The sequence below is a fragment of the Hydra vulgaris genome, chromosome 12 (genome assembly GCF_038396675.1).
Source record: "Hydra vulgaris chromosome 12, alternate assembly HydraT2T_AEP".
Taxonomy (NCBI): Eukaryota; Metazoa; Cnidaria; class Hydrozoa; order Anthoathecata; family Hydridae; genus Hydra; species Hydra vulgaris.
This window is the reverse complement of record NC_088931.1, coordinates 4,964,938-5,037,026: the sequence shown is the minus strand read 5'-3', so window position 1 is coordinate 5,037,026 and position 72,089 is coordinate 4,964,938. Positions and strand designations below refer to the sequence as shown.

General features: G+C 27.6%; 3 protein-coding genes across 8 annotated transcripts; all 3 read left to right on the top strand.

The window, feature by feature from the left end:
* Nucleotides 1–22,467: 22,467 nt before the first annotated feature.
* Nucleotides 22,468–25,600, top strand: LOC136087793 (uncharacterized). Of its 6 annotated transcripts, none has more exons than XM_065811300.1 (4): nucleotides 22,468–22,644; nucleotides 22,740–22,955; nucleotides 23,150–23,221; nucleotides 24,243–24,386. In XM_065811300.1, exons 1-4 carry the CDS (start codon nucleotides 22,511–22,513, stop codon nucleotides 24,250–24,252), a joined length of 432 nt encoding a protein of 143 aa, XP_065667372.1. In that variant the 5' UTR covers nucleotides 22,468–22,510; the 3' UTR covers nucleotides 24,253–24,386. The 6 variants fall into 6 exon arrangements, with proteins under 6 accessions (XP_065667372.1, XP_065667371.1, XP_065667368.1 ...); XM_065811299.1 differs by having other exon boundaries at nucleotides 23,150–23,275; XM_065811296.1 differs by having other exon boundaries at nucleotides 22,488–22,644; nucleotides 22,740–23,221; nucleotides 24,243–25,600.
* A 16,228-nt stretch (nucleotides 25,601–41,828) lies between these two features.
* LOC100215547 (histone PARylation factor 1) lies at nucleotides 41,829–56,749 on the top strand. The gene is made up of 7 exons (XM_065811294.1): nucleotides 41,829–42,012; nucleotides 47,810–47,837; nucleotides 50,714–50,818; nucleotides 53,378–53,567; nucleotides 53,693–53,791; nucleotides 53,952–54,184; nucleotides 56,296–56,749. The coding sequence occupies exons 1-7, from the start codon at nucleotides 41,896–41,898 to the stop codon at nucleotides 56,604–56,606; spliced, it is 1,083 nt and encodes a 360-aa protein (XP_065667366.1). The 5' UTR covers nucleotides 41,829–41,895; the 3' UTR covers nucleotides 56,607–56,749.
* Nucleotides 56,750–64,472: 7,723 nt separating this feature from the next.
* On the top strand, nucleotides 64,473–65,674 carry LOC136087897 (uncharacterized protein DDB_G0286175-like). The gene is made up of 2 exons (XM_065811518.1): nucleotides 64,473–64,745; nucleotides 65,237–65,674. The coding sequence occupies exons 1-2, from the start codon at nucleotides 64,473–64,475 to the stop codon at nucleotides 65,672–65,674; spliced, it is 711 nt and encodes a 236-aa protein (XP_065667590.1).
* The last annotated feature ends 6,415 nt before the right edge of the window (nucleotides 65,675–72,089 follow it).

The window sequence follows — 72,089 nt, the reverse complement described above, 5'->3', positions numbered from 1 at the left end:
AAAAATATAAGTGCTGCAGTAGCCTAAATTTAAAATTGATATTGACATTTGACACAAGAACTACCAAACAGGCATTTAACACGTGGTCACACTAACCCAACGCTCTAAAATATGGTGATCTCATAGTTATTATATAAGTTTATTTTGATTGCTTTTTATAAAACTGAGATGTCGACCCTCAATTTTGACATAAGCATCAATAGCGTATTGCTGGAAAAGTTTCTTACCACAAAATATTAGGCAAAAACGATATCTTATTGATAGCGTATAATTATAGAACTGAGATACCGTAACATGATTTCTAACCAGTGTAGCCCCTTCTGGGTTGTGCATCAATTGTCAATGCTAACCAGCATCACCTCTTGGAAAAAAAATTGGATGCATCATAAGATCTAAGTTAGCTGACATGCTGGAAATAGCTTTTCGAGGATGATCTCTTGGGTGTATATGATGTAGGTGGAGCACCATCGTCACCTACAAAACAATTACAACTTCATCATGTGAAGGGAGATTATAGCAACGCCTATCTTGCCCTTTAAGTAAAGACATTTTTACAACTTTTTTTTTTTTATACATTATTTTTTTTAAGTTGTATACTGCAACGATTAGTAGCTTTAATAGTTTATAAGTTTCCCTCTTTGATTCCAGTTAGATGTTTTTCTTTGCCTATTAACTTCCCAATTAAAATAAGAATTATTGGCCCCGCCATTTTGGGCCCATACTCAATGTGCACGATAAGATGTAGACCCATGATGAGCTTTTCGAAAAAGTTTAAATGCCTCATAAGATAAATCTAAAACAGAAAACAAATGATACTCTTAAATAAACAACTATTCATGTGTTTATGTTTTATACACACACGTTATATATATAAATATAAATATATAAATATAAATATATAAATATAAATATATAAATATAAATATATAAATATAAATATATAAATATATATATATATATATATATATATATATACATATATATATATATATATATATATATATATATATATATATATATATATATATATATATATATATATATATATATGTATATATATAAAAATATATATATATATACATATATATATATATATATATATATATATATATATATATATATATATATATATATATATATATATATATATATGTATATATATATATATATATACATATGTATATATATATGTATATATATATATGCATATATATACATATATTTATATATACATACATATACATATACCTATATTTATGAATATATATAGTGTGTGTATAAATACATATACCATATATTTATGAAAAAATATATATATAGATTTATTTATACAAAAATAGGTGTCAATGCCTTTAGTTTCAAAATTACTACATTGCAAAATATTCAAATATTTAATAATTTAACAAAAATTTAAATAGTTTATTATTGTTGAAAATAAATGTATTACCAACTGAAGCAACATTATTGGCAGCAGCAACAGAGGCAAAATCAAAGGGGCAACAGCAACAGGGACAACAGCAACAGGGACAACAGTAACAGGGATAACTGCAAAAAGGAGCAACATCAACAGGGCAACAGCAACAGGGGAAGCACACATTTTCACTAAATCAGCATATAACAATATAATATAATATTAAATGTCTTATTATATAGTATAATGATGATTTACTAAAAATGTTTAAGAAGACACTAAAAATTATATATACTAGCAGAAAGCAACCCGTATTACGGGGTACGGTCGGTCTGTTACTTAATTTATAGTGACTGTTTTCCACAATTTAAAGTTGCGAAACCTTAACTAATACCCTGTAAGAAAAACGCCTTCAAATTAAAAAATTAAACCATCTGTAAAATTAAAATAAATTAATTTACCAATTATTTAACGTTATTTGAGTAATTTACAACTCATATAGGTCATATCAGTGTATGGCAGAACCATTTTCCTAGACATTACTAAGTTCAACACAATACGTTTTTAGTTACTGACACAAAATAATAACACTTCATCATGCCTTAAATTGACGAAAGATTAAAGCTAAATTCTTTTTATATATTTTATAACATGAAATTTAATTAATAAGATTAATATGAAGTGAACGTAAATTATTTATGAGTTATTAATTTTTTGGTATCCCCTTGATACATGTTTCTTTAAAAAAAGAAATTGTCTTTAAAACAATAAATGCACACAACTAAATAAATTTATTATAAATAACTAAGCAATTGAGTACAAATTCGTTTCAAACAAAAAATAGTTGATTTACAATCAAACATGTGTATAACAAATTGTAAAAAATATGTAAACTTTGATCTTTTATATTGCATTAATGTTTCGTATGACAAACCTAAAATAAAAGTTGTAACAGATAAGTAGACATAAAAAAAACAAAAAAAAAACAAAAAAAACAACTGGAATACAATTTACCTGCTTTGCGGTAGCCTGTTGTCATACTTAAACTGCAGTCATGATGCAACTTGTCGGTGTTGTTTTACGACGTTATTTCACGTTGGCTTTTAGTAAACTTTAGTTAAATTTAAAAGACATAACAATAGATTTAAAATATTTTAAAATATTTTAATAAAAAAACAAATGCTTCAAAGAGCCAAACTAAAAATATTAAAGATAAAAAATCAAACAGATATAAATAAATTGCATTTAAATAGCTAAATAGTCTTGGCTCATAGTAAATTTTAAAAGCAGTGTTTTCAATAGAATAAAACTACCAATTAACTATTTTTAACAAATAGAATGTAGCATCAGTGACATCAAGACATTTACAACCTTTTGGTTGCTGTTTTTTCTTCGGTGTCTCCAAACACCCCGGTATGGATGAGCCCTCCATTTGAAGGATGGCTCATCCATATCGCCATTACTTTGCCACTTATTGAAGGACCTCTCCAAGAGAGACCCTGGGTGTTGGGAGCGATATCTTTGGTATTCCTCAAATGTTAATGACTCTAAAATTACAAATAGAAGGATATAATTAAATTTAAAAATATTTACAATTTTTTTTAATCAAGATATAAAGCATAACCTCACCATTTTCACAGGCTGAAGAGGATGCTAAAAATAAATTAAAAAAAAGTAAATTAAAAAGAGTTCAACTTGTGAGAAATTCAATTTTAATAAAAATATGAGTAAAATGCAAACAGTTTAAAAATGTCATATTTATATTAAATAATTCTTTCACCTATTGCACTTATTTCTCCGTAAAAAATATATAAAATTTAAAACACAGCCCTACCAGTTATGCTTCTACCAGACACTAAAGACAAAATATACTTCAGAATAATTGATAGAATTATATTTACATATAAATAATTATATAACTATAATTTTTTTTACCTATTCCCCTCATTTCTTCCATGAAGTTGTCTAAAGTAAGAAAAAAGATAACTGAAGCTAAAACTAAACTAAAATTAACTATAAACTAAACCAAAAAACTAAAATAAACTTTAAATTTTAATATCTGTACCTCAGAAGACAAAGGTCGGTTATCCAGTTTTTTGTGAAAATGAGTTATGTATGAGACCTTTTTAGTTTTTCAGTATCTACATAGGTATAAAGACTGTTTTCCTGCAACAATATGAAACAAAGTTTGGTCGATATAAAGGATCTGGTGTCCCCACAATGTTCAAAGGAAAAACGTCTGTAGTTAAGAAATGACTTTTCACTTTTTTTATTTAACTTCTTATTTTTGTCAAAATTATATTTCATGTGCCTCAAGACAAATTAAATAAGACAAATTAAATAAAACATAAATTTAACCATCAAGAATAAAAAAGCCAATAAAGACTAATTATTTTACTATTTACTCTCTCCTGAACAATTTCTAAAATGTGACAACTGACTTGGACTACTGAGTGTACAGATATAAATGCTTTATTTAACTATACTAATCACATAATTTATACTTAGTTTTTTTTCCAACTCTCCTAAAAGAAAAAAGAAAATAAAGCTTAAGTACTTGAAGTTTTAAAATTCCAGTTACAATACAAATAAACAAATTCCTATTAACAATTATCTAATAGCAAAAACAATGACTTATTTCAGTCTTCAATTCTGTGTCTAAACAATAAAACCACTTAAATGTATAGACGTTAAAATATCTACTTAACTTTTTAAAAATAAATTCACTAAACTAATATAACTAATACCTTTATTAGCTCTCTCTTGATCAACTAAAGAAAAAAAATTTTAATTAAACTAACTTGATGAAAATTAATAAGAAGCTGTCTTACTGAGAACTTTAAATTTCTTCTCTATTATTTACAATATAATTTTAAGTATTACCTAAGTTCTTGGGCTTATTGAATAAAATTATAAAAACCTACTGTTTTACTTTTAAGTCTACAACAATATTTTAAAAAACATTTTAGTTACTTTATAAAAAAATAAAAATCCTTTTAAACATACTACCTCTCTCTTCATTGTTGTCAACTAAACAGAAAAACAAACAAACAACTGATAGTAAATTTTCCCTTTGGTAATAGGTTATTAAATAGATTAAATAGATCAAAGATCTATAATCTGCTCTAACAGTCTACAACCTTATCATTAAACTATAGCTATTTTCTACAACCTGGTGTAATTTAACATAGATATATTTTTTTAAATCACAAAAATTATTAAAGTACATTATATAAACATAGAACAAATGTAGTGATAGTGGATTTAATCCAAAAATAGAAAGAACCTTTAGAAAAAAGCTTACTGCTTTTAAATCTACAAAAATTTCCAACTTACATTTTTTTATCTACATTTATCTAATAAATAATATTATAATAAAATATGAATTAATGAGTTACCATTATTTAGCGTTGATCCAGAAGCATCTAAAATAAATTATCTATCTTATCTATTTTATCTTGATGATTATGTTTAAATAAACAATATTTATTGATTCTTTTTAAAATAAATTAAAAGACATTACTATTTGCTGTAAAATAAAATAAAAGACATTACTATTTGCATCAACTGATGGTGCTACCACACCTAAATGATAAAATTTATTAAATTATTTAAAACATATTCAATGCTTTAAAAGAATATTTAAAAGAAGTTTTTAAATTTAAAAATCTAAGTCCTTACTGAGTTCTACCTGTCTGTCTAAAAATAAAAATTGAGATAAAATTATATACAATAAAATTGCTAATGCTACATTTGTACTCAAATAAAATCTAAATGATAAAACTTACTTAAGTCGCTGTCAGCTAGCCTGTCTAAAAAAAAATTTGTATTCTCATTAATCCTAATCTATAATCTATAAATAAACTACTAATATAAACGATAAATAAACTTGAACTAATATAAACTATAAATAAACTACTATATACTATATAAACTATAAATAAACTAATATAACTATGTTACTAATATAAACTATAAGTAAACTACTATACACTATATACTTACTAAAAAGGCCTTCAGCTTCTTTTAACTGCTCTAAAAAATGAAAAATACTTGCTTAAATTGATCTAAAAAGACTGAAGACAAAACTAAAACACTTTACTAAAAAAGAAACATTGTACTAAAAAAAAATTTTTTTTACCAGTCATTTTAGTTTTAACTTCTTCTAAAAAAAAAACAGAAAAATAAAAACAACGAACAACAAACAAATTTTAGTTTTTCAATAATGAACAACATTAGTTCCTCTTGAAACTAAAAATTTATCAGCTCTAATCGGCTGGAAGACCTTGCTTGAAAGACCGCGTGGAGTAAAGAAACGCTTTTAGAAAAGTCTAGAAAGTTCTTTATTAAAAAAGAAAGTGAAACGACACTAACACTATTAAATTACAGTATTCATATTTAGAAGATTAGATAAATTACAGCATTCATGTTTAGATAGTACTAAAAAAACTATTTTACCAGACATTTTATTTCTAACTTCTTCTAAAAAATGAAAACAGGCTATAAAAATTAGAAAAATAAAAACAACCAACAACAATCAAACGATTATTTAAATTTTCTATTTTAAACAATGAACAACATCAATTCTTTTCGAAAATAATAATATATCAGCTCTAATTTGCTTGCTGACCTTACTCGAAAGACCGCAGGGAATATATAACCGCGCATTCGAAAGCCTAGAAACTACTTAAAAACTAAGAAATGGTGTATTTTACAGAATACAGAACCGTCATTAACAACACGAACATTAGGCGTAACTATGCGCACTATTCATCAGCGTATTAATATTTAGATTTTCCAAGCCTATTTTTTAACTGTAATTATATTTTATTTTGCAAGGTACTTTTTATTTTTTATTCCTTAATTTCAACAACTCTTATAATGCATATATAGTTACATTACATTTACCACTAATATTTGAATGATAATATTAGGAAAAAATATAAAATTGTTTATTAATTTACTTTGGATTATTATCCAAGGTTTTAGAAAATTTATTTTAGCAATGCAAAAAAATTTTTTTTAGCAAAGCCAAAAAAATTCTCGCTCTATGAGCCAGGTTTTATTGTTAAATAAATCGTTCAACAAGAAGGAGTCTTTAAATATTGTTTACTTAAATAAAAAGCACTTCCAAAAAGAGCATTTTCCTGACTTCACATCATTATCGTCATCTTTTTGCAATTTATCTATACCCAGAAGTAGGCCCCTTATTTTAAAATAAGATATAGAAAAAACCACAGCACTCCCAGATTCCTTTTTTTATTTATTTTATCACATTGTGCTTTAAAGCACAGTAAGGTTTTTATCATCTAAGTTTAGCAAGATATATTTTATGATTTCTTCAGTTATTGCTTCTAATCATTCATACAAATAAGTGTTACTAACACTAATACTATCTTGTTTTAATAGTTATTGATATAAGTAGCACTAACTAGTATTAATCGCCTCCATAAAATTAAGTAAAATGACTCTTTGGATTAGTAACTGAACAAAGTAAAATTGAAAATACAAGGGTAATTTCATGTAAAAGTGGAATCAAAAAATGAAATTTTTTAGACTCTCAGATTTCTTTCGAACTTCAACCAGTGGTACCTATCAATATAACATGAAAAAATGCAAAGTTTGAGCTCCCAAATACAAACGCTTCAAATATTATAAAATTTTGAAGTTGAGCCTAAAACGCCCGATTTTTTTTTCACTTCCACCATTATGAACTTTGTTGTAGTACTTTGAATTGAATAAATTAAGATCTAGCGGAAGAATGTGATTAAATATTTGTACCTGACCTTTTTTGAGGGTGCTCAATTCAAAAATGTAGGTAAATCAGTAAAAGTTAAACTTTTTGATAGTTATTTTTTATTTTAAAATGGTCAGTCAAAAATTTTGTTCTGTTACAATGGGTTGCGCTTTCATTAATACCCGAAGTTGTCCAAGTCACATGGATTCGATTTTTTTTTTAAATGATTAGGTGATCCTAGGCTATCTTTATAAAAAAGATGGTTTTGGTTTCTTAAAGCATAATAAAGATATGTCATTTTGAAACTTAGACAGAAAATTTTCTTTATTCGGCCTCTATTCTCTATTATAGATTTTATAGCGATACTTTTTGTGTGAATAATTTAAGTTCTAGCAGAGAAATAATAGTGAAAATTGGTACCTGACCATTTTCAAAAATTTTGAATTTAAAGGTGAAGATAAATTAGTCCAATTCATAACATTTTAGAATAATTTTTGAATTTTAAAATGGTATAATATTACTTGACCATAAAACGGAGTAACATTTTCAAATTGCTGACTCTCATGGGTTCAATTGTGGTGTGTGAAAACAGTTTATTAAGGTTGGTTTTGATATACAAATAAAGTTTTGTGAAGTGAAGTTTTGCAACGCCTGTGATGTATATAAAAATTTAAATTTTAATAAAAAAAAATTATCTTAATTTTAGATTAAATAATTATTAAATCTTCTTTGGTAATTCAGTTTCTTAGTCATGGCAAATAGTCAACAGTGCTCTATTGGAATCAACCTAGAAAGTGAATGTCATCTAACAACATATACATCGTTGCAGTGAATTGAATCTTTTGAAGCTATTCCTGAATATGAAAGAGAAATATTAATGTGGAAGACTGGACTCTCAATGATAAATGTCAAACCAACAACTTGTCTCCATCATAAACATGTTTATTTGAAGCGTTACACAACTAAATTTCTACGGTGCTGCAATCCATTTAATACTCATAACAAAGTTATAAAAGGTATTTATAGTAATCAAAACTTTAGTTTTGTGAAAATGTTGTGAGTTACAATAATGAAATTATTGGCAGCCAAATTTTATTTTAGCTATATTTAACCTTTTAGCTGACTTCTGAAAGTGCATTATTAAATGCCATACAAATTTAAACTTTTCAAGGTTTTATGCAAATTTTTATACACATTAAAGAATTTCTTCCCTTTTTTAGGTAGTCTTCGTAAAATCAACGTAGATACAGCAAAGTACCTATGCTGTAAAGGCAAATTCGTAGTTCCAGCTGAAAAACTTTGTCCACATAAATTAGCATCAAGTGAAAAATAAAAAGAGAACGAATCAAAGATAAAATTAACTAAAGATAATATGAAAAAAGATATTATACTGAAATCAACAAGATCATTGCTCAATAGTACTTTATGCGAACTTGAAGTGTCTCCTCTAAATGTTCATTTACCCAAAACCTCTAACAAGTCTTCACTTGGAAAGAGAAAGATAAAGCAAGTTGAAGAAGTACTTATTAAAAAGCTTGCAACTGCTCTGGATGTAACCAAATCCGATCTTGTTGCACCAAAAAAAGGAGTTCTAAAGGAAATTAAACCAAAGCTGGCGATTTAGACTTCCTAGTAGAATGCATGAAAGAAAAACTTAAGGTTTATAACAGAAGACAGCAACTTCAAATTTTAACATCAACCCTAAAATCTTGGTCTATCAGAAAAGCAGCAAAAGAGTTATTAGTTTCCAAACACAAAATTCAAGTTGCAAAGTTTTTACGCGACCAAAAAGACATCATAGCATACACTGATGTAGTTAAATGGCATCGAATCAGTTATAGAACTTATAAAGCTTTTTTACTGTGACGTGAGTGACGTGAATGCCAAGTAAAAAATACTATGTAAGTGTTGGGGGAAAAAAATACATGTCAAAAAAATTGATTTTGTGTAACTTAAAGGAGCTCTATGTGGCATAAAAGACAAAGTACCCAGTCCAAAAAAATGGGTTTTCTAAATTTTTCAGTCATTGCCCTAAATCGTGCATCCTTGCAGGTCCAAAAGGTACACATTCTGTTTGTGTATGTACAATACACCAAAATGTTAAATTAATGTTGAGTGCTGTAAGCCTTGAAACATCTTACCATGAAATTATTAAAAAGATTGTCTGCAGCAGAAAATTTACAGCTTGCATGATTAACCAATGCAATAGTTGTCCTGGCATAATAGCTGCCCAAAAATATTTCCAGCAGTATCTCACACAAAATGATGATCAAAAGGTGCAATATGACAGTGATGAAAACCTTGATAATATTACTTCTCATTCATTTGTAGCAATATCACAATCTAGCTATTTAAAGTAAAGTAACAATTAGTATTGATGAGGCTATTGTACTGGCAGTTTTTTCAGAGAACTACACTTTTGTAGTACAAGACGAGATACAGAGTTACCATTGGAGCAAGAGTCAATGTTCTCTTCATCCAATTGTTATCTACTACAAGGAAGTGAAATTGGAAATATATTCTTTTTGTGTAATTTCAGATGATTTGAATCATGATGTTGGATTTATCAATGAAGTCATACATAAAACCATTAATCATATAAAAACTCACCTTTTTCCCACAATTACAAAAATGCATTATTTTTCTGATGGCTGTGCAGAGCATTATAAAAACTGCAAACATTTTTACAATTTATATCACCACGCTCAAGATTTTTCTGTTCGTTGCATCTGGAATTTGTTTGCAAAAAGCCATGGCAAATATCCATGCAATGGAGTAGGTGTGACTGTTAAAAGGCTTGTTGCAACAGCTAGCTTGCAGAGTCCAACTACAGGTCATATACTGTTATGTCAAACAATGTTTAAATACTGTCAAAAGTCAATCAGTGGGATTACGTTTGTGTACGTCACTGCTGAAGAAATGGAGCTAGTAAGAGACAAACTTACTGATAGACTTTTAATAGCAACCACTATTCCTGGGACAAGAAGTTTCCATCAATTTATACCATCTTCTCATTCAATTATAAAAATGAAAAGGGTATTCGACGATGATGATTTTGCTCTAACATTTGACTTCCTCAAAAAACAAATATATGAAATTATTTAATAATATGTTATGATGTCACAATACCTATTTTGCAAATACGACGATTTTTACTGGCTTGGTGTGGTTTCTGAAGTTGATAAAGAGAATGATGATTTTATGGTAAAGTTAATGCATCCACATTATCCAAGTCGGTCGTACTACTGGCCAAAGCGGGATGGTAATTGCTGGGTGCCAAGAATAAATGTAATTTCTCTTGTTAAAACATCTTTAACATCTTTTGCGCGTCCGTACCAAATCTCAAAAGAAGATGAAACTCTATTTGAACAAGTTTTATCATTTCAGTGAAAGTTGATTGATATTTTACTTTCATAATTTAAATGAAATAAACTTCATTTTTAGTAATATTTGGTTATTTCTTTTCATTTTTATTTTTGAGCCTTTTTCAATAAAGCAGGTTTTTGATATTTTTCAAAAAAGTTTGCATTTTAGTTTCTTATTTTTTAACACAACATTTGAGCATGTAACCTAAAGTTTTAGCACGCAACCAATATTTTGGTATAATACCTAATTGTTAGAATAATAAAAAAAGAAATTGTTTTTTCAATGTGTTGTGTAGAAAATTATATTATGTATACTTTTGAAAATATTGATCATAAATATGCGAGTTATGCAAAGCAATATAACATTTTATTTTCTTTCAGAGACCTAAACTTTTCCAAAACATCTTATTTCACAATGAGAGTGAGGCAACTCCAGAAATAATTGAAATACAAATTATGGTTACAAGAATAAAAAAAGGACTGTTGACACTTTAAAATTCAAAAATTATTCTAAAATATTAGGAATTGGGTTAATTTCTCTTCATGTTTGTATTCAACACCTTTCAAAATGTCAGGTACCAATTTTTTGTCATATTTCTCTACTAGAACTTAAATTATTCACACAAAAAGTATCGCTAAAAAATGATAGATAATAGAGGCCGAATAAAAAATTTTTTTGTCTAAATTTCAAGTAACGTATGTTTATTATGCTTTAAGAAACAAAACCATCTTTTTTATAAAAATAGCCTACGATTACACAATTCATTTGAAAAAAAAATTCGAATTCTTGAGACTTGGTCAAATTCCGGATTTAATGAAAGCGCAACCCATGGTAACAGATCAAAAAAATTTGATTGACCATTTTCAAATAAAAAAATAACAATCAAAAAGTTTAACTTTCACTATTTTATCCACAATTTTGAATTCAACACCCTCAAAAAGGGTTAGGTACTAACTTTTAGCCACATTCTTCGACTAGATCTTAAATTATTCAATTAAAAGTACAACTACAGAATCCATAATGGCAGACTTTGTAAAAAAAGGACTTTTTAGGCTGAATTTTATAACATCATAACTTTTGAACCATTTGGATTTGAGAGCTCATATTTTTCACTTTTTCCTGTTCCATTAATAGGTACCACTGCCTAAAATTTAAAGAAAATCCAATGGGTGACTGAAATGACTGTCCCACTTTTACATGGAACTACCCTCAAATCTAACATCTGTAATAAAAAGTAGATGTATTTAAATAATATAAATGAAATAAAAACTGCATAAACATATTTAAAATTAAACATTTTTATTTACAATTTTATATTTAAAAAATAAAAATTAACAATATATTTTTATAAAATTATACTGATAATTAATATTTTATTTTATTTTGCTTCTTACATGTTTCCGGAGAATTTATTTTCGCAAATAAATATTATTAGATTATAAATTGTTGTCATTTTTTTAGGAACAATTATTTTTCTCTGTAGCGAGAGAGAATTCTAACTTGAGTAGTTATTAGTTAGCATTAATAATGGCAATTAGTATGTCCATATATAGGACGTCTTAAGGACAATCATATCCACTAGGGCGTCTTCGGGAAGTCCAAGTGTGTATGATCGCTAAAAGATAAGATTGAAGGTTTAAAATTTCTGGAAGATCAAAAAGGTGAAAGAAAGTTTTTTAATGGTTTAGTAGAGAAAAAGGTAGTCAATGCTTTTAGTTAAATAATTTAGCTCTGGTTTAACCTCTTTTAATATTATCTTTTTCTCACTGGTTCAAAAATGAAGAACTAAAACTACAATCATTACAATTTCTATCAAGAAAGAAAATTGTTCACAGCCTAAGAAAGTTGTTAATAGTTTGAGAGATGATATGCACATCAGTAAACTTATGGACAAAATTCTAAGCGAGGGCTCCTTAATTGAATCCAATTTTGATCCAAGTGATTGGTATCAAAAAGAAGTCTTTGAAAACCCAGATACAGTAACTGCAAAATTTCCATGAGATATTTATGCTGATAATGATTCACTTACTGCTACTGCCTGTGATATACCGCCAAATGTTTTTCGGAAGGTAAGAAATGCAATGCTTACCAATCATGTGTTGATCTTACAGATGTTAAATGCCGCCAATCTATTGCTTATAGAAAAATGAAAAAAGAAAATTAAAACATGTTAATTATTTCTGAAGAGCTCAAATTTCTAAGGAGCTTGATAAGTATCTTTTCCAAACAGCTTGTAGGCATCATGTGACTGAAATAAGAAAGCTTCACTTTTGGAAATTAGTGATCAATGACAAAACTAATAGACCTGATAATCTTCTTTTTAAAATAATAAAAAAATATTTTTGAAGAACCTAATTTTAATTATAATCCAGTTCAGCTGATTTGATTGGAATAAGTTTAAAAGCAGTCTTTTAGGCAGCTAATAAGTTATTGACATTTTGCAGAGCTTTTTTTTGGTAAATAAGGTGTTATAAGCGACGATTGAAGTGAGCTTGTAGAATTACTTGTCACTTATTTATCCCCTTTTACATATAAAGTAAGTAAAACTGGTGATAGTTATCATGCAAGATTTTTAGGATAAGCAGTTTATTATCTAAAGCTTCAACCTTTATCCAATCAACTAGCGTTTGTTCAAGAAAATGATGAACTGAAATTAAGCTTATAACAGATTTTCTTGTGAGCTCTTATACAAAATGGTTTCTAATCTGAGGATGTCATCAAAGCTCCTTTTCTTGACATTACGCCCATACATCAAATGCACCTGTACAAGAATGGATGTACAAACCCAAAAGCTGTTGATGCTGTATTAGGTCTAAGTTTAAACATTTTTGGTATTTGGATTCTACCATCATACCCTAGCTTTGCTAGATGATGAGTTAATATTACGCGACGTTAGAACTATCTTGCTCTATTTCCACTTTTCGAAAAAATTTAGTTATTGATAGTGTTATGTCCCTTAGAATAATGTTTTTTTACTGCATTGAAACCTGAATTTAAGTATTAAAGTTGCGGAGAAAACAAAAGTCATAAAAATGTTATTATATGCCGTCTCCTAAAGTTTTTATTTTTTACACCGTTTTATCTCTAAACTCAAAAGTTTGGAGATAGAGCAAGATAATTCTAACGTCGCAATTAGAAAAGGCAAAAATTGCATCAGCAATTCTTTCATTTGATATGCCTAGCTCTGACTAGCCTGAGAATAAAGTAAAAGTCGATATCAAGGAAATTTAATGGATACAAATATTGGTATAAAACCACCAATTATGTTTGTCTTGGTTAATGACTTTTTGCAACTGATTTTTGACATAATTGGGCTTGATAAGCAACGAGTTAAAAACTGGCTCTCACTTCCACCAAACTATCGGTATACTCAGTCATGCTTCAAAAGTTTTAACAAATATAACTTTGATTTTTATAAATAACCATTCAGAACAGTCTACAGGTATGATGGGACAGTATTTCATAGATATTCCGATGAAACTGAAAAACATAGCAGATTGCTAACAGGAGACAAAATTCGATATGTATTCAGGTCACTAAAGTCGGCAACTTTCTATTTTTGATCATCTTTGTAATGCTAATTTAGTGTTTTCTGCAGGTACCACATAGATTTTTTTATAATTTGCAGATTTGTTTGTCACATCTTCAAAAGTATATAAGTAATAAAAGCTATGTTTATAGTTTGCAAAAAAAAATCGTGATGCTAAAGAAAAAGAGTAATTTTTTTAATGGATAAGCAATATTAACATTATAAGTTATTAACTTTCACATTTGTTGTCATTCAAGATCATTTTTAGTTATAAAAATTAGTTTAGTTTAATAGAGTACATCTTAGTCTATCAATACCAAGTTCTTTTAAATTAAAACCGGAAATGTTAACAAAAAAAAAATTCCCACTGGGTAAAAACACGATTTACTGTATCATTTTCAAAAGGTTGAAGCAAAATTTGTCTTTAAAAATGGTTGCATCTGTCATCAGCGCATTCGTCTTATAGTTTAAAGAGAATCATTTTTATAGTGGTATCATTTGAACTTTAATAAATTTGCCCATATTTAGCGGGTTTTCAAATTATCAAATTCGAATTTGCAATTTGGAGAACTGCTTAAAAGAAAAAAAAAATTATAAAAAAGTCGCATTTCAAAGAATTTACAAAAAACAGTTGCTGGTTCTGGTGTAAACCAGCAACTGTTTTTTGTAAATTCTTTCAAATGCAAGTTTGTCCTTCACTTCAAACAATTTATAATTGATTTACTAACGTAATGAATCTCAAATTTCTTTAAAAAATCTATATATTTGTTCTTAAATAATAACTTTTAAAAAACGAATTTTTTAAAATAGCTATTTAATTGAAAATTATTATATTGGATATGAAAAGTTTAATTTGGAACACGTATTTGTATACAGTTGTAATAATATTTTCAATGTTATAAAATGATATACAATTATTTTTTTCCAATTCGATTTATGCCATAAGAAACTCCTCCCGAAATTGCTTCTCCCAATGCAGCTTTTCCGATAATGGGTAAAAGAGCGGGTAATGCAGCTGCTAATAATGGTAAAAATTTTCCACTTTTTAAATGACTTTTAGATCATTTACGTCCAGCACTTTTTAATGATGGTAGATAAACTCTTCCTGAACCGCGTTTTTATTGCATTGTTTTTGTAAATAATCAAGCGCTAATAGATGATTTGAATACGCGTTTAGCAAAAGTTTTTATTTTATTAAACAATCTTCCTTAAACGCGGCGATGTCTTCTACCTCTACCTCTTCTACAGTGGCAACGTCTTCTTCTTGCCATATAAAAACTTCATAGAGAATGGGGAGAAGAGCATTCAAAAAAGAACAATAATGTTATTTTCAGGGCTGTACTTAACCGGCATTCATTGCGTGCACCGCACGCAGGCGGCCGAATTAAAAGGTGGCTAAAAAACTATAGGAATACATCACATATACTCCACGTTCAGTGCCGTAAAATGTACAAATTTAGTATAAAACTGCGAAATAAAAATTCTTATTATTTTAAATTTTGTTGTATTTTTCTTCATATACGGAAATGTTTTTATGCGTCACGTATAATATCAGTATCACCATATTCTTGCTGATATTAATTTTTTTCTTCACGTTGATTAAACTGTTTATTTCGTTTTGCGCACATGCCACTAAGAATGCTGCCGGCGCGGCACTGGCGCCTATCTATGCGAGCTGGTAACAGAAAATGTGTTACACACACTAATCCCAATGAATTTATATGTGTAAATTCAATGCTAATACTATATTATTTCTTTAATTTTACTTCACATGCTTGTTTCTGTATATTTTGTGTGTGTAGTGTGCATCATTAAAAAGTAAGTACTAATAATTAAAGATATTTATTAATTAAATTCTTTGTGTTTTAGTTAAAAGCAACAGTTTTTGACATACATTTTATTAATATTTAATCAGAAATAAACTAAAAAATTAATAAAATAAGTGAATTACTAAATAATTACTAATTTAAAAAAAATATATAATATAAAATATAATATAAATCAAATGCTGTTTTCTTGTTTTACCACGAAAAATGAGTCTAACGACAGTAGATGTTAGACTATAACAGCCGTTTTTCATTAAAACGTTTTAGTTTGTTTTTAAAATCATTTACAGAAGTTGCATTAATAACATCTTGATCTAGGATATTTCAAGCTTCTACAACACGGTTAGTGAAGAAATTTTGCCTAAAAAGTGAGTTTCTTACATATTGTTTTCTTAATTTCTGATCATGCCCTCTCGTAGTATTAGTTATTCTTTCAGGTTCGTTATGCCAGTTTATTTTATCTCTATTGTTTTGAAATCTAAACATCTGAAATAGATCACTTTGCAACCTTCTATCAACCAATTTTGAAAGTTCCATATTTTTAACCTAAGTTCATAATTAATACCTTTTGGGAAAGAAATTTTAGTTGCTTGTTTTTGGACTCTTTCTATAAGATTAATATCTTTAGCGTAGTATAGGCTCGATATTTGAAATGCATACTGTCGCACGAGTGATATGTATAATAGTTTCATAGTATTTTTGTCGATATAGTTGAACCCGTGTTTTATTAACCCCAACTTACTATTAGCTTTGTTAACAATATACTCAATATGATGTTCCAATTTTAAATCATTTGTAATATATACACCTAAGTTTCGTTCTAACGATGTTTCTTTAAGATTTTTTCTAGAGGTTCCTAATTCTTCAATATTGCACTTTGGTGTGTATTTATTTTTTGGGTTATCATGACCTATGTGCATTATCTTGATTGCTAGTGACAATATTATATTATAAAATGCTAGTGACAATATTTCAGTTGCAAATATCGAGGATGTCACTAAAATTGATGAAGCATATTCTGCTATGTGTCTGGAACTAAATGATCCAGCTTGCTGGCCTTTAACGCTTACCAATAAAATGGTGGATAATTTAATCGAAAAAGGTCCTATTTAAAATATACAATCTACATATCCAGAAAATTAATTGGGAAGGTCTTTTTTAAAGGTTTGTTACTATAGACAAAAGCCTAATGGTAAAAAATTTAAACGTGAGTGGTTAATCTATTCTCCGAAAAATAATGCCATATTTTGTTTCTGTTGTAAATTGTTTGACAAACAAGAAATGAAATTAGTTAATGAAGGTTTCAACGATTGGCAAGACACATCTAAAAACTTATTTTGTCACAAAAAAAACATCATTACACATCAAAAACTGCAGTCGCTGGAAAGAATTGGAATTAAATTTAAAAAGAAACACAAAATTGATAATAATATGCAACGGTATTATGATGCCGAAAAAAAAATGGTGTCAAATTGTCACACACATGATATCTGTGGTACAATTTCTAGCAGGACAGTGTTTAGCTTTTAAAAGTTCTTAAAGTAAATCGTACAAAAAAAAAAATGGAAATTTTTTAAAAGCAACTAAAATGAAAGGAAAATTTAATGTTGTAATGGCAGACCACATTAAACGCACGCAAAAATCAATTGCTTTAAAGAATCGCATGCCACATTACCTGGGAAATCGCTTTCAAAATGAAATAATCACTTTCCTTGCAAACCAAAATCAAAAATATATAATAACATCAATAAAAGAATCAAAATATTTTTCAGTCGTTTTAGACTGTATGCCGGATGCTAGACATGTCGACCAAATTACAATGATTTTCAGATATGTACATACTAAAAAAAATAAAATTGAAGTAAGAGAAAATTTCATTGGTTTTTATCAAGCTAAAAAAAGTACTGGAGAATCTTTTAAATCTTTTTAATCTTGAACTAAATATTAACTATTTGAAGGGCGAGGGATACGACAATGGGTCTAATATGTCCGGAAAACATATTGGATTGCAAAAACGAATTCTGGACAATTATCCACGAGCTTTGTTTATGCAATGCAACGCGCATACATTAAATTTAGCGATTAATGATGCAGCTAAAGATTCGTTTCCAAAGGTGGGTTTTTTTAATACTGTATCAGCAATATATAATTTCTTCGGGCGTTCACCCTTGAGATGGCAAGTTTTAAAGAAAAATGTAAAATCTTTAACATTGAAACACGTTAGTGAAACTCAGTGGGAAGCAAGAATTAAAACCATTAGACCACTGCGGCATGAATTAGGTGAAATTTACGATTGCCTTATAGAAATAGCTGAAGAATGTTCAACGCCAACAGTTTGACATGAGCCTGAATGTTTGACAATGAAAATTAAATCTTATAAACTTATTTGTTCAATAATAATATGGTACGAAATCTTGGAAAAGGTAGGTGTCATAAGTAAAATAATGCAGAAAGTTTCTTGAAATATCAGTTCATGTGCTGAATCAGTTATGGAAGTTTTGAAGTTTTTCAAAAGCATTAGAAATGATGACTGCTTCGAAATTATTTGAAAATTTCTAATGAAACTTGTAAAGCAGTTGAAACAGAACCCTATTCCCTGCTGAAATTAGTGTACGTCGCCGACGTCACCGAAAACAATTTAGATATAAAGGAGAAGAAGAACTTCAATTTACTCCAAAAGAAAATTTTTAAATTAACCTTAATATTATTTCGAATTAAACTGTCGTCTTACATAAAAATAAAGTGTTCAACATGGTAATTTTGACCAAAATATAATTGTACTGGAAGTTGCAGGTAAAAGGTTAAAAGCCCAACAAATTTATCTTGAAAAGTGACAGAAGATTGAAAAGTATTATTTCCTCTAATAACAGCTGGTGGTTTGTCGTTGACATAATTGGAGTTGCTTGTTGAATCTATGACTAAGGTTCGGTTGTATTCTTTTCGGGATTAAAATAATGTAATGAATTTTTTATAAATCAATCATCATCCCTTGTAAAAAAATCAGCAAAATTATTAATGTTTAAAGTAGATGGCGTGTTGCCTTTACACCATGAAACATAACTTCGATATAACATTTGCTGATCGTCTACTTTTTCTAAATAAAATTCCATTGTTGAAGAGAAATTAATTTGATAAAATTGAGAGCCATTTTGCAAGGCGTTAAGCAATTTTTTATTTATATGGTCATTTTTCTTTTTTAAATTGTAGTAAAAATATAATACCATGAGGAACATTGTCTGATGTTTTTATGCTTTCTAGATTAATTGTGACAGTAGTTGCTCCTTTAATATTGGTAACCACTTTTTCATAATGTGCAAAGCGAAATAAGGTCTAAGGCGTGTCTTTGTTGTTATTCGTATACAAGCTTTTTTTACGGTATACTTTGTTTAATTCGATGAGTATTGACAAATAGAGTAGGATTTTTAATCAATACGCCCACATTTGCTAAAGCAGTAGCTTGGTGAGCAGTAGAAGTTCTTACAAATCCAAGAAGTTGATTCATGTCATTTTTAACATAACATTCAATTTTAAGCTCTTTTCCTTTGCAATAATAGTTTTTAATTTGAAAATATTCATACAAGAGACACAAAGGTACTCTAAATCTAAAACCGTGTGTGTATTCATGTATTCATGTCGGCATTAAATAGCGCAACAAATTCTTCTTGATAACTCGGTTTAGGACCATTGATAGCTCGCAGTAAGCACTTGGTATCGGCTGATTGAACAAGAGTTTTTGTTTTTGCAAAAGTTGCGCTGTTGGTTTTATTTTCGCTCATGAACAAATTGTGATTAAGATTATTTGTTCTAAAATTTTTCAAATAATTTCTTTAAACTAACAACGCTTTGAATCGATCGTAAGCACGATTATAAACGGCATTGTTATCGCAAGTTTGATTATTTTTAATGTTGTTAGGAAATACTTTGATGGTTTTAAATGAATGAAGAATAAAATTTCACAAATGCTTACTCGATTTCTTAAAGTATTGATAGCGGCTGTACCGCCAAATTTAGTAAGAAGACTTGAATTTTTATAAAAAAGCAAATCAAATTTTAAAGTATAATCTTACGGAATAGTCCAATTGCCTGGTTTAATGATAAATGTAATTAAATTGCTCATGTCTGAACTTTTATCATAACTAAACTTTTGTATATTGGTTGCAATCACCTTATCTTAAGTTATCTTAAGTTGGTTGCAATTATAACTAATCAATAATCACCTTTTCTTAAGTTTGAGCAGTTATAAAACCGGTATATCTTTTGTTTAAATTTGCTTTATATTCTGCCTTAATGTTTCCAGTAGCAGATTGTTGCAATTAGCGATTTTCGTTTTCTGCATTTTGTAATACTTCATCTATAGAAACGGGTCCGTCGTGATTAGGCGTGCAACGGTTACCGTCTCCTTTTTTTTTAAATAAAAAAAAAACGATTTATATGCAATTCTTTTTCTATTTAATCATCATCAGAGTCTGAACAGCTTTTTTTATATGGTACTTTGTTATTTTCAACATCTTTCAAAGCGCGAGTATAACTAAGTTCAATTCTTTATTTTCAGTATTTTTTTTTTTTGGATAAAAAAAAGTATTGGAATGAATAGCTTTTTGCTGTATGATGCAATTTCTACACAAACCATGAGTTGCGTCGACAGCAGTTACAACTTAAAAGCACTGTGAACAAACATGAAAAGGAGAAGCAATATAAATTTTTTTTTAAACGTTTTTTTCTGGTTGTATTTCTTCTTCTGAACTCAAACTATCTTCTTCATAATTATCTTGACTATTTTCTGGATTTTTTTCTTTTCTTTTTCTATCTTTATTTTTATAAACAGGTGTTTCTTTTTTGACTTTTTTTCATATATTTTATTTCTTAACATTTTTGATTTAATTTAGATTTAATGTTTTCAGATTTTGTGGAATAATGTCCGAATTTGCACGAGGTGTGATTGTTTTTGAAGATTCTCAATTTCATGTTGGCGTTCGTCTTCTAAATTGAGAATATCTAAAGCGTGTTTGTTTTTTAAATTTTTTTCATATCTTCCTTTAGCACAAAAAAGAGACATTTTTTATGAGTTAAATGTAATGAGGAACCATTTGTATTTTTAAAGTCGTGTTAAAATAGATAGCATTACTTAAATTACTAAATTGAAGTCTTTTTTTAAAATTAAGAATGGTCCATTTCGTTTTCTTCCAATCGTCTACTTTGTTAATATTAAAGGTTCTCAATCGACCTTGTATTTTGGGTCTGTGATTTTTAAGAAAATCAATATTGACAGTGACTTGCGTAGCATTGTTATAGTAGGGATGTGACTTTTTGGTAAATTTTTGGTATCTCTAGTTTCCAATATAAATAACAGATGAACTTTGGTTTGAAAGTAACTGAAAAGTCATTTGTTTTATTTAATTTTTGAAATAGGTCACCCACCATGACCCTTGATTACACACTTGCTTCCATATATCAGTGAATTTTTTTTTCTTCAAAAAATTATCAACCTGGGTCTCAAAAGAACCAGAATTTTATAGCGATTTCAAAATTCATAATTTTTTCTGCTGAAACATTTTTTTAAAAAATATTGCAAACAAAATGTCCCCAGTTGGCATCTCTGAAATAAATATTTAGTTTTTCTAAGTTACCATTTTTTAAATCTTGTCGAGATGAAGAAATCATATTTCTAGGAGGGCTTGAAGATTCTACAGCGAAATTTCAAGTTAGAATTAAATGAGCTCGTCATTTTTTGGTGTAGCCAAGATGAAAATGTCTTTCAAAAGATAACACGAGTTGAGTAGACTCAACGCGTATTATCTTTTGAAAAAAGATCTAGAGTGCTAGATGGGCCTAATATAGAGCTCAATTGAAAAGTTGACATGCTGCGTTAAGTGGTTATAAGCAAGTTCAGTTTAAATAAAAGCAAGTTTAATTCAAATAAACTAGCATAATTTTTTTTAAAGAAACCTTTATATCTTTAGATTTTTCTTGCTCCCTATTATTTTTAGAAGAAAAGTTATGTTTGTTGTAATCGTGTTAATTTAAAAAAAGATTTATGATCTGAAGATGCTTTCTCAATTTTTCTGCATATGCTTTTCTAGTGTGAATAAAATGGAATCAGATTTTATGTACCCAAGTTTACATTTAAAGAATAGTTTTTGCATTCTTTATTTTAACAAAAACTAAATACTAAGCATAACTTTTGTACGTACTAAATTTATTTATAAAAGTACAATACACCTTTTCGCAAACTCTGAGTTTGCCGAACAACTTTACGGAATATATTTTTTCGAGCAAGCGGAAAATAACTTAATAAATATCAGGGGGCTAAATACTCTTTTAAATAGAATAAACGTTATAGCAAAAGTTGATTTTTAACCTCCTGCAATTATTTACATGGCGTACGACAACACCATATTTTTCTTTATATCTTAAAAACTACAATTTTATCTGTTATTTCAATAAATTTATAAAAACAACGTATAACAATTTAGTGTATAAAATATAAGTACAGTTATCTTCACTGACAAAAGATTTGTTTTTATTTTATTAGTTTCTGAAACAACCCCCGTTTTTTGTATAAATCTTAAAAGCTTCAAAAAAATATTCTAAAAAGCTTGTAGCGCAATACTTAATATTAGTTGCGATTTAGGTTGATTGTCATGGCGACGCCAAAATTAACTTTAGAATTTTTAACTATCAATGATTTTAAGCTTTACAGTACTTTAGCTCTGAAAAGTTTTCTAAAGATTAGAAATAAAGCTACTACAGGTTCATTTGAAACTTTAGTTGCAAGGTAAAGTTCTTATTATAATGTCTTATTTTCTATTTTGTTAATGTAAATAAGTTAAACAATCATATATTTTATGTGATATAACATTTAATTTTTAGAGCGTTTAGTGCATACGAAGAGGGTTGCGAGGTTAATGTTGATTGTGAGCACTCAGAACGATTACTGCTAGATATTTATACTGAAAAGTTTTTGTCCTGCAATCTTCCGGATCCTCTTTCATTAAAAAGTGGTTGGTGTGGCGAAGAAGAAGGCATGAGATCTTGGCCTAGTCTTTATTTCATGGACATTGAAAGATATTTTTTAAAAATAAGTAGGTAAGAAAACTTATGCAGAAAATTAGAAAGTGAGTACAAGGGAGGAAAGTCTTATAGATATTATTCTAATAATTTTATTGGGGAAGTTTTTATTCACAATATTAACACAGACTCTTTATTTTGTCTGTTTAAAACAAAATGTGTTCCCTCCCAGAGAGTTAATACAAAATCTTATGATATTTGGGCTATCATAGAGAAAGATGTCAGTGTTCAACCTGGGGGAACTATTATTGCAAGCTATTGTACATGTGTTGCTGGGTTATTAGGTATATTATTCTATTGTGTTTATGGATAATGCTCTTGTGTCAAAGCTTTTTATGGTTAGTTTATTGTTGTTTTTTGTTATTTAAATATTCTTTAATCTATCAAATAGTAATAATAATTGTATATGTATATATATAAATATATAATATATATATATATATATATATATATATATATATATATATATATATATATATATATATATATATATATATATATATATATATATATATATATATGAGTGTGTGTGTATTTTTTTTTTTTGTAATTTTTACATCTACTTTTCCACACTTGTGTGGTTTTGATGGTTCTTCATAATGACATATAAATGCCATTATGAAAGAGTTGAAGCAATGTTTTACAACCAGATGCCCTTCCTGACATTAACATGAAGCAGGTTGTACTGGATTACATGTTACCAGTAGCAAGACAACCTGACTTGACGTAAGGATAACATGACCTGACGGACTATATATATATATATATATATATATATATATATATATATATAATATATATATATATATATATATATATATATATATATATATATATATATATATATATATATATATATATATATATATATATATATATATATATATATATATATATATATATATATATATATCAATCAATCAAATCAATCAAAATTTATTGACAGGCTCAAGGCCCAATATAATAAACACACAATGGGTAAAATAAAGTGGATTAGAATAAAACAAAGACTAACGCACTTGAGTATAAACAAAACGCAAGAAAAAAAAAAATAAACAAAATAAAGATAAGAAATTAAAGTGTTATAAATATAACTCAGCTCTCCATTTAAACATCAGTGGAGACAGCAAGAACCTGTCAGAGTTAACAAAAGCTTTTATGACGATATATATATATATATATATATATATATATATATATATATATATATATATATACATATATATACTATACATAGTATTAGTGTTTTGTGTGTTTAATTTAATAATACTTATCTTATTATTTTGAATTGATTTTATGTTACAGGCAGTTGTAGTCATGTAGCTGGTATGCTATTTCGTATAGAAGCTGCAGTATTATCAGGTTTTACACAGCGAACATGCACTGAACAACTTGCAAAGTGGAACGTTCCTTCTAAAAAGAAAAAAATAGAACCAGGAAAACTTACTAATTTTGTTGTTAGTACAGACCATTACAGAAAAAAGGTTTTAAAAAAAAATATCACTCAACTCAAATTTTGTGCCCAAAAGCGCCTTGATTATGTTCCATTTTGTGAAGAAAATAAAGTCTACCTGAATGACAAAGAGAAAACAAGAAAAACTCTTTTCAATGAAATAAAGGATCTTATACCTCAAAGTTGTTTTGCAGAAGTAATGATCGGAAAAAAACTTTCTTCTGGAATAAATGAAAATAGTGTAGTTGTTGATTCAATTAAACTAGCTGTTATGAAATTTAAAAAAAGTCCAGCATTTTCAGCTAAAGAAAACATTAACTTGGTTGTCGAAAAATTAGTAAATTACCTTTATTTAAGTGATGAACAAATTGATAATGTTTACAAGAAAACTATATTGCAATCTAAGTCTAAAGATTGGATACTTTATCGAAAGTGCAGGATGACATCTTCAAACTTTAAGCAATTTTACACACATACAAAATCTTATTTAAAAAATCCGACAATTTGTACTGCTTCCATATCAAATATCATATTAGGTGAGTCAGAAAATGTGCAAACATTTTCAATGAAGTATGGCATTGCTCAAGAAGTTCATGCAAAAATTAAATATAAACGTTTAATGAAAAAAGCTCATGAAAATGCTACTTTTGCTGATCCTGGAATGACTATTTTTAATACTCATCCATTTATTAGTGCTTCACCAGGTATGGAAGTATTTTGTACATGTCACGGTGCAGGATTAGTTGAGATAAAATGCCCATCAAGTTTAATTTTTGAAATTCCATCCAACAAAACCTATTCTACCCATTTAGAGGAAATTGATGGCATAGTAAAACTTAAAGTTAATAGTAGCTACTATTTTCAGATACAGGGACAATTGGGCATCACAAAAAAACTATATTGTGACTTTTTTATTTTTTCTGAGTGTGGTTTTCATCTGGAACGAATAAAATTTAATGAGGTTTTTTGGTTGGATGTGTTATATCACTTAAATTTGTTTTGGCGAAAAGTTATAGCACCCATCCTTCTTGATAATAATAATGAGGATGAGCCTGATTTAGTTATAATTAAGAAGCCTTTTAGTGGATTTATATTTGAAGGTGTTTTGGAAGACAATTGCAAGGATCATTATTTAATTGATTTTAACATTGATATACCTTTAGAGAATAGTATTTAATTTTGCAAACCTTCTAAATATATATTTTTTAAAGTTTGTTTTATTTTTTTAAACAACTATATCATTGAATAATTTTCGGCTCAAAACTTCTTATTGTATAGAAAAATCATGGAAAAGTTCCACTTGTAAAAAAATCCTATAATTCTTGCTAGGTTCATATGATGCATAAAGAATAGCAATCTCCTCCTACAAACAGGTTTGGGTTATTACAAAATAATAGATTTGTAATAATAGGTTTAACAAACCATTAGTATTTATTCTAGTACTAAAAGTTTATTTAATCTACTTATTACTTAACTACCGCCAATCTAGTACTAAAAGTTTCTTAGTTTTTTTTTTAAGTTTCTTATTATTAAAAGTTAAGCCGCTCAGAAAAGCAAACTTAAATCAGTTAAATCGCATTTATTTTTGATTATTTTATATAAAATAAGTCTCTTTTCAAAAAGTAACGTAGTACTATTAGTATCTTAAGATTTTTTTTTTTTGGGGGGGGGGGGGGTGGGTTCATGTTTTTGAAGCTATAACCACTTGAAAAAGAAAACGTTTAGTATAGAGATCATAAGGATTGCCTCTGTAACGATTCAACGGCCCTCTTGATTACTTTTCATTTATATTGAAAGAATCTGACTTTAAAGTAAATAGATTACTTTTTTCATTTGCTCAATTTTTGAAATGAAATACTGACATTATTTGAAAGAAAAAAAAGGACAAAAACATTGTTTTGATTTGATGTATTGTTTTATTTTAGGGTCCCAAAGAATTCCTAGAAACGGGTCTTCCGCGGTGCTCTTTGACACAGTTTTATCAGAGTGCACCGCGAACGATTATTTAACAGCAGGGATTATCTTTTTCCGGATATTTTTCTGAACTTTTAGTTTTTCCGGATATCCAAAATGTTTTCCATACATACATGTTTAAGTATATATTTGTGTAATATATTTGATTCTTAAGCTTTTTAGTCATCAATCATACAAAAATAAAGAATAGTTTCTAAAAAATTGAGAAACAATCTAGCTGAAAGCAAAGTTAAGAGGAAATAAAGAAAAAATATTCCGGATATTTTACGCAAACAATTTTCCGAATTTTTCAAATATGAGCTGGATAATTTCAATCTATGTAACTAAAAGTTCACGTATCCATCCTAACTGATGTTGCAATACTTTATTTTGAGTGATGGTTTTCAAAATACAATATTTTGAAAACCATCACTTGTTTCCAACGGATCACATGTTTTGGCGGTAAGCGCGCTACCGCAGCTGTTCAATATGCAATATGAACATACAAATACGAAAAATACGATCGATTCCAGTTTTCCATTAAAAATGTCTAGAGGCTAATTTAGAGCGAGTCTCTTGTGACAAATACAAGAAGGGGACATTTAACAACATTTAGAAAATATTTCTAGATCGATAATAAGTTTTCGCCCTATCGTTTATTATTTTCTCTAGTTTTCAACAAAGAATTTAACCAATTAATAAAAAAATTCAAAAAATAATGTTAAGTTAATAATGAAAAGAGTTGATAATGAAAGTATTTAGAGGAAAGTTGGGTAGCACCGGACACTTAAGAAAAAAATAAAGACTTGTACTTGTATTTATTTTCTGTTAGTACACATGTACTAACAGAAAATAAATTTTCATGAGACTTTATTGAAAGTCACAAACATAAAATAAAAAAATGTAGGAATAGGGCAAAATTTGAATTTTCCATAACTTAACCATAATTTCAACTCTTAATTTAACCGTTGGGCAAAATCATACCATATATTTATTTAGTTTCAGAGTGTGCTATCACAGTGGCGTATATTTCTATGTTTCAGACATGAAACTTTTAGTCGTTGTAAAAACTAAAATTTTAGGTAAGTCATGCTGATGTCAAATAACCTTTTGCAATAATCGCGATAGTTAAAGATTAGGAACAAAAAAAATACCACCAAAAAGTATACTAAGTTTAAATTCTTTGACAAGTTTTCAATTTATTCAAATAATCTTTTAGTGTTCTAAACTTTACATTTTGATAAAAAATAAGCACATAGTTGAGCCTTACGTTGTTTCATATATATACATATATATATAAATAAATATATATATATATAATTTATGTAATTAAATGAATAAAAACAACTAAATAGTGGGACTTAAAGTTTCATGCCCGAAGGCAATCGTCAGCCGTGAATACAAACAAAAAACGTTAACGTTTTTTGTTTGTATTCATAGAAAATCCTTTATCTGCCATTATTCTGGAATGCGATGGAACTGTTTTTAAAAAGTCTGAATCATTTGTAATAAATTTGTCTGAACATCTTCCAGTGTATGCTTCAGAAATAAATGTTATAAAACCATTTGGCCCTACTGAAAGTAAAAACTTCATAGTGTTGTGGTGTTTATAATCTGACCAGGTAGCAGCTTGGAGCTCTAAATTTCTGGGTGTTTCAATAAATATTTCAGAACAATCAAGGCAATCGTCAGCCGTGAATACAAACAAAAAACTTTACCGTTTTTTGTTTTTTTACACGGCTGACGATTGCCTTCGGGCATGAAACTTTAAGTCCCGCTATTTATTTGTTTTTATTCATTTAATTACATAAAGTATAAATTGCTTTATTATTTGATAATATTGAGCACTGTCATACGAACAAGAGTTTTTGTATTACACCGCAATACTAACTTCACTTATATATATATATATATATATATATTATATATATATATATATATATATATATATATATATATATATATATATATATATATATATATTTTAAATGTTTGAAATAACCAACTTTTAAACACAAAAAATATTTCAAATTTTTTTACATTCGTATGTATGACGAAAAGATTCTTCTAAACAAAATTTGTGATAGGAAAATGGGAACAAAAAACCCTAAAATCTTAGCCCTATCCCAAACGTGAGGGCAATGAGTTAAATTATTCTTTTTTTCATACATATGAATTTAAAAAAATTTGAAATATTCTTTGTGTTTAAAAGTTGGTTATTTCAAATAAATAAATATATATATATATATATAATATATATATATATATATATATATATATATATATATATATATATATATATATATATATATACATTTTAAACCATTGTTTTAAAAAGCTGTTGTATTAACAATTATTTTTAAGAATTTCCAAAAAAAAATTTGAAACAGTTGTAAATCCTTTTCTAATCTTTTGAAACGCAGTTTTTCAATAATCAATCATTATAGGTACTTTCATATTTGATAATGCTGCACACACGATTAAAATATCGTTTAAATGTGGTAACATGGTTATCGGAAACTCATTGGATAGAATTCTGTGTGTTTTAATCCTGCGGATAACTTGTTCTACAACTATCCTTAATTTAGCCACTTCAGTTGTCTTTATCAACTCAGCAGGTGGCATTTGTGAAATACCTCGTCTACCAGGAGGAACTGTAAAGTAAATACTACTACTTGAACATTCATTTCCAATAGAAAATCCTTTATCTGCCATTATTCTGGAATGCGATAGAACTGTTTTTAAAAAGTCTGAATCATTTGTAATAAATTTGTCTGAACATCTTCCAGTGTATGCTTCAGAAATAAATGTTATAAAACCATTTGGCCCTACTGAAAGTAAAAACTTCATAGTGTTGTGGTGTTTATAATCTGACCAGGTAGCAGCTTGGAGCTCTAAATTTCTGGGTGTTTCAATAAATATTTCAGAACAATCAATCACTCCTATTGTATCTGAATATTTTCCAAACCTTACAGGAGTAATAGCACGCATGATTTCTTGATCAGGAGTAAAAATAACACAAGATAATGATTTAGCCATTGCTCTTATCCATGATTGAAAAATTTCAGAACAAGTTGAAACTGCAACATTAAACCTAACAGCCAAATCTTGATACAAGCTTCCTAATCTCAACTTCATTAAAACAAGCAAGAATTCATCTTTAGAACATAGTTTTCTTGGTCTTCCTATTTGTTTATGGTGTTTTTGTAAGGTTCTTTTTGCATTAGAAACTAAAGTAGACTTAAACCTTCTTTTTACAAATGGTAGCAAGAAGTCATGAAGCTTGTGGAATAGTTTTATGGAAGATATATTAGTATAGAAATTACATAATTTATCATTTTTTATTATTACTTCATAAGTTTTTTTTTCTTTTATTGTCTTGATAATTTGTTTAGAAGGAGTTTTATGAGGTTTAACTTGGTACTGTCTAGTATCATTCTTTTTTTCAACTTCGAGAATTCGTATTTGAGCCTTTAAATTAAATATGAGTACTGAAAGTTCTCTTATTATTGCTAATAATCCAATTGAAAAAATAAGCATATGGAGAAATTTATTTTCTTTTTTAATTAGTTGATTATCATTAAAGCAATTTATGTTTGTTTTATCTGAACTACTTACTGATGGAAATGATGAAAAAGTAGAAATATGACTATTAGGTATAGTATCATATAGGTTTTCAAGTGAAGTGGATATAAAAGTAGACAGTGGAGTCATACCCTCAGTAAAACTATTTTCTGGTTTTTTAATTCTGATAATAGGTTTATTTAAGAGATTAAATGGATTTTCCTGGTTATAACAACTCTTTAAACTGAATTGATCAATTCTCGAAGAGCCGGATGATGTCATATTACTTGCTATATTAGTTTTTCGTATCTTAGATGGTGGAGATAGTATCAATGCCCTGCGTTTTGTATCGTAGCCCATTTTTAGCGTAGGATAGGGATTACAATCAGTTGACATACCATCTACAAAATGAATTGAACAAATACGAGAATCTTTAGAAGGACTGAAAAGTTTATTGCTATCTTTGTCTATTCTATTTAATAACTTTTTCCAAGAATCTCTTTTTCCATGATTTTTCTTTGAGGTTGGAAACGGATAAAGTCTAAACAATCAATTATTTCAATTTTAAAATTATCTATTTTTAATTATATATTAAAAACTTAATAAATTTTATTGCACTTTATATTAATTTGTATAATTTACATTATAAATTTATAATTGATTTAAGCTTTATTGAAAAAAAATTAATATAAAAGTGCAAATATCGCAATAAAATAAAAAAATGATGCCAATGACGTTATCAGTAAATGTACAAGTAAATATATAAATTTATAAACATAAATTACTTTATGAAATAAATAAAATTATTTGTACAGCAGTGAAATTTACAGCGAGCATTTGATTTAGCCTAAAACGATTAACCCTAAAATTTAGGGTTATTCAAATTTAATTTAGGTTAAAATTTAGGTTAAAGAGCTTATTACAAGCCCTATATCCACATGAAATTAAATAAGATTTTGGTAAAAGAGTCTACCTTTCACTTAATGAATTTAAGTGAAAAAAAAAAACTATGCCTAATATAGCTGTTTTATTTTTTGTATAGGTTTTATTATTATTTTATTATTAAAAGTTGAAAAACTTATAATATATTATTAGCTAAAGTTTAGCTGATAAATTTTCCTTTAGCCTAAAGGAAAACTGTTTTTAATGTTTACACTTAAGTGTAAACATTAAGTACTTACCGAAATGGTTTTGAACAAGAACATTCGTTAGCTTGCCTTTTGCACATATGTTGATCACAATATGCTTGCAACCATTTTTTTAACACTCTCGAGCTATTTGAGCATCCTTGGACAGCACAACACATTGACATTTCTTATTTTTTTAATAAACCTATTTTGTTTATATTTAAAAAAACAAACAGTTGCTCGAAATTTTCATGTACTTTTATATCGCACCAAATTTGACATATTTTGCCGAACGCGAGATAGAGTTTGCGAAAAGGTGTATTTCCATTAAAAAATTCTAAAAATTCTCGCCAATTATTTTTTTTAAAGTTGGCATAGCAACATATTTATTGCGACTCTTCGACACACGTCAGTAATTATATGCGGCTCTCGCGTCAAAAATTCTGGCCAGCGCTAATATATATATAGAGGTACACGGAAATCGCCGTTTTACGATTTTTGTGCTAAAATATTGTGCCACGTCTGCATTTAGTCAATGAGAAAGATGCAAAAATGCTTCAAAGGATATATCAGTATTCTTATGTTTAGTAATTTTTTTTAGCGTTTTAGCATTTTGTTATTTTTTAAAAGTTTTTTTAAAAATATAGATAGTATAGTTATTTTTCTACGCAATTTCATACACTGTCCATATTTCTTTTATTTTTTTACTGCTTTCTACTTCAGTATTTACTTTATGTTTTTTTTATTTCTGTTTTTTACTGACTATAGTTTTTTTTAATGATTTCATATTGTTGCGAACAAGGTTGTTTATTTTATCTTTATTAGTATTATTGATTTTATATAGATCAAATAGAAAAAACATTGAGTAAGGAAAGTTTATTTTTAATTATATCACTTATTAATTTGATGAAAAATAACATAGCGTAGTGGTGTATTCAATAATGTTGTTATCTTTTTGATTTTTTGACAATTTAAAAATTTTTAAGTTGACTGCATGGTGTGTAAATGCTTTATATAAATAGTTACAATATTTTAGCTTTACTTTACAAATGATGTCGTGGAACTCAGTAAGATGATGTCACGGATCTCAACATCTAATTATGGTAAGGATGTATATTTTGATATTTTGGTTTAATGATCTAATATATAGGTTTAAATATTGTAGATCATTTTTTAATTTTTTTTAATTTTTTTTTATTTTTGTAATCTATAGTTGTGCCTCTTCCTCCTACCACTGGTAAGTTAGAAAATTCTAGTGTTATGATGTAATGATAAGTTTTATAGGATTTGAATTATTTTTTTTTGTAATATTCAGTGTCTACTCCAAATAACACAGGTAAAGTTACATATTATAACTTTAAAAGTTGATTTTTTTATAACTTTTGTTTGAATATGTGATAACGCATCGCAATATCACTTATGTAATTTAAATATTACTAATATATTTAAATGTTTTTATAAATAAGGTTTAATCCCAACAAGTTTAATTTAGTTTAGTTTAGTTACAACAACAAGGTTTAATCCCAACAAGTTTAATTTAGTTTAGTTTAGTTACAACAACAAGGTTTAATCCCAACAAGTTTAATTTAGTTTAGTTTAGTTACAACAACAAGGTTTAATCACAACAAGTTTAATTTAGTTTAGTTTAGTTACAACAACAAGGTTTAATCACAACAAGTTTAATTTAGTTTAGTTTAGTTACAACAACAAGGTTTAATCACAACAAGTTTAATTTAGTTTAGTTTAGTTACAACAACAAGGTTTAATCACAACAAGTTTAATTTAGTTTAGTTTAGTTACAACAACAAGGTTTAATCACAACAAGTTTAATTTAGTTTAGTTTAGTTACAACAACAAGGTTTAATCACAACAAGTTTAATTTAGTTTAGTTTAGTTACAACAACAAGGTTTAATCACAACAAGTTTAATTTAGTTTAGTTTAGTTACAACAACAAGGTTTAATCACAACAAGTTTAATTTAGTTTAGTTTAGTTACAACAACAAGGTTTAATCACAACAAGTTTAATTTAGTTTAGTTTAGTTACAACAACAAGGTTTAATCACAACAAGTTTAATTTAGTTTAGTTTAGTTACAACAACAAGGTTTAATCACAACAAGTTTAATTTAGTTTAGTTTAGTTACAACAACAAGGTTTAATCACAACAAGTTTAATTTAGTTTAGTTTAGTTACAACAACAAGGTTTAATCTTTTATTGAAAATATGTTTTTATATTAATTTCTCTTAGTAAATAATCGCATTTAAAATCATTTTTTTGTTTTGTTTTAGATTTGAAAAAGTAGGTGAGGGAGGGTGGAAAGACACACCCTTTCTCTTTTTCCTGAAAAATGGTAACTTGGACGCATCTTGTAACGTGATAAATGTTTTTATATCAATTTCTCTCTATGTATATATATATTTATTTTAAATATTCAAATATTTTTAATAATTGGAGGAAGAGGAATCCCTCCCCCTAAGTCTCTGTATTTACTACAAGTATATGTTGTAAATTAGTGGAACATAATTTTCACTTGTAATACTATTTTTTTTTTTACTAAACTAACAAATATTTATAGGAATGTAGCATTTTAATAATAGGGTGTTAAACCAACATCTTTTTATCCACCCTAACAAAAAGTTACATCTACTATATTGATGGTGGTCTAAAATAAATTATATCAAGATTTTGTATACAAGAACTACCAATTTCACAAAAAAAGACGCTCTTCTATGGAAGAAAAATGCATCTTGGGGTGTTAAAGATAGTGGTTTGGCACCCCTTTACCCCTCTGGATACGCTCGAAGGGTAAACACTGTTAAATATGAAAAGATAGATGTAACCCACTGTTACATCTATCTTTTCATACCAAGTTTTAGACATTTGGATAAGAATTGACAAATTTATAACAATTTTAGTGAAGAAAAACTATATTTTAACCACAGTTTCTTAAACAAATCCATATATCAAAAATTTACTCCTAAAAACCGCATGACTTTTTGTAGAATTGTCCAATTTTGATAATTTTTTTTTTAAATACTTTATGAAAGGGCTTTTCAATAATATATAACATTCTAGTGTTTAATTTAAAATTTTCATGTCACGTACCTAATATATATATATATATATATATATATATATATATATATATATATATATATATATATATATATATATATATATATATATATATATATATATATATATATATTTGTTACTGCTTTGTTCTTTAAAAACATTAGGCATTCTTTCTTTGTAAAATACACTAATATATATATATATATATGTATATATATATATATATATATATATATATATATATATATATATATATATATATATACATATATATATATATATATATATATATATATATATATATATATATATATATATATATATATATATATATATATATATATATATATATATATATATATATATATATATATATATATATATATATATATATATATATATATATATATATATTAGTGTATTTTACAAAGAAAGAATGCCTAATGTTTTTAAAGAACAAAGCAGTAACAAATTAGTTAAAAAACATTTATCTAACTTGACCTTCTACTGTATTACTCATAAAAGTACTCATATTGCACATGTTTTAATTGCATCTGGCTGCTGTCTTGTAGAAGTACTTCTTTTGCAAAAACTTTACTAAAATCCTTCTATATTTATTTGACTGCCATAGATGTAAACTTGTGTTACATTGTTTATGATGATGAACACTGGATGAATATTAAAAGTTCTTATTTAGCAAAAATTTCAACTCCTAATTGTGAAATTTTATTTAGCAAAAATTACAACTCTTAATTGTGCTCACCATTTTCTTACACCTTATTCCATTCTCTACCTTTATAAATCTCTTATTCATCGCTCTATGGAAGACAATTGTCACAATTGGACTGGATCTCTTAATGATTCCCTTTCTCTTCTAGACAAGGTTCAAAAATGTTTGTAAATATAGTTGGATCTTCCCTAGCTTCCTAGGTTTAGACCCTGTCCCACCATTATATGATGACATCTATTTTTCTTTTTTATAGATACATAATCTCAGCTTCAGCTAGCTATCTTCTTTTATTTCACCAACTGTAACTCATTCTGAAATTAGTTATCATACAGCAAATTTGCATCCACCTACTGTATCTGTTCCTTCATGCTCTAAAAATCTTTATTCATCCATTATTATTTCTTGTACATTAAAGCTTGGAACTCTCTTCTGCTCTCATGTTTTCTTAAATCATACAATTTGCAATTTTACGAAAAACTTTGTGATTTCAATTCTGCAAAAAAGGCTGTTATGCATTACTGCAATACCCATTTTGACCCAACTAGAGTTGATTACAAGGAAAAATTTGAAAGTTACAATAAGAAAGTGAAGCAAGAATCACAAATTAAAAATCAACCTTCAGATTCAATATGTGCATGCAGGTTTACATTTACATTTATGTTTTTTGGGTATTTTTATTTGTTAAACTTTAAAGTGTATTTTTATTTATTTTACTATATATGGATTTCTTTTTTAAAACAATACTTAAAAAATATTAATTAAAAAATTTTTTATTTACAATTACAATTGCTACATTTTAAAAAATAGTGTTGTTCATGTATTTTTTATGTTTACAGATGGACATGCAAATATTTTGGTCATCAAAAACCTTATCTTATGAAGAAAAATCAAGGCAAGCGCAATATTCAGGCAATACTTCTATGTGGTTGCAAAATGTTTATTTGTTTTTCATATGACAACCAACGACAAGGCTATGGTGTTAAAAAGTTGTTTCTTGAACACAACCATTCATATGGTATAGAAGAATTTTCTATGTAAAGTTCACAGCATCAACCAAAAGGATTGTTAAAACAGCAGACATTGATGTTGATTGAACATGGGACAAATACAACACTTGTGACAGCCTTAATAGAAGCGGTTTGAAAACAAAACTTAGAGATATTTACAACATAAAACAAAAGCTTAGATTCAAATGTTAGTTTTTTTATGTATATACAGTGGCGTAAAAGATATAAGAATCACAACATGTTTTTTTTTGTCTAATTTAGCGATTGTCATGATATAATTAATTTATTCAACAGAGTAACTCTGGTTTGAATTTCTTTTTAGTTTCAGAAAATTATTTTAATAAATGCTGGTGGAAAACAATTTGATTATTCTTTGAGTTAGAGAATAATTTCATGTAAAGTTGATGAGTAACGTATTATTGTTGCAATTATACATATAATATATAACCTTTTACTTTTACCGTTATTTTTCTTGTTTCATGAAAAATAAAACATGAGCACTTCTGATTTTGAAATAATAAGTAATGTAGCATGTCAAACCTTTTTTTATTTTTTATTTAATATAAATTTTTATGTACTTTTGCTGGGAAAAGGTGGAGATCCGAGTCCATTAAAGAGAGTGAAAGTAGCGGTTTTATTAAAATTGGGGATTTTGACACTGAGGGAAATCAGTGAATATTTAGACTTGATTCAAAAGGCACTCTAAAGCAGAGGCTAGAATTAAGAGGCTCGTCTAACCTCAAAACTTTCCACTTCAGAGAAAAAGTTATCACGCATGCCAAAAGAACAACATTTCAAAAAAGTTTCTGTGAGCTGTTTTGTTGTCACTTCATCCGGGCTGGCTACACGCGTTTTTAATGGAGTAAAACAATTCTAAATATAATTTTTGCTTAAAGAGTTTAAGTTATTAAATTTAAAATGAATAGACAATCAGTAAGTTGTTGTATTATCCTTGGTCAATTGATTATGATGCAAATTTTACTAGCTGTCTTTTTCCTTTTGGGCTAAATTTATGACGTTTGTCTTCTTTATTTTTGTTTGTGTTTTATATTGTCTTTAGTGATGAGTCAACATTTAAAGTCCTTGATAACTAGTGCCAGTACGTTCAACGTTGCTCTGATTAGAAATACTTTCCCAACCACCTGATGAAAACTGTGAAGCATCCAACACCAGTAATGGTGTTGCTGTATATAGTAGAGGGCACAATAAAATAGCAACTTTTAGTTTATGTCAAACTTACTTGTGTTCTGATTTCTAAAATGCATGTTATTTTTTTAATTTCACAGGTGTTACTGTTATTGAATAATTATTGAACTGATGTTAAACTAAAATTGAACTATTGAACTTTTCAAATAATAAGCTATAAACTATCACGTTTAAGATCCGCTCCTGACCACTAGCTTATTGGAAAGCCAGTTTCTCAGTTATCTACAGCAAGGTTACCATGTATGCTGGATGTATTTCAACTGCTTCAGTTTCATCATTTAAGTAAAGGAAGAACTCTTTCTGAAAGTTATAAAAAGTCTTGTGATGCAGTAATTTGTATTTGAATGCAATCCAGGATACCAAACAGCGGGTTGACTCCTGTGTCAGAAAACTGTCCAACCTACAACAGAACTATCTGGCTTTAAAGGTAGACTGAACACGGCAACTCAAAAGTGATCTTGAAGAATTGTTTGATATTGCGACATAGGATGTGATAACAGAAATAAAGAACAAAGAAGATCGGTAATTCCTTTGCATGCAAAGAGGATATATTTAATTCTTGCATCACTAATAGAGTAGATGTAAAGACAGTAGCAAAAGAAGACAAGAAAAGGCAACGAGAGGAAAGAGAGAGAAAGAGAAAAAAAAAGAGGAAAAAATGAGGTATGAGCAACGCATGACCAAAGGGCATAAACGAAACAGAAGGTGAACTTTCTTCGTTTACATCTAGAATCACAAGAAGATGAGGAGTATCAGCCAATTCAGTCGTGTATGCCAACAGTGTCAACATCAACAGATTCTACAGATTCTGCTTTATCACCAAAAAAGAAATTTAAGAATATCTTCCAGTTACCTGAAGTTGTAGATGCTCTAGATTGCGTTGGCCTCCAAGACCCTAAAACTGTGTTTGTTGCTGCAACTGTTGCACAAGTGCTTGGCCATTACATTTCAGACGTAACCTTATCTCGAAGTTCAATCAGACAATCCAGAATAAAAGCAAGACAACGGGCTGCTGCAGTGGATGAAAAAGGATTTTCTTTGGCAGGACCACTATCGCTTCATTTGGATGCAAAATATTGCCAGATATTGATGGATCAATGGAAAAGGTGTGTTGCATAGCTGTTATTGTTACTGGGAATGACCTGGAAAAATTGTTTGGTAATCTAAAAATAGGTAGAGAACCAGGAGAGTCTCAAGCAAATGTCTGTGTTAAAGTAATTGAGAAATGGAATCTTTGTTCACAGATCAAAAGGCTTGTATTCGATACAAAAGCTAGCAATACAGGGCGTCATAATGGCGCATATGTTAAAATTGAACTAGCTTTAGGAACTGAAATGGTCTGGATTGCATGCCATCATCACGTCATGAAAGTTATTCTTTCAAATTTTTTCACGCCTCTGTTTGATTCGACAGAAGGTCCATCAGCTGTATTTTTAGGCTTATCTTTCTGGTGTCTTGGTGGATACAAAGGCTGGGAGAAATTTCGAGCTCCGGTCCAACACATCACGCACGATTGATAGCAAAAACTATTTACACACTGAAAATCTTTCTTTTTAAGAATCAGTTCAAGTGGACTGCTCATGAATCCAAGAACATCACAGATTTAGCTCTGCTTATCAATCTTGTATATGTCAAACAGTGGAATGAAGCACCACTTGGAGTCCGAGATTCTCTCAATGACATAGAGTTTTTGTTAAATCTGAAGACCTATCCAAACAAGACTGTTGCTAGCAAGGCACATCAAGTATTTTTAAAGCACCCCTGGTTTCTCTCTGAACATCTGGTTTGCATGGCCTTTTTAGATAAAAGAGTTTTAGCATCAATCAAAGAAAAGATTGTACAAAATCTACATCAATCAGCATTGGTAGACAGCTCTCTGCATATAAAGTTGAAAAATGAATCTGAGCAGTTGATATTGGAGGATCTGGTGACAGATGAACAACATATTTCTTTGATTTCCTCATCGAAAAAAGCAAAGAAAAGTCTTGAACATTCCTTAAGAAACCACCAGCGCAGTGGACATCTGATTTAGTCTTCGAGAAGTTTTATGAACTGGTTACACACATGGCATTCGTAAATAATATAGCTGAATGAGGAATCAGTCTTATTGAAAATCACAATGACACACTGACAAAGAACTGAAGAAGAAGCAGTTTTTCTTCAATAGGTCGCAAACCATCGCAAGAATTTTTCAACTCCATCAAAGGAATCACTTATGCCGTAGATTATCCATTGTGGAATAGTTTATATAAAACTATAAAAAAAATTCTGAATTAAAAAATTCTTAATATTTATCAGCTGAATATTTTTAATATACTTTGTTGTAAATGTAAAACCAAGGCATCTCCTATTTCTTTTCATAATCTATATACCTTAAAAGATAAAAATAAATATATATTAAAAAATGATAATCTAATTCGGCAACCTTTTTCTCTAACTAATTTTGGAAAGTCATGTATTTCATTTCGAGGATCTTTTCTTTAAAATAAAATAGCTTTGAAAAATTTTGATTTTTCACATGAATGGAATTATCTTTCATTTAAGAAAAAGCTATATTGAGTTGAGTCATTAATAGTCGTAGAGCCACTTTAGATGTAAGACTGTCATGGAATATGAATAGCGTAGATGAGAAACAACACGAGACCGACATCGACAAAGATTTTCTAATTTAGTTGATTTTTGTTCTGACATTAATTTTGATGGTTTCATAAATGATTTTATCGAAAAAAAGATATTGATATTTTATCGCAAAAAAGATATAGGTAAAAAATTTTTAGGAAATGTTGTATAACAATGTTAATTTCTTAATTTGCCATACCCTCCATAAGCCTTTGTAATTGTTATAACTATAAAAGTATAGAAACATATAAAAGTAATTAAAAATAAATTTTTACATATACTTTATATTCATATTCATCAAGAAATGAGTTGTGTGATTGGTAAATATTTACATATATGTATTTTATTACTATATAATCCTACAAAAATAACTTTATTTAATGTAAAAATAGGGGCCCCCACAAGTTTAGGCTCTCCTATTTCTTTTCATAATCTATATACCTTAAAAGATAAAAATAAATATATATTAAAAAATGATAATCTAATTCGGCAACCTTTTTCTCTAACTAATTTTGGAAAGTCATGTATTTCATTTCGAGGATCTTTTCTTTAAAATAAAATAGCTTTGAAAAATTTTGATTTTTCACATGAATGGAATTATCTTTCATTTAAGAAAAAGCTATATTGAGTTGAGTCATTAATAGTCGTAGAGCCACTTTAGATGTAAGACTGTCATGGAATATGAATAGCGTAGATGAGAAACAACACGAGACCGACATCGACAAAGATTTTCTAATTTAGTTGATTTTTGTTCTGACATTAATTTTGATGGTTTCATAAATGATTTTATCGAAAAAAAGATATTGATATTTTATCGCAAAAAAGATATAGGTAAAAAATTTTTAGGAAATGTTGTATAACAATGTTAATTTCTTAATTTGCCATACCCTCCATAAGCCTTTGTAATTGTTATAACTATAAAAGTATAGAAACATATAAAAGTAATTAAAAATAAATTTTTACATATACTTTATATTCATATTCATCAAGAAATGAGTTGTGTGATTGGTAAATATTTACATATATGTATTTTATTACTATATAATCCTACAAAAATAACTTTATTTAATGTAAAAATAAGGGCCCCCACAAGTTTAGGCTCCAAGAGCCCCAGTTTTCTTTAATTTCCTTAATAAGTCCAAATAATACCCAAAGGGCATATGACCTAAAGAAGACGTCATTTGAACGTTTAAAAAACTTTTAAAACGTTTAAAAGACGTTTTTTTTACGTCTTGTACCCACTGGCCAATACGTATTCCAGTTTTTTTTATGCGCTAAATTTAAAATATTTAGTTCGGCGCACTTTTTTAAAATGGCTTTATTTATTGTATTTAGAGTATTGAAGCATTCGCTACGTTATAGAAACTAACGTTAGATTTAAATCAAACCTTTTTAATTAACTAATTAGTTAAATACTTTAAATAACTAACATTATATTTGAATAAAAGTATAAGATTTCAATATTTCGCAAGCTTTTCAAAGTTAATTTTTGGTTTGTTTAATTCCTACGTATGAAATGTGTTTCACTGGGCTAATATAAATAAAAGCTGTAAATATCTAACTTAGAACTGAAAAATTATTTTAGTTACAGGGTGACCACAGCTTTTCTAAAATCCTCCAAAGTCCTGATTTTTCAAAAATCTCCTCTGAAATCCTCTATTATTCTCTAAAAAGTTGAAAATGTGATCAAATCTCCTCTTTATTAAAGAGAAAATTTTTGGAAAGTTGGAAGAAAAGTTAAAGATTAACTTAACTTTTATTTTTTTATTTTTTCATTTCGTGATGGTAGTATAAAGCTCAAAATTCCTGGTCTGTACAACTGGTTAATGACTTGAAGTGCAATTGGGTTGTAAAAAATTAATTTTAGCAAATCCATGTCACCTAACATAAAAAATGGCATTATTGACCACTGTCCAAATCCCAAAAGTGTGGAAATATAGGCGTTTAAACCTATTTCAAAAATTTCTTTAAAATCTTCTATTTTTATTCAAAATTTTGTGGTTTTGCTAAAAAATCCCTCTAAATTGAATGCAAAATCTCCTCTAGAATCCTTTAATATCCTCTTTTTCTTATAAAAATTTAATGTGGCCACTCTGAGTTATTTGTTTTAGTTATTCGTCAAGTTAATATGAAAAAAGCCTCTAATACCAATAGCATTAATGTGCTTAAAATATTTATATTTTAAAACTAGCTGTATTTCAAATAAAACAAATTTGATTACAAAATGCAGAAAAGAAATGCAAATGAACCCCTGAAAAAAGAAGATAATATCCCAAATAATTGTAATATTAAAAGCAAAGGAAGAAAAAGAAAAAATGGAAATAATCTTAATAGTACACCGGTATACTTAGTGATTTATTTTTATTCAATGTATATATTTTTTCAAGTTAAATTTTTCAATGGTGCCTGCTTTTTATTTTAATTTTTTATTTTATTAAAAATAATATATTAATACACCATGTTCAGAGTGATCATTGGGCCTTAACAACAGGGATGCAGAGTCCCAAAAGGACTCCAGCTTTATAACTTTAGAGGTATTCCATGAGGAAGTAAGACAAATTTTTGAGGTTTGTAACCCATCAGCTTAGGTTTCTTTCATACTTTGTAAAAATGGTCACCCATATAACATAGACTACCTTGCAAAATTTTAGCACTGATATTGAATAGGTTTTGGAGATATTGTTACTTAAAAATCAGCTATTTTAACAGTATTTTTTGTTCGGCAGCCATTTTGATTTTACTATAGTTTTTGTTTTACAAGTTACTGCAACTAATCATGTGATTAAGCTGAAAATTAGCACCAATTTATTTTTTAGGACAGGGAATCAGAATATGATATTTGTTTTTAATCAAAATATTTAGAAGTTTATCAATATTGGAAATGTACTTCACCTACAGATATTTTTGAAATTTTAACGAAGGCAGAAAGGAGGTCTAGTAAACATTAATTTTTTGTGAATTTTTTTTTGTTTTTAATATAGATATATTAAAGAGTGTTTTGGTACAAAATTGAGAGGTGGGTTTTTTGAGGATTTTTATAAATAATTAAAAAAAAATAATAAAAAAGTACTTTCGGATGTTTCTTATTAAGAAATTGCTTACTTTGAAAACTTCAATTATAAGAAGAAGAAAAAAACCCATTAACAATAGTTAAAATAAAAACTTCATAATAAATGTAATATATTGGAGTCAAAATAATCAAATAAATGTAAGTTTTAAATAAAAAACTAGTCAATAAAAAACCAGAACTTGCGTCTGAATAATTCATAAATTGCTTATAATAGAAAACTGGTGTAATACAATTGAGTTAACTTATTAACTAACTAAGGTTAGATTTGAGGCAAATCATCTGTGTTTATCCTGGTATATGCGCCCTGTTCTTGAAGATAATGGGTTTTTTATATTAAAATATGGGGCTTTGGAACCCAACAACAACCATCTCTACTCGGCCAGTGTAATGAAGTGTTAGGTAAATGAGGATGCATAAATTTTACAAGGGTATCTTCATTTCTTTCATCAAACATCAACTTGAAATACCAAACCAACCCAGTTAAACATTTCATATTTGCAGATATAATATTTTCCTGCAATGATTTCTTGAAGATATTGAATTGAGCCAGTAAGGTTAAATATTAGATTAAATTCATCATGCTCAGAGACTCTTTGGACATTTATGCTTGTTGCATCCTGCAGAATAAATTGGTGGAAACTTCTTGTACCAGGTGATGATGGGATAAATTTTAAAAATGTTTTCAATTTTTATACTGGCCAGCACAATTATCAGAGAAATAGTGGATTTTTGTGGTAATGGGAAACATTTCTTGTACAAATTAGACAGTTCTTTTTACTATACAATAAATAAATCTAACATCATGTGTTAAGTCATCAGGTCATCAAATATAAAACATAAAGATGTTGGTTGACTTTTAGTAGCACCCTCATCGTTTTTGTTATAAAAACTACAGGATGTAGTGTGCATTGCTGTTGCCTCTAGTTGTAACTCTGGATTTCATCTTGTATGACAAATTTAAAGTTTTCTACAAAATCAACCAAAATAATTATTTCATTTATGGGTATAGATATAATGTATATAGTAAAATGGATAATAGAATAGTATAATATAATATAATAGTAATATAATAGAATATAATATAATAGAATGGATAAATAGAATAATGGATATAGTATAATGTATTTAAATATTTACTCTGTGCTTTAGCACTATAAGAGTGAGATGTTATGCTATCAAGTTTTTCACTAAGACTTTCACTGAATTCGCTTATTGTAGATGTGTAACTTAAAAGCTCTGCTCTATCTGTTGTACTCCACTGTTTGTATTTAATTAATTCATCTTCATCAACTTTTCATTCTCTTCAAATGATCCTTCATTTTGCAATAGATTTGCAGTTATATAATTTATAATATTTTGAATTCCAGGGCAACGATTACATATATGGACCATGCATTCCCTCACAAAAAAACAATCTACTCAATAAGTTCATGGTAACTCTTTTCCTGTTTAACAGCGCTAAGCATAAGCTTTAGGTTTTAATGTATTGCACATGTACAAACAGCATGGGTTCCTTTTTGACCAGCATAAATACACCATTTTGGCTTTAACTGATCAAATTTAGAAAATTATGTTTTAAATTGAGAGTGCTCTAGTTTAAATTCAAAAAATAATTTCTTTAAGTTGCAAAGATGTAATCGCTTTGATATATGTTTATTTTTGGATACACTTACAAAATCTTTTATACCTGGCAACTGCAGACTGAACTGATCATTACAATAGAAGCTTTCCACCTTATCAATTATATCTGATTCATTTCTAACAATGTTAGTTTTGAAATATTGAATACTTCAGCTGCTTTCCTTAAAGACATGAATCTGGAACTAATGTTAAAATCTGAATCTTTTGTCTTTTATTTGCTGTTTTCAGCTTTTCTTGCATTATAAGTATTAATTTATCTAGATCTTCAGCTTTCTTCTGATGATCAACATTGGGCTCCTCAGTAACATCATTTTTCAGGTCTGTTACATTGAGGATGACTGATAGCTTTTTTGACATAACATCAGAAGCTTGCATTAATTTTCTTTTCCCTAGAGAAATTTTAGCTTATTGTGGAACCCAATGAAATTTTACTGGTGATACATCTAATTGATCAAAACTGGTGTGTATAAGTTCTTTTTCCTGTGCAATTTCTAAAACTTCATCAAAAAAAAGTTTGTTTCAGAAAATCATCTATTTTTTTGCCACTTCTTTTTGACATGAAGGACATATTTTAAAACCAGGTTTTGTTTCAATACCAATTGAGCTCATATCTTTTGCCAGTTGAATATCAATTTCTCAAAAAAAACCTATAAATATATTATAAATGAATAAATTTCGCCAAAATTAGGAAATAATAATTTAGATAATATAATAATGTTAAAAATGCGGTAGTGGTGTAGTGGTAGAGCGCTCGCTTCATAAGCGAGAGGTTCTGAGTTCGATCCCCACCACGTCCCTGGTAGTACCGCGCTCAACTTGTTTCTCTGCGCAGCGGCCTTGTTCGTCAAGGTTCGTGTTTCGGCGTTATAGAGTTGAGAGAGGGTTATAACCACAATTAAGTAGCCTTCTCATCTGTGGTGGCCTTCTGGGCCTTGGGGAGGTGAAATAACAAAAAAAAAAAAAAAAAAAAAAAATGAAATTCAAAGAATAAATTTTTTCAAACTAATTGATAGTGTATTTTTTGTAAAAAGACAGCACAATAAGTTAAAAACATATAAACTTACCTTTTATATTAGTGTTATGCGATCCAATTTTTTTGGAGTTAAGTAAAATTTGCTTATAATGTAAACAGATTTTAACATTAACGTTTAATATTGATAGCCCAGATCTCCATAATAATAAATTTCTATTTCTCTCTGAATAGCTTGATAAATCTTTCAATCCAATTGATTTAGTGTACACCATTTTATGACATTGATCATTTGATAAAATAACAACTGTACACAAAATCTTGTTCATTTTATTTTTTTCAATTTGTTATTTAGCTATAAATAAACACAAAATACACATTTATTAAAAATGGAAAAAACTTTTATCATAAGTATTTTTAAATATGATGTTATATATTTATTTTTTTTAACTTTGATTTTATAATTTTTTTATTAATTTAATGATTAACTATGGAGAACAAACAACAGCTGGTAAAATATCAGACTAATACTAAGTCTTAGCGTTTTAATATTGAGAGTTTCTTTTGTTTTAGTGAAAGATGACATAATATGTCATAATTAGAAAGCAAAAATTTATTAAAAAAGAAATATTTATTTGAATTAAAGTTTCTTTAAATAATAGGTTAAAAGGTTTTCTTTTGTATAATATTTGATGACTAATGAAAATTGTCAATGTCGATTAATTTAAATAAAAATTATGAACATAGACCTGTAATACTCATTTTTTTCACATATTACTCATATCTTTTTACAAAAATTTTCAAAAAATCCACCTCTAAATTTTGCACCAAAACACTCATTAAAATATCTATTTCATTAAATACAAAAAAATATTGACAAAAAATTGATGCTACCATGTTTACCAAACCTTCTTTTCGCCTTTGTTAAAATTTGAAAAATATCTTTAGGTGAAGTACAATCCCGATATTGATAAACTTCTAAATATTTTGATTAAAAACAAATATCATATTCTGATTCCTTGTCCTAAAAAATATACTTATGCTAGTTTTCAGCTTAATCACATGATTAGTTAAAAAATTGAGCTGATTTTAAAGTAAGAATATTTCTAAAACCCATTTGATATCAGTGCTAAAGTTTTGCAAGGTAGTCTATGTTATATAGGTGACCATTTTTACAAAGTATGAAGAAATTCTGAGATGGTGGGTTACATGCCTGTCCCACTTTCTCATGGAATACCTCTTTATTTTTTCAGGAAGTCCAGAAGCTCTAAACATGTTGGTTGATTAATGATCTGCTATAAGAAAATTATTTATTATATTTAATTACTTGAAACTTATTGCTTTTAAGCCCGGAGTCCTGGAGTCCTTGCCATCATTATACCAAAGGACTCCGGGTTCAAAAATCGATTGTTCTTCTGACCTATAAGTCTTGATTTTTTCCCTATTAGTAGCCCATAATCTTTTTTATATTTTTAAAACTCCTGAATGCCAAAAACTATAAATAGCTCAGTATTAGCAACTAATTGTAAAAAATCACTTTCCATAAGTTGAAATTTAAATAAGAAAATTACATTAAGGAAAACCACCCAGATATGGAGCCATAAATATTAAAAACAAAAAATTATATTATTGTCTATTAAGTTATATTTATTAACAGAAGAGGTAAGCGTCTGTGTCATTGACATTATGGATCTTATTATAAACTGAAAATATTATAGTTATTACTTACATTTTCATTAATCAAACAAAAAATACTTGATTTAAGTTTTAAATATTTAAGGTTTCATTATCAGTGCTGCCAAAAATTTTTACTTATGGTTTTTCTTATGATATTCATAATGCTTTTGCCATATTTTATTCAAATGTTTGAAATAGTTTACTCTTGTTGAGACAACATACATAAAATAATGATAAAAAAATTTGTTGACACAAAATATTTATAAATAAATTGGTTTATATGCAGTTGTGTGTTTACTCTATCTTAAAATCTCGAGTAATTTTAATTGAATTTAATTTTGTAAAGTTTAAGTTGCTGATTTTAAACGTAAAGATCTATTTTCTAGACTTTTTATAAAGTAAACGCAACACTCATTGTTTTAATAATAAACAAATAATTTTTTTTATCTATAATGCTATTATATTTTTTTAATGAAATGTTTAATAAATAAGCTATAGTTCAAAAAGTTTTGATTTATTGTTAAGGCATTAAGTTATATTAAATATAATCTACAATAACTCTTATTTATAACTATTATTCCTTTTTAAAGTTATAGTAACATTACTTCCTAATCAATTTTTTTTTGTGAAAAATCCCAGTTTTTAACTGATAAAGATAACATTAGTTTACATTATATGATTTTTAAATTTTAGGATATTTACTTCAGCATTTTAAAAAAAGTTTTAATTTGTAATAATTTTATTTCTTTTTTTAACCTATTTGAAAATTTTCTTTATTAGGATGATAAAGTGAGGAAACTTAATTTTGGTGAGTGTTTAATTTATCAATGGTATAACAAAATTTTTCTGCATATCTGAACCTTGCATTAGAAAAAGCTTAACTATAAACTATGCATGGCTTAATCTCTTTAAAAACAATCAGAACAAGACTGAAAAGAATTAATAAGAAAAAACTAATAAGACACTAAAAACTCAGAGGGTATTGGGTTGTAAGATGAGGGAGTATTGAGTTGAGGGCTTACTTTAAGACATTCTTGGTTTGCATGAATAACTATTTCAAATTTTTTTTTTTGTATTCATAATATGCACTTTTTGGAAATATTATTATACGCAGGTGGGTTTTTGTTTTTGATAGATATTTGTTCTTAATTTTATTTTAATTGTGATAAGTTATCACATTTTAAGTTATTAATTAAGTTATTTATTCTAATAGCTAAGTGTAATGAAACAATAATTATTATATATTTTTTATATTAATTATAATATATTTGTTATCAGTGATAACATTTTATTGCATAATTTCGCCACAATGCACAGTGGGCCGAATATTAGACTTATGGTGAACAAAGTTATCTTGATCATACGATATACGACATTATTGTAAAAAAAAAATGTATTATATGTTTAAAACTTACCTCGTTGTTACCTCGACCAGTTTTTGTATATATTATAAATAATGATCTTGACTTAAAATTTTTTTTGTTAAGGTAAGCTATTAAATAGTTAAAATACATTAACTAATATTTGCTTAAAAATTAAAAAATTCTTGCTTTTTTGATAAAAAAAGATATTTTATTATGCATTACATTTTGTTATACCACAACTGATTTTTGTTGATTTAAAAACTTCTATTATTAAAAAGATACTATTATACTCAAAAGAGTTTTGGAAATAGTACAATGGAAAAGTATGAGAATGTTTTGTTATATGGTTTTGAATAGAATAGGCTTTTTTTTTGAGGTTTTTTCAACCACCACCACTAGGCCCACTGTGCATTACTAATTGCTTTGTGATGTAAATTAGTGTTGGTATTGAATAAAAAGAACACTTATATTTTGAAAACAACATGAACTAATGTAAAAGTAGAAATAAAATAAGAATTTAATTATTTTATAAGTAAAAATTGATATTTTCTAAAAACCTCATCAAAGTTTCATCAAGGTTTCTCGATTTCTCTCGAACTCCGAAAAAACCGAAAAAAATCCGACAAGGCGGAGTTCCGAATGGATCCTTTGATTAATTCTCATAACTTTTTTAAAATTTCCCTCTTATTACTTCTGAACTTCCAGCTTCTTAACATTGAATATTCTTTCTTCTTAAGATTCTTTTCTAGTTCTTTTTAATTTTTTTTTTCTTTTTCTATAAGCTCTTTTTCTTGCGCAGATCTTAACTGTCCGCATTCTTTTCTCTTCGTCAACTTAATCAAATTTCCATGTATCATGGTAATTTCTTGTTTTATGGAATCTTGAACTTTTCTCTCTGTTTTAAGCACATCACATGATTAAATCTGCAGTACTTGATTGGGTCACTTGGTTTTGCTACTAATTCAATTTCATAAGGGGTACATAGAACAATGTTTTTGATTTATCAATTTCAACAAAATTTGATTTGCTTTCATGAGAAATTAAGGATTTTGTTGAAGCAGAAGACCAGTTATCCAACAACTTTCCTTTGATTTTCATTGCTTTTGTTGAATGTGTGTTTAACAATTATTGGACTTTTTCAGAAAAAGAATTTTGTTTTTCATTACTTTTAATTTCACTCTATTATATTTATTTCTTTTTGGCAGTTTTGTTTTGACTTAGAATAAGCTTTTACATATCCTTCCTATAATTCTTTGTATAAAACGTCTCAATCCATTTTTTTAATTTGATGATAAAAAAATTGTTAATGAGAAGAAGAAAAAATTTTTTATTGGAATTTTAAAATCAAATTGAAATTAAATTTTTTACAACAGGTTCTGCCTATTTAAAGCAATTTTCCTTTGGTATGGATTTTCCTTAACCAGCTAATAGACCATTTTACTTTCTTTATTTAATATAATAATCTTTACTTTATTTAATATAATAATTTTTACATTAAATGTAAATAATCTTTTAGTTAAATTATGTCATGCTCTAGGCATGGAGGAGAGGGGGGGGGCGTTAAGTTGGTGATTTTTTGATTACTTGTATGGAACTTGTTACTAAAGAGTTACAATGTTGTGATGAGAGGGGGGAGGGTTCAAAAAGGTTGAAAATTGGGTGATGTAATTTATTGATGACCTCTTATTCAAAGTTTGTTTATTTGAATTGATTTTTTGCTTCTGAGGACAAATAATGCCATCAGAAGCCATCAGATATTCAAAGTTTTGTTTATTTGAATTGATTTTTTGCTTCGGATGACAAATAATGCCATCAAATGACAATTAATGCCATTCGAAGTTTTTGTTATTTACTAGCTGCTCTCACAATTTAAAAATTCTTGTCATATATTTATTTAGCAATTCTTGCAATTCCCATATTCATAACAACATTTTTTTTATCTAAATAATGTATTGCTTATATTATTTAGATAAAAAATTGTTGTGCCACAAAGTCGGGTACCCCTCCCCTTGTAACAAATCATCACAAAACTGCTAAAAGAAATGGAAATAGGTTGAGCAATAATTCTTTAAAAACTACTATCTATTTAAAAATTACTATTTTTCTAGAGAAAATTCAAAAAAATGATTTTTTTATTTTTTCTGTGAAAATTATAAAATGAAAATATTCTTATAAAAATGTATTTTTCACTTTTTTCAGATTTCACTTACAGCTGGTAACTGTATTTGCTAAATTTTTTACTCAATTTAGACTCTTGTACTAGTATTGTTTTATAAAATTATGCATATTAAATAATTTATTATTATTTATTTTTACATAGAAAATCGATTTAAACATGAGTTTGCTGAAAATTTCCTTGCAAAGTGGGGTGTTAAATTCCCTGACGATTTTTACGATTTCTATTACTTTACACAGCAAAATCCAGGTTGTTTTAATTTTTAAAATTTCTATGATTTTGTTTTTAAATAGCATTTTTTTTTAATGCATTTTTTATATTTTTATACATTAATTTGTATAACAAAAATTATTTTCAAACATACAGTGGGTTGCATAAATATAGAGTCAGTTGATTTTTAATAGGATTTTTTTTCATGTTTTTTTAAATTTAATGCAAACAAAAAAGTTAATAATTAAAATTGTTTCAAATTTTATTAATAATGGTTTTATAAACAAAATAAGAAAAAAAGTTTTTTCAAAAAAAAAATTTAAGATTTTATACAACTGTTAAAAAAAAAAAAAAAAAAAAACAGAGCAAAAATATAGTCAGGGTGCATTTTAGTATTTTGTATGCGCTCCACAAATTTTCACACATGCACAAACATATCTTGGCATGGATTCAACTAGTCAGATGCATAATTCTCTTGGAAATTCTTTCCAAAGCTTTTCTTATGCCTGCTGTAATTGTGCAACAATGGCTATGCTCTCTTTGACGAATCTCTTGTCTATCCAAGCCCAAATGTTCTCGATGGGATTGAGATCTGGAGAACGAACTGGCCAATGCACGGCCGTAATGTTTTCCAATCAAGCCACTCTTTAACCGAGATTGCAGTGTGAGCCGTAGCGCCATCGTGCTGAAAAATCCATTGTCGTCTTCCATAAAAAGCTAGGGCTGTTGGTAAAAGTTTACTTTCGAGGGTTTGTTTGTAGTTGTACTGGTTAATTCTGCCATTATAAATGTTGTTTGACCTTGTTCCTTTATGGGAGAAGCATCCCCATATTCCAACTTATCCTTCTCCACCTTGTATCCTTGGTGCACATAAACGCTCTTTGAACTTTTCACCAGCCAGCCTCTTGATGATTAATCTTGACTTGCGAATTATCACCTCAAAATTGGATTCATCACTGAAAATGACTTTGGCCCAGTTTTCTACAGACCAGTGAAGTCTTTCTCTACGCCACTTTAATCTTTTTAGGCAATCTGAGACACGCAAAAGTGGTTTTTGAGCAGCAACATAGCAATCTAAGCCTTTCTTATTTAGGCATCTTCGTATAGTCCATCTACTAATACTAACGTTACCAGGCATATTTGTAAACCCTTCAGCAAGTTCGCGGTAAGAAATTTTAGGGTCTTGTCTAACCTTTCGATAGAGATAAATTTGGTATCTTGAAGTTAGCTTTAAAGGCCTACCAAGCCTTGGTAAATCTTTGACATCATGTAGCTCGTGGTTTTTCAATGTTGTTTGTACACATTTAAACAAAACATTGCACATTGGAGCTATTTCTTGTTGGCTTTTATTTTTATTTTTTAGCAGACCTACAATTTGCCATTGTACCTTGTCTGAAACAGCTTTTCTGACCATTTTTATCTTTTTACTTTACCAAATAATTACATATGCGAAAAGATATAAAAATGATAATTTGATTTTATTTTCGCAAGAACATTTATGAAGTTCGAAAGAAATCAACCACCAAATTTTTGATTGCTCTGATAACATTTCGTTGAGATATTTCAACTTAAGTTATTAAATTTTAGTTGACTCTATATTTTTACTACATTAGAAATGCAGGTATGTTCTAATTAAATTAATAATTACTCAAGACTGGTTAACCTAACAAGTTCCAATTATATACCAATCGATAGAGAATCAATTAATTAAGAATTTGAAACTAACTAATTAATAATTGTATTAATTAGTTAGTTTCAAAGATAATTGTAAAAAAAAAAAAAAAATTTCACACAAACAAAGTAGTGACTATATTTATGCAACCCACTGAATTTTTATTTTATTACATTTATATACATATATATATATATATATATATATATATATATATATATATATATATATATATATATATATATATATATATATATATATATATATATATATATATATATATATTTTAACATTTTTTTACATATTTTTTTACATAATGGATGTTTAATGTTTTTTTTTATTTGTGAAAATTATTTAAATAATTGAAGAACATATGAAAGCACATACTAACTAAATATTTACATAAAAGTAAGCTTTTCTCTAATGTGTGGAAACATTTTATAAAATTTTTTCAATAAAATTTCACGTATGATACTATTTCATTGGTGAATATTATATTAATACTGTCAAAAAAATTTATCGCTTATTTCATTTATTCTCTTAGCATTATATTAATCGCGATATAAAATTTTTTGATTGTTTTATTTATTCATTCATATAGTATTGTAAAACAAACAAAATGAAAAAATAGTTCAATTAATTAAGTTAACAACAGTTAAACTTTCAGAGAGAAAGTTTAACTGTTGTTTCTCAACAAAATTAACAAAATTAAGTTTCTCAACAAAATTAAGAAGCAATTCTTCGGTTTCAAGAGTTTAATCCAAATATAATTTTTTGGTTAAAATTTTTTCAGTTTTTTGTTCCTCCAAAAATGGTTTTTTTAATAACATTACCAAGTTTGCAAATTTTAAAGTAAATAAATTTAATATATTAAAATGTTTAATAATTAATATATTAAAACAAGACAATGCTAATTTTAATTTCAGAAAATGATATAGATGCTGTGGGCTTAGCATTCACTGGTCCATATGATGTTTTAACTGAAAAAATAAAAAAAGAAACAGAGCTGACTAAAGTTGAACTATATATGCATGGAAGATTTTATTATGATCTGCCTGAAATAATCACTTTACTTTACTCCAAGGATGATAATGGTTTTCATATAGGATATTTTAGGTGAGGAATTTTTATGGTTATTATAAAATGATAAATTATAATATTGGCTTTTAACTATTTTACAATTTTTTTATTTGGCTGTAGTTATCAATGTTTATAGACTTCCTTGTTAATGACTTTAATAGAGATGCTCCTGACGATGTTCCTCAGATTTTAGTTTCAAATCAATCAAAAATGAATGGTAATCTATCAATTTGCGGCGATAATATATTTGCAGCTGTTTAGTAAGTTTTAATAAGTTCTTAGAAAAAAATGTTTCAAAAATTTTTTTGTAAAGTAACTGAAGATACTTGAACTGATGTACTTTTAAAATAATCAAAACACTATAGTGTTACTTTTTTCACTATTTTTAACATTAAACAAAAATTATATTTTTATACATAGTGGTTATTCAAAAAAACTTTTATCTAAAGAAACAAGACTAACTAAGTCTGTAAATGTGTTCATAAAACAATTGGAATTATTTGCTAAAGATCATGGTTATTCATTGGCTGCAACTAGTCAAAAAATCAATGAAAGAAAGAAAAAAGTTAAAGCTATTTGTCTTAATAAAATTGGTCTTGTGATTCCAGTTGACAAAAATGGCGTTGGTTACAGAGAACTTCCGTGTTCAGAAAGTAAGTATAATTTTTAATATATTAAATATAATATGTAAATTTTTGTTGTTGTTGTTAAAACTCTTTTTATTGCTTTTTTTAAAAAAAAAGAATAAAATGTTAAATAGTAGTTTAGTTATATACTATTATAAAGTTAAAAACTATAATAAGATCTTTCATCTTTTATTCTTTTCATTAATTAAAATACATTTTGTATTTTAATGTGTTACTATTGTTTTAAAATAACTTTAAAAGAATCAGAATTTTTGGATGAGATTTTTAGATATTTTCACTTAGTAAACTATTTGTTTACTAAGAGCAAACATTTAAACAGCAAGTTAAAGCCTCACACAGAGTCGTGCTATTCAAATGTTTAAGCCCACAATCAGTAATATTAAAAAAAAAGTTGCTTTTTTTTAAAAAAAAAAAATTTTTAATGAGATTTTGTTTTTATTTATTAAACTAATTTTTAATTATATTGTTTTTAATTAAATTGTTTTTAATATATATAATTGATTAATTATATATGTTAAATTGTTTTTAATTATATTGTTTTTAATTAAATTGTTTAATTATATTCCAAAACAAAACATAAAACTAATTTTTTTTTCCTCCTGTAAATGTAAAACCTCGAATTTTTAATATTAATATATATTAAAAATTAGTTCTAATTTTATATATCAAATTGTATATATTTTTATTTGAACTTTTTTTTTTCTATTATATTATACATATTTATTCTAATATATCACATTAAACATATTTTTCTATTATAATTTTTATTATATTTTAAATTTATTTGTTAATAATTGTTTAAATAATATTTCCAATACAAAGGTACCAACTTTTTCTTAAATCCATCATCTTTGCCTAAAGTTTAACACAAAAACTAATATATTTTATTGAATTATACCTCATTCTAACTTTCTAACTGGTAAAGCTAAATATCTTTTTTTTAAAATAAGAAATAGAAGTTTTGTAAAAAAAAAATTCTTTAAAATAGTTTACTATATAATTTCTATATATTTTTAGCTCAATTTAGCAACTTTTTTTTTTTGAGGATCCAAGATTTTTGTATATTCGATGATTATTATTTTGGAAAACATATGGATGAGTTTGCATCACACCAGCCAATACAACGAATATGTTGAAATGAGATAATTTGACGTAAAGTTTGAAAGTCTTTAACAAAAGCCACTAAACCAAAAAAATTAAAAGTAATTGCAGTTCAGTGCACTTAAAAATTTTAATTATAGTATTTTGGTGTTTGCAAAGAAACACTAGATAAATCATTTTTTAATATAAACTAATTTTTTCAACTTTGTTGTACAGGCTGGTTTGGCGCTTAACCACCCATATCTGCATCTCAAAAGAAGTAAAATTAAATTTTAATTTTAAAATTAGATACAGATTTTGAAATAAGATGTCTAAAATCATTTTAAAATCTACCATCTTAAAATCTACCATCTTAAAATCTCAAGGTTTGAGGGGTACTATAACTCTCCCTCAACTCAATTACTCCCAAAAGGAAAACTTTGATAAGCAAGACTTCTGCACAGAGGATCAAGTTAAGTCTAGTACTTCAAGGAACATGGTTTGATTTTCATACTTCTTGCTTACAAATTGCTCTACCACTACGTTACTGCATTCAACAATATATGAATAGTTTATCTAATATAAATAATATGTAAATAGTTTATCTAATATAAATAATATGTAAATAGTTTATCTAATATAAATAATATGTAAATAGTTTATCTAATATAAATAATATATGAATATTTTATCTAATAAAAATAATATATAATAGTTTATAGAAATAAACTAATATATCTAAAAGTATTCTTTAGCCTAACACCAAAAAATATATTTAAAAAAAGGTGTTTTAAGGTATACAAATTGTATACCTTAAAACACCTTTGCCAGTAAAAAAGTTTGCCAGATTTTTAAAATAATTTTTTAAATAAAAAGTATTTAATAATAATAATGAATAAGAGCACAAAAGCATACGCTATGTTATGTATATGTTATACACATAATAACATAGATATGTTATGTATCTATGTTATGTATCTATGTTATATATTATATATATTTGCAAACATGTTCTTGTTTTCATCTTTTGCATATAGAGGAATTAAAAAAGTTGCTTCAAAAGATTACTAATGCAGAAAATGATGATTCAAAGAATGAGGCTTTCGATGAACTTCAAGAAATCATTACTCTGGTTCAATTTGCAAATGACGAATGTGATTATGGTATGGGCTACGAATTAGGTGTAAACTTGTTTTCACACGGTGACGAATCATTGAATCGCATCGTTCTTCATTTGCTACCATTAGCTTATCGTCTGATGGGCTATGAACTATACAGTGATATATTAGAAAAGCATTTAACTGATCGAAAAAAAGATGTTTCGAGATCAATTATAACTAATGTTTAGCAGACATTTTTATATCTATACTAGAGGGTCTAATGTTTAACAGACATTTTTTAAATCTAATCTGGAGAGTCTACGTTTAGCAGACATTGTTGCTAAACTATGCTAGAGGATTAAAAAGTTTCTAAACATAATGTTGTGCTAAATAGAGAATTTTAATTATTCAATTTAAATCCTAATTGATTAACACTAAATTTAACAATTAAAGCTCTCTATATGACTCGACTTGTAATAAGCGCTTAATATTACGTATATTATATGACGTATTTTCGGTTAAAAGTTATCAACTAAGTTTAGAAAACCTAAAGCTTCTGAATTCTTACTGATTTTAAGCAGTAAGCAGCGAATATCCGTTTGAGCATTTTAGCGCACGCTTAGTGGACACTAATCAGCATAAGCCATTAAGTCGGTTAATGAAAGTTGTTTATTAATGAGTTTTCTAGTAAGTCATTAGTGGTATTCGGTGTTCCGATCTGGCCGCACTAGTTTTAACTAAAAATAAATTGTAAATAAGCCGCCATGATGGTTCACAAACAAATACTGAGTTACCGTATAATTATTGTGATTTTGTATTGATATAATTGTTTATATAATTTTGATATCATTTAAACCATGGTTTTTTGCCGCCTTATTTTACTGCTTTATATACATCTTGGGTATTCAAATATTTAATTTTTGTATTCGCTTTACGGGAAAAATTAAATTACCCTTAAACAATTTTGCCTGAAAAATAACTTTAGGTAAAGTTGTAAATTTTTATTGCAACAGGAGTTCACTAACCTTTAAAATCGAAAAACAACTCATTTTTAATTTAGGACGCTTGAAAGTTCAGAGCCCGTTACTGCTATCCTAATTTGAAGGCTAACGGTTTGAGTAACCCTATTGAATAAAAACATTTAACTAATATTTACTATATTTAGCAACACAAGTCTGTTTATATAACATTTCTTCTCGCCAAGGCTCGTCATAGATGCTATGAACCATTACCGTATGTACAGCACCTAAAGTTTTACTAAAGTTTTTTGTGTGGGAGAGTTAAGTATCCAAAGTTCCACTCTTGTATGGGTTAGACGGATTTTTATAGTTTCATTTTTAAATTCAAACCATATTATGACAAGTTGAAAGCTAGGTTATACGAATGCCCGTCCAAATGTATACCAGTTACAGAAAACGATTGGGCATTTTTATTTTATCACCATCATTACATTTTAACAATAACATAATCTGAGACTTTAAATAGAGAGAGAGGTTTGAGTAGTAAACAAGGCGAGACTGCACTGTACTTAAATAACACTGTGATTGAAATGTTCATTTTTAAAAACCACATTGCATATTAAAATTTAATTGATATAAAAAATGGTACCATAAAGTTCGGTCGCTTAAGCTTTGAACATTTATTTATCACGCATAATTATGCGTGATAATTATGATAAATAAATGTTCTAAGTTTAAGTGACTGAACTTTACGGTACCATTTTTTATATTAGTAATTAAATTTTAGTTTAAAGATTTTAATTACAAAAATTTTAATATAAAACGGATTTTTTAACGGAAATTTTTTATTTATAAATAAAAAATTTAAATTTTTTTTCCTGAAACATACAGAAAATTATATTGATAACTGATATTGTGAAAATAAAAAATAGTACTCAATATCTAATTTAAAATGAAAACATCTACTTTGACCGAATTTTCAATACCACCTCATAAGTTCCGTCGCTATATAAATATTAATAACGTACCACAAGCTTAAATTCACAAATAATGAAAACTAATTTTTAAATGTTGATTTATTGTAAAATTATGATATAAATTCAGGTAATACCAGTAACAAAGGAGGGCGTCGCCCCAGGCTCAAAAAAAAAAGGCTTTTAGGCCACCAAAGAAAACAAGAAGGAGCACATAAAAAAAGGCCTTTTTAAATAGAAGTAGTTGTATTTTTAATTTTTATTGTAATTAGTCAACTATTTCATTACTTTGGCCATTATCACGTTAGCTACGCCACTAGTAAAAAAAATTAAAAGTATATTTTTCAATTAATTTAAAAAGGTTTTTTCAATTAATAAAAAAACACTACTTTGTGGGTTTATTAAGTTTATTTGTTTATTAAGTTTATTTGTGGGTTTATTAAGTTTATTTGTGGGTTTATTAAGTTTATTTAAATGGGCTTATTAAGTTTATTGGCAATTCTTGCACGTATTGTTGACCATAATAGATCAACAGAATCAATCGTCACAGGATTCGCAACGCATCCGTAATTGTCGTGGAGCAGTTATTTTATCTCCAAAAAAAATGTCACAAGCTTAATATTTTTAGAACTCAAAGAACTGTCAGTTAATTTTGAAATTATGAACAAATTTGTTATTCAAATAAAATTCCATGGTGGTTATCCATCATAAAAATGTCTAAATTTACTTGTTAACTTTTTAGGTCAAGTTACCGATAAATTTTACATTTGCAACACTTATCAACATCTCGCATAATTACTGTTAATTGTCTCCTCCGTTGTTTATCTGTGAATGACCGAAGTTAGACTATTTCAAAATTTCACTAATTTTAATTAAAAAAGTAACAAAGTAATTTTAATAAAAAAAAGTAGGTAATTAATTTTCAAAAATTAACTTTTTTTATTTATAAATATAATTAATTTGATGATTCATAATAATACAAAGACTAAATATGATCTTTTATTTTAATAATTTTCTTATTTTAGATTTTAATAGTATGCATTTTTTCAAACTGTTGTTTTGCTAAAGAATTATTTCAGCAGATTGCATTTAAACAACTACTTTTTTTTATAGATTCATATTTACGAACTAATTACAAACATTATTTGAGAAAAAAAAGTTTGTAAAAATTGAGTTTTGCATGTTTTTTTAATATTTTTTCTTAAATGACCGAAGTTACATGGTGGCCAAACTTTGGCGATTTTACGGTATTAGAAACTATTAACATAATGAAACCAAGGAGAGAGGTATTTTTTTGATGTTTTTGATATAACACTTTCACATAAAGAGTTTTCACAAACCTACAAATTCAAGTATGTTTTTGGAAGGTAAGTGTAGGTGAGTCAGGGAACAAAAATACCCTAAAAGATATCCGCTATCCTACCCCAAAAATGAGGGCAATGGGTTAAGATACTATTTTAATTTACTATTTTACACTAAATTTAAATTTGTACATTGTTTAAGTTTTCCTTTATTAATCTTTTAGTATTCTAAAGTTATGGCCATGTAAAACAACCCCCTTTATTTGGGGATGTTGGAAACCTTAAATAGTCAAAACTTTTCAACACTAAAAGATTTTTAAATTTAAATTTTGGTATAAGAAAATTAAATTAACAAATAAATTAAATTACTTATTGCACTCGATACTCAAACTCTTATTGTATTTGATACTCTTTATAATATATATTAACATAAAACACAGTACTAACTAATTTTTAATTTATTCATGGTATATTTCAGACTGATTAGCTCAGACCATCATCAGATGTTAAAATTAAAAAAAAAAAATTATTTAGAAATTATTATGTCTGATGATGGTCTGAGCTAATCAGACTGAAATATCATATGAACAAACTTAAAAAATTGGTTAGTACCTACTTGGGTTTTGTGTTATTATATATTAAGTAAATAATTGTTTTTAATTTTATTTAGGTACCCAAAGAAGTCCTTACGGATTTATTACAGAGCACCGCGAATGAGCATTTAATTGGAAGTTCACGCCTCCTTCCTAACCAATGTCGCAAAACCTGCCCAGAGGTGGATTTTGAATCACGGATCCTTTGTTTCTGAGGCAAGTGCGCTACCACTGCGATACGGCAATATCGAGTTGATAAAATATTTAACGTGGCTGTGGTGTGATCGAGTGACGATTATTTCTATTCCCAGACTATAAGCACTAAAATATTTTGCAAAATATTTGACATAAGCAAAAACATACTTTTACTTGGAGTTTTCACAACTTCTTGAAAGTGCTAACCTGAAATATCAAAAAATCCTGCAGACTTCTCTGAATAAAGTTACAGTTTATAACAGTGTTTAACAATTCTACTCAATTAAATATTTTGTTTACAACAATCTGGATACAACCAATTGGTTTTTTGGTTTATTATTCAACTTTAAGGATACCAAGTGAAAAAACCTAATTTTGCAACTCTTTCCTGCACAAGGCAACAAGTCACCATTTTCATTGCCTTTGTAATAAAAATTTAAATTGTGCCCAGTAATAAAGTCAATATCCATATTTCTGGTATCTCTTGAAAAAAGTCTACCCACTAATTCTGGCAAGATAGAGCTATTAAATACTTGCTGACATTATGTAACCAGTTTGCTAACTTGTAACCCAGACTGTCCATATAGAATTCTGGATAAATTGGGCATGGCTTCAAGCGTGAGAAATACATGTCTGCATGTTTGATGCTGTGAATCTTCCTGCTCGAAAATAAAACCATAGATAAAACTTGCTACCTTGTACCTTTCTTGACATTAGACTGCTCAAACTTTGATACAAGCAAACATAAAGTTTCACATTGTTTAGATAAATCTAATTAGCTAAGAGTAAAGTTAAGGAATCTTAAAGTTACAGCAAATTTTTGGAAATCGCAATTTTAACGATGAGGGTTGATACTCTACACTGTAGGGGATTTTATTGAGAAAATAGCAAACTTTGACTCGCAGAGGCTTAGATCATTGAAAAATGCATCAAGTTTGTTCTGAGTTGGAGGGGTGCAATTATAATTAATTGATAATACATCTAACTTTTATTTTTAAAGAATTTGGGGAAGTAAAATATATATCAAGACATTATGAATATGGAATATCTTTTTTATGAAGATGAGAGCATCCACTACGCTTTTCTGTAACTGTCTTAGAATCACAAATTCTGACTGCAGCATCAATATAAAATTGAATTTGAAGTCGCTGAATTTGAAGTCGTTGAAGTCGCTGTTTCATTATACTTTAGAGAATGATAAATCTACTATTTGATAAAATAGAATTATGTCATTCTCGAATAATTTGACGTTAAAGCATTTTTAATAAATTGCAAATATTAAAATTTGTTACCTTTCTAATAACCAAACATTTTTCATTAAATAACTTTAAACTAATTTCGTTTACCATCCAAAGACAAAAAAATTATGACTCCAAACTTAATTCTTTAGCGGGTAGGCGATAGACCAAACATAAAATAACTCACAACATCATGATAACTTATTTTGAGATAAAAATCTACTGAAAAAACCAAGTCAGGTTTCACTGAAACTATAAGGATCTAAATTACTCATTTGAGAAATTTTATAAAATATTTACTTTTGACTAAAAACATGACTTTGTTTTGTTTATTTGTTTTTTCGGTTAGATGGCGAATTATGGACAACGATGATGCAGTATGGTTTTTTTATTATTATTATAAAGTTAATACAAATTCAAAATTATTTAGTTATTAACAAGTACTTTTTAATTGTGATGAATAAGTAAAACGAAATACGTACTTTTAACTGAACCCATCCCTCATACGCTTTCGTACGTATTTTAAAACCTCCTTCCCCCTTCTCCTCCCTATGAGCTTATTTTATGGACGACCCCTATACAACAAGTAAATTGACGTACACTAAACCACATGCTTAAGAAGGTAAACCTAGTCTTACTTTATAGAGACAATTTAATATTTTGCAAACATTGGTATTTAAGTGAAAAGTCAAACTCAAGCGGCCTTTTTATTCTTATTACAACAAATTTCAATGTTGGCTATCAATTGACTAACCATTAAAATAGACTATTCGCTAAAGATTCCGAAAAAGTTTTCTTTAAATCCGCCTAAAACCTTTGCTAAACATTTTAAGCAACTAACTAAAAAAAATTTAACACCGATTTGAAACTAATATATTTCAAGTTAGATAATAAAAAAATTGTGTTATATAATATATAATGTTGGCTTTTAACCAATTTAAAAAATATATGCAAGTCCGTCACACCACATTGCCCCAGCCATGTATTTATATATTTGTATTGCATAAACTTGTAAACTTTTCTTATCGGCGAAATACATAATAATAATAATTAATAACCTTTTGAGTTCTACTGTTCAGTAGTATTTGACTATGTATAGCTGTTTACTTTATTTATTTTGTATATATTCTTTATCATTAAATATTTATTTTATATATATTATTTGAATATCTTGTACATGGTATCAATATTTTCAAAACGCAATTAGTATGTACAAATACAGTGGCGGTGTAAGACTTTTCGGGGCCCGGGGCTATTTAAAAGTAGGAGGCCCCATTCCACTAACAGCGACAAAAATGAGTAAAACATAGACTTTCTTGAAAACGCTATCACTGATATTTATTTATATACAAATTTTATATTAATTTTATTGAATTAAGTTGAGTGATTTTTTTTCTGCTTTTCTTTCCCGCAAACTCTGCAATCACATCGCCGAAATTCAAAGTTTCTAATAATTTTGACTCAATAGTTAATCTTGCTATATTACTTAAACGAATATGGACCATTGTTGATCGGTGCATGTTCTTAACTCTTTTAAGAGTATAGAATGATCTCTCAGCCTCGCAATTTTTATGGGAATAGTTAGAAACAAGCGATATGCTATATAAACATTTGGAAATACATCAATAATATCGGTTTCAACAATCCAATTTAAAACATGCAGAGGAATCAATGTGTTTTCAGTCTCAGATTTATCTTTTTTATGCGAAAAAAACCCCGGAGGTTGCAACTTTAATAATGTTACAAATTGTTCTATTTCAAATATGAAACTATCTTCTAAATCATTTGAGTACACTTCTACAATTTTTTTCGTGCTAAGTTGTAATTCCATGGTACTAATAGTTAACAGCTTCGATAGAAATCCAAATAACTTATTTACGTGGTTGTAACCATCACTTCTTATAGTTAATTGTGTCACAAGTTTGTCAATGTACTGCTTGCTGTATGTAAATCTAATTCAACTTTTTGAAGAAATTTGTTAACTGCATTAAACCTCTTAAGTATGTGATGCCAAAGTACTGCCATGAATGCAAACTCTAGCTTAGTGATCTTATTTAATAAACACAAAGCTTCATGACGAGTATTAGATTTTTCTTCTGTATCCTCAGCTATATGACATAGCGATGCATGAATCCCATCAAAATTTTCTACTAAACTTTTTGAAGCATCTGACCTACATGATCATCGTGTATCTGATAGGCGCTTGAGTGTAGCATGATTTCCTTTCAATAAATCCCATCTATGTGTTGAAGCTACAAAAATTGAATACAAACTCTGGAGAACGCCAAAATAGTTGATAGAACTGATGCACTCACTGACACTGCACTACCCTACTAAATTTAAAGAATGTACAGCGCAGGGGATATAAAAAGCTAATTCACCCCGCTCTTTCAAACGTGCTTGTAATCCAGAATATTTACCAGACATATTGCTTGCATTATTGTATGCCTGTCCCCGACAATTGGTTATATCAATATTATATCTTTCCAGTAGATCTAAAATCTCAGTAATCAAAGAAATACCGTCGTGGCTTTTAATTTGTGGAAAACAAAAAAATCGTTCATACACGTGGCCATTTAGATAATAACGAATTATCACAGAAAGTTGATCCACGTGGGAAATATCAGGAGTCGAATCTACGATAATTCCCCAGTATTTTGCTTTTTTCATTTCGGTAATAATGTGCGCTAAAACCTTTTGAGACATAATATCAATTAGCTCTTCACAAATAGTTTCAGACAAATAATTTACATTACCTTTGCCTTTATTTGCAAAAGTGTCAATGTGTTGCTTTAAAACTGGATCAAATTCGAAAATTTGGATGAAAATTTGACGATTGAATTATTTTTACAAGATGGCAGCTAAATTTACAGAAGATCTATTATTACAAGAAAGTAAAACTAAGAACAAAAATAATGCAAATCAAACACAGTCTATTAGTTACCTAAATAATTTTGAAAGCTTTATACTAGATTTAGCCGAACCACAAGTAAACTTGAGAATGGAACACTCAAAAATTATTATGAATGCCATAAACAACATCCATAAAAGAAAAAAAAGAGCAGATACGGAAAGTATTTACGAAGAAGTATTGAAACATTTTGAAAATCGGCTTGAAAAATTACATGTAAGTGAGTTTCTTAATTTATTTGTATCAAAAAACCTTTTATGTTGCTCAATAAAAAATGGTAAGGAGTCGTATAAAGTTACTTATAGTTCCAGAAACAAAATTAGAACCTGATCTTTGTATAATTATACAAAGATCAGGTTCTAATTTTGTTTCAATCACAAAAAAGTTAAAACCTTAGAATCTGAAATTAAAATTTTGAATTACGAATGAAAAAACTTAAAAAGCAATGAAATTAGTCTTTCAATTTTAAAAGATGAAAAATTATTTCTAAAACTGGAGTTATCGGAGTTCAGGAAAATTATTGCCGTTTTAATCGATAAGCTAGAAGTCAAATTAACCGTGACTGATTTAAAATCAACTTAAAACTTAAACTTTTTAAACGATTTTGATTTTAATAGCCCATTAAACCAAAACTCAATTAATTCATTAAAAGCTGAAACCATTAATGCCTTCCGGCAACAAGAATGTAGGATTAAAATTATTGATAGATTAAAGACCGTCTAAATAATGACTTAGCAGATGTTCGCCGTCAATTAAACATTAAATATTTAAATTTTAAAAAATATAATATTCCTGAACTAGCTCTATCCTTAAACTCAAACAATAATAAAACAATGCGTAATTCAATAAATAATTTTGAAAATGTAACAAATCAACTCGTCTCAGTCAGAAAAAATTATCAGTCAGACTTTTTAAAGTATAAAAATCTTTCATCAAATGGTGTTGTTTCGACTTCAAGTTCCCTTAGTACAAAAGCGGTTGGAAATGTAAAAAATACAAAAAATCAAATAAGAAAAGTAAACAATGACCCTAAAATAATCAATCCTCGTAATAACCAAACAGATGAATATAAATGGCCAGTAGGAACGACGCTAATATGTGGAGACTCTATTTTGATGGGGATTAACGAAAAAAAAAATGCATAAGCTTGGAAAAGTAAAAGTAAGAGTATTTAGTGGTGCTACCATTGCAGACATGCATTATAACCTAGTTCCACTTTTGAAAAAAGAACCTTCAAAAAATATCCTGCATGTTGGAACAAATAATCGTACAAATGATTCCTCTGAATCTGCTTTGGCAAAATGAAAAGATCTTGTTTCCTTCATTTCAAAATCTAACCCTTCATGTTCAATAATTTTATCTACACCAATTCGTCGTTTCGATAATGCTAAAGCTCAATTAACGTTGCTACACTTAGTTGAAAAATAAAAACTAACTAAATTTTAATATTATTGATAACTCTAATTTGTCTAATGAACACCTTGAGCTACATGGTCTTTACCTAAACACACGAGGATCAGGTAGACTTGCCATGAACTTTATTGCATATCTAAAGTCTATTTGATAGACATTCCTCTATAGATTCTTATCACCAATCTACCTTACAAAGTACTATTGAAGAAATTAATCTAAATTCTGATTTGGATAATCTAAGGGCCAAATATCCCAAAAATATCAGTTTAACATTTTTAATTATTAATTCAATTCGTAATAAACTTTCAGATATTGTTGCCTATATAAATAAAACTGTTGATATACTTATATTAGGTGAAACCAAGTTAGATGACTCCTTTCCAATAAATCAATTTTTATATCTAGGTTATAAAACGCCTTATCGGCTTGATATCTCTCAACATTGTGGAGGTCTTCTTGTATACATAAATGAAAATATCATTTCTAAAAGATTAGCTAAAAAGGATTTCCCCAGAGACATTCAAATTATCACTTTTGAAATTAAATTAAGAATGCGGAAATGGCTCATAATAGCCACTTAAACCCCCAAATAAACCCCCAAATCAGAATTGTGACTATTTCTTCAATCACCTTAAAGGAGTTCTTGACTTTTATTTGCAATCATATCTTGATTTTGTTCTAATAGGAGACTTTAATATACAACCTTCAGAAAAAAAAATGAAGGAATTCCTTCAACTTTATCAATGTACTAATTTAATTAAACAACCGACTTGTTTTAAATCGGTCAATAACCCTTCCTGTATAGACCTTATCCTTACTAACAGAGAGCTGAGCTTCCAACATTCAAATAGCTTTGGTACGGGTGTGAGTGATCATCACCATTTAATATACACCATGCTAAGATCCACTTTTTGTAAGTTACCACCTAAAAAACTTATTTATAGATCGTTCAATAATTTCTCAAGTGAGATTTTTGCAAAAATACTCCGTTTCAACTTAAAATCTTGTTATGATATTAGTACTTTTAATGAGATATTCAGCAATTTGCTTAATATTCATGCCCCTCTTAAATCAAAAATCCTAAGAGGTAACAATAAACCTTTTTTAACTAAAGACTTACGAAAAGCAATTATGCTCCGCTCTTCATTATATAAAAAATTTTCAGTTGATAAATCAGATTTTTCAGCTCAAATATACAAAAAACAAAGGAATTTGGTGGTTAAGCTTAACCAAAAAAATAAGAAGAAGTACTTTGAGCAAATCAATATACTTTTGACTTTAAATACATCTCTCTGGAAGCTAACTAAGCCTTTCTTTTCGGACAAATCTACAAATTCTAGCGAGCGTATCACCTTGACTGAAAATGGCAACATTATCTCAGACAGTTCTTTGTTGACTAATATTTTTAATAAATATTTCATAAATGTTGCATTGCCATCAAGTATGGCCGACCATATTAAATGGTCTTTTTCTCCTTTCACGTCAGACCCAGTTGAGTCAGCTATAAAAAAGTATGTTGACCATCTTAGTATAAGAAACATTAAAAATAAATTCAAAATGAATGCACATAATTTCAAGTTTCATTGTATTACACCTGATGATATTACAAAAATTATAGGGTCTATGAATGAAAAAAAACAAAAAAAACAAGTGGTGATATACCAACTTTTATGTTAAAATCTTACTTAATATACTTTAGGGATAGTCTTACAGATTGTATCAATAATAGCATCTTAGATGGAACATTCCCGTCATTTCTAAAAATGGCAAATGTTTTACCGTGTCTTAAAAAAAATGACCCAACAGATAAGGCTAACCCGCCCTATAAGTATCCTACCACGCATTACAGCATTGCTCTATTGTAAATTCGTATTTGTAAGCTATATTGTAAATTATATTGTAAACTCAATTTTTAAATTTAAGTATCGTATATATATATATATATATATATATATATATATATATATATATATATATATATATATATATATATATATATATATATATATATATATATATATATATATATATATATTAGTAGAAAATCACTTAACAAAAATTTTTGATTGAATCTTGAATCAGCATTTCTGATGAATCTTTGTTGATGAAACACAGTGTCAAATGGAAAAAAAAAATTTTGTTAAGTGATTTTCTACTAATATATAATTGCTCTGTTCTTTTAAGAACATTGAGCACTCTATTGTGTAGAATACTTTTTAAAGTTGTTTAAACTTTTAAAGTTTTTTTAAAGTTGTTTTGATTTTTATTTCCTTTCTTTTTTTAAACGCCTTTATTTCGAAAATCGCGAATTGACAGATCCCGAATTCCAATGATGTAATCTTACGGCTATATGAAATCGAGGCGAACCATGACAAAGTATAAAATTTCAAAATAAAATAGTTTAACTTCTTTTATTGTTTTTTTTTGCTAAAAAAAAAGTTTTTTGCTTTGGAACATTATGTTTTTAATGTTTGTTTGTTTATTTTGGCTATTGTATTTGCTTGGTTATTGTGGCTTTAGTGGCTGGATAGTTCAGTTGTTTAGAGCGTCAAACGAAAAGTTAAAACGTGGACTGTTGTACAGTACGAGTTCAAATTCTGTCACCGCTAGCTCAGCGCTTGAGTAGTACTTTGGTACACAAAAATGTTGGTCAATAATGGACGCTACTTTGGATTAGTCTTAATGACTTTTTGTGGCTGTTCCTATTTCTAGCCAACAATATCGTCGGTTATAAGAATATTGCATAGAAATATATAAGATGAAAATTCAAATAAATAAAAATAAAATGAAAAAATAAAAAAAATTGTTGTAAGTCTTAATAATGTTTTGCTTTCTTTACTTAAAAAAAGAAATTAAAAAATACGGATGTAAGTCTCGAAGATGCAGAAGCGGAGGTTTATATTAGTTTGACTAAAACTTATCCTAAACAGCTGGAAAGTGGTGGTAAGGATAAATACTGCTGTGTACCAATGTGTAAAAATGCTTGGTTTAACAAACATAAATTCAAGACAAACATTGGTTTATTTACTTTTCCTAAAAGCAACACTCAATTTTGATAAAGTGGATTAATGTATTTAACAACATTCGACGACAAGGAGTAGATGTTGGAAAAGAAGTATACCTTAGACTGTAAATTTCATTTTAATATGAGTGATATAATCTTTAAACCTTGTTCTGGCAGAAAAACACTTCATAAAGATACTATCCCGTCTACAAAGCAAACATGTTTATATGGGACCTAAATGGGCCCCATATGGGTTTTCCACATGGAGCCCATTTAATAATTATCCGCGGGCACCACATGGGGCTTATATGGGCTAGATTATAAAATTAAAGACAAACATCCTATGATCCGTATTATCAAAAAAAAAAAATTATATACCAAATAAAAATATTTGGTAATTTTACGGGGTAATATAATAAGAGTAACTGAGGCGAATAAAGTTTTTCACCAATAGTCTTTAATTTTTTATACATTTATAATTAACTAGGCTATATGCATTTAACTACATTACCAACGGGAACATATATCAAATAGCACATCTTGCAATTCAAATTTTCGTTATATCTATATTAAAGTCCATCAAAAAAAACGAAGTCATAATCAAACATACCATGGTTTCTTTTATTGTGAACTTATGTGTTATTAAAACTCCTGGAAAATTTCAGACTTATTGGTACACTGCTAAGCCTTGCACTTTAGGATTGAAAGTCGTTTTTTTTTTAAAATATGGCGCTGGGATGATCAGGGGCTTGAAAGAAAGGTTCGAAAACTTTTGCAAAAATACCATGGTATTTTAAATCATGTATTTAGGTGTTAGTAAGACCCATATAAAATTTCAGACTCATAATTACACTGCTAAGCCCTTCACTTTAGACTTATAGAAAACCCACGTATCAAAAACTAGTTTTCCTCAAAACGGTTTTTTAATTATAAAATAAAAATTACTCAGCGTTAGTTAGCAGACATTTCTTATATCTTCCAGCAAACTAAGTTGTGTAAAATTAAAACATAAGCAATCTTATTATTATTTCTTTATTTTGATAATTCAATAAAACAAGTTTTTTATTAGGTTCAAAGTATCGCATTTCTTCCAAATATATTTTCGGTAGTGAAAAGATTAAACCATTATGCTACTATTTAATATCTTTAAAACAAGATTTCATCTTTGTTATTTTGAATTTTTGTCTATGGCTTGCAACAGCTAAAAGATTTGCCTGCTTGTCTCTTTTATGCCTAAAAGACCCTGAAAAATCCTGGGCAAGTTTAATTATCCTTTCCGCACAGACATTATCCACATGAAGAGATAGTACAAATTCTTTGTATTTCAGAAATCCAGGAAAGAGCTCCCAATTTGATGGATTTTTTTTAATCCATTCCATTTTAAGCATGGTGAGTTTCAATTTATCAAATAAAAACCAACTATCTGTTCCGACAAGTTCAGAAAGAAGTTTAGTATGACCATTTACAACAATCTGTGGCATTGCTTTATCTGGCCTGGGAGTTTTGTAAAGCTGAAGAGCAACAGCTTGTTGAACATCTTCCAGTAAGTTCTAATTAATGAGACATAGTACAACAAATCTTTCAGTTAGATACCACAAATGATTCTGCATTGAATTGAAGCATGCCTTAGCAGAATTAGGCTTTCTATTTATGCACAGTGGGTAAGACGCCGGCAAAACCATACAAAAAAGTTTTTAAATTTTGAAATCTTGAAAAAAAGAAAATTTTGCTCAATATATTAATAAGCCAGAAATTATATTTTATTAAAAAATAATTTTTTAATAAAACGCCATATTTGTTGTTTAAATATTTCCTTAAATACTTTTTATCAATAACAACAAAAAAGTGTGAAAATTTTATTTTTTTATATCTTTTGAAAACTTTGATTTCTTATTTTAAAGAAATTTAAGTTTATTTTTTAACTTATAAATGACTTATATAGTATTATGTTAATATTTAAATCACATAAAAAAAAAATATTTTTTGCATTTTATATAAATATTTTCAACAATGCAAACATCAATAATTTTGAGTTATAAGTTTTTATTTTTTTCAAAAATATCATTTAAAACCATCGGATCAACCCGTATCAACCGCCTAAAATGATATATAATTGAATATCAATATGACATTGATCTTGTGGTATAAAAATTGGCTGCCTATAGCTGCCTAAACGAATACACTTTTAAATTCAATTAACTACGTCCAAGTTTCTTGTTAATGCGTTTTTGATCGATAACAAAAAATTTAAGAAGATTTGAAATTTAAAAACTGCAGTTTGACTTTAAATAATTTTTATTAAAGACATAAGTTTAAAATTTAATATTTTTGTATTTTTTAATTGCTTTCCAGTAAATTCCCCGTATTTGTTCAATGAACATTTAGATCGCATTGAAACCATTATTCCTAATTTTTTATGCTACCGTTTTAAAGTAATAAAAACTCAGAGACGGTGATAAAATATGAATTATATACTTCTACGTAGTACAAGTTTGGGACATAGTATTTATTATTTTTCCGAAAACAATACAATTATATGTAATCGATAAAAAACACGATAACAACTAATGAGAAATAAAGGAAAGGAACTGAGTTTCATAGTTACTGCTCGTAAAAAAATTACTTTATTAAAAACATTTTAAATTACTTTCTTTCAAACTAAAAGTGTTTTATTGAACAGACAATCTCTTAAAAATGGATAGGAGATGTCTTATGAATTATATAATGGAAAATAATTTACTGCAAAATGATGATTTACATGCAAAGATTTTGAGTTTTGTTTCCCAAAGCAATTTTGAAGAATCTAATGATAACTTGTCAATTATTTCAAAATTCATTTACCAAGCTAAAAAAAAGTGGAAAAAATTGAATAGAACAAGTGCAGTATTTGAAAAAAGATATAAAGTTTGGTTAAACCAAACTATATTTGACTGTAAAAAAAAAAAAAAATCAAAACAAAAACCTGTGGTATGTTTACTTTAACTATGTGTAAATTTATTATAATGTGTATAATTTATTTGTATTATTATTACGACGATTTAATAATTGATAAAATAATATTATACTTTAAGGTGGACGCCCTTCGATTTTGTTTGAAGATGCGTCTGCGAGAACTAAAGATCGCATAATTAAAGAGCTTTTGA

Coding starts and splice junctions, on each gene's coding strand:
- LOC136087897 (XM_065811518.1), top strand. CDS start 64,473: ATGGCAGCTAAATTTACAGAAGATCTATTATTACAAGAAAGTAAAACT. Junction 64,746..65,236: donor ATCGGCTTGAAAAATTACAT/GTAAGTGAGTTT, acceptor AATTATTGATAG/ATTAAAGACCGTCTAAATAA.
- LOC136087793 (XM_065811296.1), top strand. CDS start 24,266: ATGCTATTTCGTATAGAAGCTGCAGTATTATCAGGTTTTACACAGCGA.
- LOC100215547 (XM_065811294.1), top strand. CDS start 41,896: ATGCAGAAAAGAAATGCAAATGAACCCCTGAAAAAAGAAGATAATATC. Junction 53,568..53,692: donor TTTCATATAGGATATTTTAG/GTGAGGAATTTT, acceptor TGACTTTAATAG/AGATGCTCCTGACGATGTTC. Junction 53,792..53,951: donor AATATATTTGCAGCTGTTTA/GTAAGTTTTAAT, acceptor TTTTATACATAG/TGGTTATTCAAAAAAACTTT.